General features: G+C 39.9%; 6 protein-coding genes across 9 annotated transcripts in view; 2 read left to right on the top strand and 4 right to left on the bottom strand.

The window, feature by feature from the left end:
• Positions 1-1748: 1748 nt before the first annotated feature.
• On the top strand, positions 1749-28682 carry ylpm1 (YLP motif containing 1). Of its 3 annotated transcripts, XM_051410010.1 has the most exons (22): positions 1750-2625; positions 3681-3908; positions 4285-4323; positions 4946-5134; positions 5404-5915; positions 6143-8788; positions 9458-9581; positions 9722-9866; positions 9953-10042; positions 10144-10321; positions 10579-10769; positions 11008-11162; positions 11253-11315; positions 11485-11604; positions 11734-11910; positions 11995-12078; positions 12185-12268; positions 12597-12671; positions 18134-18185; positions 19037-19158; positions 19382-19565; positions 20142-20452. In XM_051410010.1, the coding sequence occupies exons 1-21, from the start codon at positions 2044-2046 to the stop codon at positions 19526-19528; spliced, it is 6003 nt and encodes a 2000-aa protein (XP_051265970.1). In that variant the 5' UTR covers positions 1750-2043; the 3' UTR covers positions 19529-19565; positions 20142-20452. The 3 variants fall into 3 exon arrangements, with proteins under 3 accessions (XP_051265973.1, XP_051265970.1, XP_051265972.1); XM_051410012.1 differs by lacking the exon at positions 4285-4323; XM_051410013.1 differs by lacking the exons at positions 18134-18185; positions 19037-19158; positions 19382-19565; positions 20142-20452 and adding an exon at positions 28300-28682 and having other exon boundaries at positions 1749-2625.
• On the bottom strand, positions 23901-31590 carry LOC127368826 (prospero homeobox protein 1-like). 2 transcript variants are annotated; one of them, XM_051410015.1, is made up of 5 exons: positions 31401-31590; positions 29514-30885; positions 28972-29073; positions 28232-28426; positions 23901-25264 (listed from the first exon to the last, which is right to left on the bottom strand). In XM_051410015.1, the coding sequence occupies exons 2-5, from the start codon at positions 30882-30884 to the stop codon at positions 25097-25099; spliced, it is 1836 nt and encodes a 611-aa protein (XP_051265975.1). In that variant the 5' UTR covers position 30885; positions 31401-31590; the 3' UTR covers positions 23901-25096. The 2 variants fall into 2 exon arrangements, with proteins under 2 accessions (XP_051265975.1, XP_051265974.1); XM_051410014.1 differs by having other exon boundaries at positions 29514-31590.
• A 278-nt stretch (positions 31591-31868) lies between these two features.
• On the top strand, positions 31869-38934 carry LOC127368827 (dihydrolipoyllysine-residue succinyltransferase component of 2-oxoglutarate dehydrogenase complex, mitochondrial). The gene is made up of 15 exons (XM_051410016.1): positions 31869-32022; positions 34428-34461; positions 34768-34810; positions 34953-35017; positions 35107-35181; positions 35297-35352; positions 35452-35560; positions 35932-36066; positions 36210-36277; positions 36398-36495; positions 36734-36864; positions 36987-37060; positions 37171-37254; positions 37418-37585; positions 37687-38934. The coding sequence occupies exons 1-15, from the start codon at positions 31960-31962 to the stop codon at positions 37819-37821; spliced, it is 1338 nt and encodes a 445-aa protein (XP_051265976.1). The 5' UTR covers positions 31869-31959; the 3' UTR covers positions 37822-38934.
• Positions 38935-40454: 1520 nt separating this feature from the next.
• On the bottom strand, positions 40455-44268 carry LOC127368828 (leucine-rich repeat-containing protein 74A-like). Its single transcript, XM_051410017.1, has 5 exons — positions 44055-44268; positions 43810-43905; positions 43565-43693; positions 43278-43382; positions 40455-43158 (listed from the first exon to the last, which is right to left on the bottom strand). The coding sequence occupies exons 1-5, from the start codon at positions 44196-44198 to the stop codon at positions 43000-43002; spliced, it is 633 nt and encodes a 210-aa protein (XP_051265977.1). The 5' UTR covers positions 44199-44268; the 3' UTR covers positions 40455-42999.
• Positions 44269-44642: 374 nt separating this feature from the next.
• On the bottom strand, positions 44643-60343 carry jdp2b (Jun dimerization protein 2b). Its single transcript, XM_051408191.1, is given in 12 exon segments — positions 44643-45443; positions 45587-45636; positions 45756-45849; positions 45971-46078; positions 46347-46519; positions 46611-46790; positions 48773-48852; positions 49589-49830; positions 50069-50173; positions 51017-51234; positions 58854-58906; positions 60203-60343. Coding segments are annotated over 10 exon segments (1422 nt in total). The 5' UTR covers positions 51212-51234; positions 58854-58906; positions 60203-60343; the 3' UTR covers positions 44643-45248.
• A 7412-nt stretch (positions 60344-67755) lies between these two features.
• Positions 67756-70555, bottom strand: part of LOC127367803 (protein c-Fos-like) — a 3189-nt gene continuing 389 nt past the window's right edge. Inside the window, exons 2-4 of the mRNA XM_051407923.1 lie at positions 69906-70124; positions 69160-69267; positions 67756-68961 (exon numbers count right to left, since the gene is read on the bottom strand). Coding sequence (XP_051263883.1) covers positions 68245-68961; positions 69160-69267; positions 69906-70124 — 1044 coding nt within the window. The 3' untranslated portion in view covers positions 67756-68244. The remainder of the gene's footprint in view (positions 68962-69159; positions 69268-69905; positions 70125-70555) is intronic.

A 70555-nucleotide genomic window follows, 5' to 3' on the forward strand; every position in this document is an offset into this window, starting at 1 on the left:
ACAGTATAATCACTCCCCTTTCATCCAAAAAGCATCAGGCATTAGTCCCCAGTATCAGTATTATTGTACACTGTGGGGCTATCCTGCCATCCTATACAGCATGGCTGTCCTAAGCTGTATCATGAATTCCCTGTGCAGTGTATTGTTCTAAGATAGAACTGTATCACATTGTGCCCGTCATGCTGTTTTAGAGGGGAGAGAGCTTCCTCTATGGGATTTCTCCCAGCCCCATCCCCTGATAATGTATCTCTCCCTAAAGGCTAGGCCTCCGTGACCTTGTCTTATTCATCGAGGGCGTCTTAAGCGAAAGAACTGAATCCTGAATGGGCCATTTCCCCTCTTTTAACACCCCTTTAATGTCATCAGTGAAATATGAAGTCATTAGGCGATATTAAAACACTGCTGACAAACTAATTAACGGGAGACATTAAACAGGACGGGCTTGATTAATCCGCTTTAACGATTCTTTTTAAGTGGTTCTGGTCAAAATTAATACAGATTTACTGGTGATCTTAAGAAAAAAATAGTCTTATGTGTATCAGACCTCAAGGGCAACCTAAAGTCACTGGTCTTTTACCCCCTCCCACCCTACCCTCTCTGTTTCTAAACACTTTCTGAACTCACACAGTTGGTTCCTGAGTCTCTGACAACAAACTACGTGCTGTACGGACACACAGGCTGATGCTTTAGGCCTCTCCTCAAAGATTTAGCTATTTTGATTTATTGTTTCATATGGAATCTATTCAGAATAATAAAAGAGTGGTCATATTGTTTAAATCATTTTGTATTACTTCAATTAGCAACCAAAAAAGAATTACATGAGATATGAAATATTTTTAGAGCTGTAAATTACTGACTTAATAATTCAAATTATTATTATCTTTATTTTTATTATTATAATTAATATTGTTGTTGTTGTTGTTGTTGTTGTTGTCACAGGCACAGGCCGTAACTGATTTATTTTTTACTTTTTTTTTTTTTAAGTAGCAGTAGTAGAGTAGAAATGTCTTTGTAAATGTCTCCCTCTTGTGGTAAAAGCACAGATCCAGGGTCAGCTGCTCAGTTTCTTTGACAGACAAAACAGCGAATAGTCAGAAATCAACTCTGACCATGTTCTTTTACTTTATTTTAAGCCCTTCTGTATTGCATTTTCACATTATACTTTTTATTTTATTTTTTGTATGCATTAATTATCACAATATATTCATTAGTAAAATCCACGTCTGACCCGAGACCTTTCTTTTTTAATACTTTATTGGACAACGATTGAGCTTTGGCATTAGACTATGCAGAAAACGTGGATTTTAAAGGGAACTACTACTATACTACTATTACTAATCATTAATAATAATAATAATAATAATAATAATAATAATAATAATAATAATAATATGAAGAGGAAGAAAAGAGGAATGCTATACGAACCAATGCTCCCCCAAAAAACTTTAAAAATCAAAATATCTATTTCTCCATTTCACCATAGAATAAATGTTAAACAATATAATCACAATTCAATCTTACAGAGGGAAAAACAAAAGGAAAGTTCATATACTTGTTTTTTTGTGTAATTAAATAAAAAGTGTAACAAATACGTAAAGCCTTGAATTAAAAAAAGTAAACATTGGTTTTGTTTTTTAAAAAAAAATGCATTTGTGAATTCAAGTTTTTCATAATAAAATGTATTTTATTATTCCATAGCATAAAATAATAATATTAACGCTACCGGAAGCGGCCACTGATGACACGTGACGTATTTCCGCTATCGGAGCGTGCCTTGACGTGAGGCAGAAGCCGCTCAACGATATCACTGTTTCTAAACGTTTTTGTAACATGCTTTCACAAGGCTGAACTTGCACATTTGTTTCGCTAACGGAGAGCTGTTTCTCACTACAGGTGTGAGCTTTATAATCTGTGTTTAATGCGGCCTGGCCCGGTCAGGAAATGGCTGTGTAACATTAGCTATCGGTCAGCTTTAGCTGTTAGCTTAGCCACTCGGGCTGTATGTGAGCACAAAGGCCGTGTACACATCCTCGCCTCCTGATAATGTACCCCTCCTGGGGAAATTTTGGTGGCCCCCCATCGCAAAACTATGGAGCCCCGCCTGGGCCCCGTAAGCCGGGTGTTGGAGGGCACGCCGGCCCGGCAGCGGGGTTCGGCGGCTTCGAGGCCCCATCCAGCGGCTCGCTGTTCTCCAGCCTGCAGGAGCAACACCTCCAGCAGATGCAGCAGCTGCAGATGCTGCACCAGAAACAGCTCCAGTCTGTGTTACATCACGGCAGCAACGCTAATGCTTACGGCGGTATACACTCTGGTGGGATTTCAGGGACACAGTGGCACCCAGAAGGACCAGGACATTCAGAAAGTGGTGTTGGGGCTCCGTCGTTTTATAAACAAGACGAGACTGCTGCTCAGCCGACGAGAGCCCCCGCTGCTCCTCAGCAGGGTCACCCACAGCCGCCTCCTCCACCGCAACCGCAGCCCAACGATCCCCAGCCGGTTCCTCCTCCTCCAGAGCCCCCGTCAACAAAGCCCCCGTCAACAAAGCCACCGGAGAACAGTGCTCTCAAAGAGGCCAACAAGAAACCTCCAGCCACGACAGAAGACGACAAATCATTACCTTTGCAGGTAATGTCCAGCCAGAAATGACCCACCTTTGGAGGCTGTCTGTGTGTTATTTAAGTTTCATTTATCTAGTATATTAGCCATTAAATGGGTTAATGATTGTCTCTGTCCTGGTTTGCTGACAAAATATTTCATTGTTGTGCAGACTAATACTTAAATATATTGTGTGCAAGTATGATACAGTGGGAGAGAAGTGATGAATCGAATATGGCTGAAGCTGAACCAGTGCAACTAGGATAATACTTTGTAATCCAGACTACCATAACTCATTCACTGAGTCTCAAACACATAATCACTGGCAGTGGGAACTAGGAATGTCTCAAGTATCCGCATGAACTGGATCAGAACTATTACTATAGTTAATATAGAACTAGAGTTATTTTTTAGTGTATAAATATACATATATATGTATGTGTATATATTTATCAAATATAAATACTGACTGAACTTTGTTACAGTAAATTGATGCTGAAGTTTTGTTCCCTGTGATCAAAGACTATCAACAGATAATTTCAAAATCAAAGAGTAGATAATCAGTGAAAGTGCTTGAATGCTGTCTTTTAATGGATGAAAAAAGTGAGGATATTCTTCACCTCCACAACACACATTTTGAGAGCTGCGCCTCGATAATGCAGTTAGTCAGGGAGTTGTTTCGATACACATATCAGCATTGGAAATTCCTCTAATACGGCCAAAAATGCCGTATGGGGTATTGGTGAGTACACATCTGAGCACCAATCCAATACCATGTAATTCATTTTTATTTTTTTCCTAGGAAAGCAAAGTCTTGACACACCCTACTCTGACAAAGGGTTTAACTTGAGCCAGTCCATACAACAACGATACCAATCACAGAGGCTTAGTAGCATCTGCTTGTTAAAACACAGAGACACAGAGATTTGTTAGTACAACTAACATTGTTCAGTCAGGGCTTGTAAAGGACGTGTCAGTATGTTTGTGTGCAAGTTACTGGACTACAGTAAGTGTACAAATGAACAAAGAACAAGGGCTCCTTATGTGTTTTGTCTGACACATGTCCTTGTAAATGTTTCACTTAGGAGCAACAGCAACTCTGGTACAAACAACATCTTCAAAACCTACAGAAGTTAAAGCAAGAGAGAGCCAAACAGAATCAGAAAGAAGGTGATGGACCCGCGCCACCACCACCGCTCCCGGGCCAAATGGTTCCTCCTCCCCCTCCATCAGAACCACCTAAAGGCATACCTCCTCCACCGCCTCCAAAAGAGGAGCCACCAGCACCACCTCCTCTTCCAGACGATATAAGGGTAAGAATTCTTAAAATGTTACACAGTTGTTTATATTCAACTCCTCAGCTCAGCCCTGCCTGAGCTGCAGCTAGCATAACACACCCAAATCTCCGACTGAACTGTTGGTGGTTGAGTTGCATTGTGGGTAATGTAGGCCCTATGTTTTGACAGGGAATTGATTCCTGTAGTGAGTAGTTTTTCTGTACTGAAATAAATGACACCACCATGTTAATCATTTTATTACTGTTTATTGCTTTTTGCAATGTATAGCTTTTTTTGTTAGTTCTGTATTTAACAGCCTCTAAGAACAAACCAGTTTTAAGATGAGTATACAAGAGATCTTAGATTATTACTGGATCTAAACATTGTTTATATTGTTTGCATGAATTTACAGAGTGAAAATGTAGGAAAATCACCTACATTTACAGACACAGTAAGTTCCACCATCCACTCTTCCATCACCATCATGTCCATAGATACCCCAGTTCTTATGATGCCATGTTATGGATGTGTGAAATGTATTCATCTTTCCCCTTGTGATGGTGATAATAATCTATAAAACTATGATAATAATCCCTGATCCCCAGTGTAAATTACAGAAGTGAAATTAATGCACTTCTGTATATATTTTTACCCTCCTCTTGTTTGTACAACTGACTGGGAATGATTTTTTAAGTGTCTGTGCCAATATGTGTTTTGGAAACCCTTGCTTTCCGGATGTTAATATATTTACCAAGAATGTTTTTTGCAAAGTAAATTGTATAATAACAATAAATGAGCATACCATCATTTTGTGACAGCCACAGAAAGCTGTTTAACAACTTTGTTCGTTTGTTTGGTGTTATGGAAACAATGTGAGCAGTACTAAATAAGTATTGAGCTTTGATGCCCTGGCCTGTTGGACCAATGTGAAATACGTTCATAGTAGTGTCTTGCATCCATCTAAAGAAATTGTCATCCTTTCCATCACAAACTACCCTCAGTTATGTCAGACATTTTCTGTTTGAGTTACAAAAATATGCTTTGCTCTAATCTGGCCTCGTTTATGTTCACAGCCCGAGGTTCCACAAGACCCAGAAGAAGCCGCCCGCCTTCAGCAGTTACAGGCCGCAGCAGCGCAGTGGCAACAGGTGCAGCAGCAGAGAGCAGGTTTACAGTACCAGGCTCTCATGCAACAGCACGAAAAGCTTCAGCAGATCCTGGAAAAATACCAACAGCTTATTCAGCAACCTGCAAATCTACAGGTATGTAAATGGTAGTTTCGTTGACAGCTAGTCTCTTCCTGGTTGTTTTCCCTGGTCTAAAGATGAAAATGAAAATGAAAGGTAAAAAACGTATGTATGTTTAGTGGAACCAAAAGTAGGTATAAGAGTGTCTAGAAAACCCATACGTTTTCATTTTTACATGCAGTGTAAAAGTATATATATATATATATATATATATATATCTGTGCATATATGATAATACCGGAACCAAAAATAAAACATATTTCTCTCACTGTCCTTTATTGCAGTCAATGTCTCCTGAGATGCAGCTGAGGCACTATGAAATGCAACATCAGCAGTTTACAGCTTTATTCCAAGACTGGGACCGCACCTTCGTTCTGTGGTATGAACAGTTTCAGACCTATCCTCATAAAGACCAACTGCAGGACTATGAGCACCAATGGAAGCAGTGGCAGGAGCAGATGAATGCCACCAATGCCCACCTTCAAGAAAGGGTGGCTGCTCTCACTGCTATGGTGCCATTTGCGTCAAGCCAGTATAATAGTGGAATGATCGGACAATATGGCCAGTTCCCTGGACAAGATGTACAAATTCAGCAGCAGTCAGTAAAACCGGGTGTGGAGCATTCCCCTGTTGCTGCTGGTCCCAGATCTGAAGGTCCACGGCCTGCTGGCTTTGGGCAGAATTCAGAATCGCCTGCTGGACCCCCTGTGAGAGGAGGGGGCCCTGCCAGCTTGGTCAGACCCCCAGGCCCTCCCAGTGTTCAACCACCAAACTTCAACAGCATAAGAGGTCCACGGTCAGTAGGCATTGTTTCGTACTACTGCGATTGGCATTTTATATAAAAAATTGTGACAGTTGATAATTGATTTTCCAAAGAAAAAATGTTGTTGATGTACCTCATCTTTACAATGTGTAATGTTTTATATTGCTAATTAGCTAATTAATTACGTAATTAATCACTTGAAATCAAAGCTTATTTTAATAATGATGTTTTCTGACCATTTTTGTTCCTTCTGTTTCCAGTGGAAACAACCCTAGATTTGATCAGCCACAGCAGCGCTTTGATGGTCCCCCGAGGTTCGACCAGCCACAGCAACGCTTTGATGGGCCCCCAAGGTTCGACCAGCCACAACAGCGCTTTGATGGGCCCCCAAGGTTCGACCAGCCTCAACAGCGCTTTGATGGTCCCCCAAGATTCGACCAGCCACTGCAGCGCTTTGATGGTCCCCCTCGATTTGACCAACCGAGGCACCGCTTTGATGGTCCCCCCAGATTTGACCAACCACGCCAACGTTTTGATGGTCCCCCAAGATTTGACCAACCTCGATTTGGGCAGCCGTCTAGGTTTGAACAGCTCCCAAGGCACCCTGGTCCCCCTCCTCGTTTTGAACGGCCACCTGTCCTCCAACCAATACAACAGCAAGGTCCCCAAGCTAATACAGAACTAGCCACTAAACAACCTGCCAGTATTGACTCTAAGACTCCAGGAAAATCAGCTGGGCAGCCACAATCTGAAAAACAAAAAAGTGAATCAGAAACAGATAAGAAGACGAAGCCTGAAGACTTGACAGATGATAACTTACTAGGAGCTGATGGCTTTTTTGTCCAAGATGACCCCATTCCTCAAACATTAAAAATAAACTCAGAGCCTGCTGAACCTGATGGCAATAAAGCGCCTAACAGCAGTGAAAAGCCCAAGCCTGTTAACAGCAAGCCCATAACTACTCCTTCTACTGTAGCACCTAAAAATACTGCTGCACAAAATCCCCTCAAACCAGATGGACCATCGACAAACAGCAAACCCCCACCGGCTCCGAAGCCCCCTGGAATCCAACAGGAGCCACAAGCTTCTGGACCAATACAGTCAAGACCAGATCCTCCAAGGCCTCCTCCTGGTAGGGGACGAGGCCAGCCCCCAGGTCAAGTGCATGGACGAGGACGTGGCCAGGGCTGCGGGGAGTTCAGTGGACCAAACACTGGACCGATGGGGGAGAAGATGGGAGAAATGTCTTATGACTACATGCCACCTCAAGAGGACTTGGGGATGCCAGAAGAGCAGGCAGAGTATCACTGGCAAGATCCTTCATATGAGGAGTGTGGTGGTGGGGAATCGCAGGTGCCCCCTGAAGAAATGTGGATGCCAGAGGAACATCACTTCCCAACTGACGACGACTATTATGAAGAGTCGATGGGAGGACCCCCTATGGGGAGAGGAGGTCCCCCAATGATGAGAGGAGGCCCCCCAATGATGAGAGGAGGCCCGCCTATGGGCCGCGGTGGACCGCCTATGGGCCGCGGTGGACCGCCTATGGGCCGCGGTGGACCGCCTATGGGCCGAGGGGGGCCGCCTATGGGTAGAGGAGGACCACCGCCAATGGGAAGAGGGGGACCACCGCCCATGGGAAGAGGAGGACCACCTCCAATGGGAAGAGGAGGACCACCCCCTATGGGAAGAGGAGGACCACCTATGGGAAGAGGAGGACCACCTATGGGTAGAGGAGGACCACCTATGGGAAGAGGAGAGCCAATGGACAGACACTGGGAAGAACCTGAGTCAGCAGAGTACTCCGAGGAAGGGAATCCTTACTGGGGAGAAAGGAGACCACCAATGAGAGGCATGAGACCCCCGTTTCCACCTGGCCGGGGTCGTCCCCCACGTGGCCATCCTGGTTTCATGCACCAAGGACGAGGACGTCCCCCTCACCCACCACATGGGCCAATGGATCATGAGCCATTAGGTCGTGGAATGGACACAGATGATACCGAAATGGATCCAGCAAGGCACCCCATGTACCACGGACATGACCCTCATAGCCATCCTATGCATCCCGACGCAGGAAGAGGCAGGCATCGCGTGCCACCGCCACCTCATGAAATGATGGATCCTATGGAGGAGCCATTGTACGATGAAGGGATGGAGAGAGATTTGGAGTGGCAGCCACCACATGGTAGAGGCCCTCCGCTGCCTCCACATGAGATAATAGACAGGGGGGGAATAAGAAGGCGGCCTATGGGTCGAGGAATGGCTAGAGGCATGTGGCGGCCAGCTCCAACACATGAGGAATATGAGGAGGGATATAATGAGGGTTACGTTGAGGATTATGGTCACGGGGAATACGGGTATCGCTGGCGGCCACCACAGGACTATCCTCCTGACGACTATCGGCATGAGGCCAAGTACTTTGAGCCTGAATGGGACAGAGAGCGTGCTCCTCCTGAGAGGGACTTTCCCCCTCGCATACCACAGCCAGAGCCTTACAGAGATGGCCATTGGCTAGAGGAAAGAGATAGAGGGCACCCATATGATGAGCATGACAGGGGAAGAGGTGAACTTAGAATCCGTGAATACAGGGATGAGCCTCCATACCGGCAGGAAGAGTCACCATACCCACCACAACCATCTTCAGAATGGGATAGGCCTTCAAGACTTCCTCCACCACCAGAGAGAGGGTATCCCGCTGACTATGAAGATCGCAGAGGTCGCTATGAAGAGCACAGGGAAGAGAATATTTTGGATAAACCTCCATCTTTACCCCTTGCTGCACCTGTCACTAACTTGCCAGAGAGTTCAGGTGATCCACAAGGAACAAGTGGAGCAAATGTACTTGCTCTCTCCCAGCGTCAGCATGAGATCATCTTGAAAGCGGCTCAAGAGCTTAAACTTATAAGGTAACTTCAAGGCTTTCATCATTGGTTAATACATTATATGCGAGGTTCACACAAATTAAATTCTGACTTATCTAGAGGAATCTATGCAGATTGCAGTGTTATTGTTTGCCTAGGCTTTGAAATGTTCACCTCTGCCACCCAGAAACAGTTGAGATGAATTGAATATTAATGGTTCTAATCCACAAATGTCAACAAGTTCAGCCCACATGCCTTTGCATACTGCAGTGATCAAAGTGAATGGCTGTTTTATTAAAGGTCGATCACTGGGTCTATTTAAAGCCTTATGTTTATAGTGTATACACACACCTACACCTCTGTCTCACACACCGGCTGCCACACCCCCGTCTCTCTCTGCTCCTCTGTCCATATACAGGCTGTATGTGTCTGTTCCGTTACTTTGTTGGTAAGCAGTAAGTTTTATGAAGTTACCTGCGAAACACAACTCACGTTTTGAATGATTTCACAGCAGCCGGTGAGCCACGCGCTAACGAGGAGGCCTGTTAATAATTTGCATGTAAAACATCCCACAGATAGGGTCTCTCTCTCTTTGTTTTAAGTGTTTGCAAAATGCCAAAACGAGTCAGTTTATTTTACTTACTTTACTTTATGGTCAAATAGATTTTGTAAAACTTTTAGGTGAACTTAACTTATATTTTTGTATGTCTACAGGGAGTTGCAGGAGGGGAAGACACCTGGTACTGAACCTCAAGCTGCATCAGCTGACATCCTGCCTGAGCTTCCTGCAGGTCTTCTTGGTTTGGAGATCCCACCGGAAGTCAGGAATGTTCTTAAGGTAATCTATATCTAGTAATACTTAGTTATTTTAGCCCCATTAGTAAGAGTCCATTTCTGTAAGAATGGCGATCATTTACTCATTTACTGTAATTTTGTATATAACTGTTATATGTATCCTTACAAATCTGTCATCCTTAGGGCATGACTGCAGCCGCAAAGACAACTGTAACAGAGTCTGCGTCTTGGGATAGTAAGCCTTCTGCCACAGATTACCAGTCATCTCTCTCTGCTGCACCCACACCTACAGTTATGCCAAAGACTGTGGATTATGGGCATGGGCATGGTATGAGCCAAGATCAACACATTTTAACAGATGAAACAGGTCAAGTTGTAGGGCTTTGTTGGTGACATTAACGCTCAATGTTTCAGAGCCTGGAGCCACCGTTGAGCGGATCTCTTATGGTGAGAGAATTGTGTTGAGGCCTGACCCACTGCCCTCCGACAGGGGCTATGAAAAAGGTGAGTTTCAGTCTGTAATTCTTATCTTTCTCCTCCTAAACAGAGCTTGCTCTTGCAATTTTCTAACCATTGTTCATTGATGAACTATTTCATTCTCCTAGAACCTCTTGGTCCCAGAGATCCTTACGGCAGAGACCCATATTATGAAAGACGATCCGACCCTTACATGGACCGCCGGGAGTACAGTAGAGAGAGGGAATTATACAGAGAGAAGCTTCCTGAATATGAAAGGGAAAGATATGAGAGGGAGCGCTATCCCCCAAGAGAAAGAGATGACAGGTAACGTGTTTCCTCAATGGCTCTAACATCCTTTTTTTCCGAACTATGGGGAAGTGCACTGCTTCCAACCATATGTAATATTCTTTTCTATTTGTCTTTGTTTTGTTTTATTTTTGATTCAAGCACACAGTCCGTGGTTGAAGAAAGGTACTATCACATTGTGTTATACATTGTGATTAGTCATCAGTGTGTGCCAGTTTGAAACAAGAAATTCTATTTGACGAAATGAAACGTAATAATGCGCCTCCTCTGTGTAGATCTCCACTGGCGCATCCTTTACGCTCAGGATACAGGGAGAGAGAGCGGGAGCTTCGAGAGAAGGAGCGAAGTGGAAGTCGTGATCGAGACGAACATTATGGAAGGCCTGGCTACGATAGACCTCCGTACGAGCGCTCTGGTCTTGACCGCAGCGGGCCTGAACGTTACGGCCATAGCTCCTCACCTTACGGTATGTTCAACCCTACATCTGTTAACAGACGTGTGTTCACGTACTTCACCTGTGTTTGATAGAATTTCACTCTTCAGACTTAAATCATAAATTAATTTCTAATTAACTAAAATGACCTTTGTTGCTTGATAGAGGGTGTAGTCAAGAACAATCTGCAACCAGTAAAACTAAATCTATAACGGGTAAAAAAAATAATCCAGTTCAGAGAAATACTTGAATTTCAACTAATATCATACAGTGGACAGAAGAAGTTATCAAGAGGACCGAGGGCCTGCCACTGCACCACCCCTCCCACCTCCACCTCAGCCACCCCCACGAGTCGAGAAGAAGCCAGAAATCAAAAATATCGACGACATCCTCAAACCACCTGGCAGATTATCGCGGCCTGAAAGGGTACTACTTACTGCTGTAATGATTCATGATGTAACAATATCATATTGTTAGATGTATAATATTGAGTACTCAAGTAATGTATTTTAACAGATTGTCATCATAATGAGAGGGCTTCCAGGAAGCGGAAAAAGCCATGTTGCAAAACTCATACGGGTGAGTGGAACATAGTGTAATGTTATTTATAATTTACTGTAACTAAACTCTAACAACAACAACTCAGACCCTCCCCAAAATATGTTTTGACATCAATAAATGTTACAACTTTTTCTAACAAAATAGAAATATGAAAACTTTGCTTTTAAATCTCGTTGACATTATTCAGGATAAGGAAGTCGATTGTGGTGGTGCACCTCCAAGAGTTCTTGTTTTGGACGACTATTTCATGACGGAGGTTGAGAAAGTTGAGAAGGACCCGGATACAGGGAGGAGGGTCAAAACCAAGGTAAGTCTGACGTGCAACAATAACAAAGTGGTGCCAAAGTACACAATTGGAAATTGAAGTCTGTGAGCAGCATCAACTATTATTGTAAACATTAGAAACAATGTAATACAAAAAAATATATTCTTGCAGGTTCTTGAGTACGAGTATGAGCCCGAGATGGAGGATACCTACCGGAGCAGCATGCTTAAAACATTTAAGAAAACTCTGGATGATGGCTTTTTCCCCTTCATCATTTTAGACACTATTAATGACAGGGTTAAACATTTCGATCAGTTCTGGAGTGCAGCCAAAACGAAAGGCTTTGAGGTGAGTTGTGTTCATGAATGAGTCAAAACAATGTTTCTCCAATCAGCCCTGTGCTAAAGAGGTTTTTGTTTTTCTTATTTCAAGGTGTACGTGGCTGAAATCACCGCAGACACTCAGACTTGTACAAAGAGAAACGTCCATGGGCGCACGCTTAAGGATATAATGAAGGTCTGTAAACCCTGTTAGCCCTTTCAGATACATTTATAACAAGAGTGTAGTCAAATAAAGCTCATACATAAAACATACACATTCTAATGGAACATTTTGCACACAGATGTCCAACAACTGGGAGCCTTCGCCACGTCATATGGTGCGCTTGGATGTCCGGTCCCTGCTTCAGGATGCTGCTATAGAGGAGGTGTGGTCTTTAGCCCATGACTGTTCTCATAATATCATAGTTACCTTTATCAGTAACCGAGTAGTCTTTCATATCTACACACTTTGGTTTAGTGCTGTGGTTCTGGCTGAACCAATTATCATTCTTGTGTGTGTGTTGGGGGGGGCGTGGACTCATTTGTAGTTCTTTAAACTAATTACAATCATCTTCGCATGCTTAGCCCAGGATGCAGCTGCAGTTCTTTTAAAATAGTGTTGGAAGAAAGTCGAGGGAGAGCAGGATTGCTACTGAAAAAGTAGGCAGGCCTGACTAGTAACTGAGCCAAACTAACATATGCGTCTGTTATTAGGTTGAAATGGAAGACTTCAATCCTGATGACGAGCCCAAGGAACCCAAGAGAGAGGAGGAAGAAGAGGGTGATCTGGTAGGACAAAGAAAGCTTAAATTTATAGTCACATACGTAGTTTTTAGAATCATTTCCACTTATTTATATTTCCATCTACCACATAAGGTTTTTCCAGTAAGTTAATATCAGCCATTAGTCTTTTAATCATATTGTTTTGTTTATTGAACAGGTGAGTTTTAAACAGATACAATTTACAAAATGGTTTAAATTCAAAGGAAATCTTAGCTTAATTTATTCTAACATATTTTGTGTAGTTGAATGTTTATGTGATAATTATCAGATTTACAAGGAAGACCATGTCTGAATAGAGGAAATATGACAGTCAAAATCCTGTCAATCTTAAAATTAAGTCTGTTAACTAAACAAGCAAGCTGCAAGGGTTTCTGTTTAGATATTTCATTCATCTTATTGTTCAATACTTGAATTTGAAATAATTTTCATCTTAACATCAAGTTTTAAAATTCATATGGTTGCTTAAAGTACCACCATCAGGAAAAGTGTTTACCATTGTGAATGTTCACATTTCCTTTCACAATAAGGCACATTTTCATCTAAAGACTGAATTTAACAAAATAAGCTTTTTAATTTAAAATTAAAAAAAAATCATAATTGAACACGGCAGCATTGAAAACATGGCTGCTTAATCTGTTTTTTAAATTTCTTGTTCTTGCTCAATAATTTTTTATTATGAAATTACAATTAAGTTCTGACATTTCAAAATATAAACATGAATGACATTTATTTTTCTGCCAAATAAATTTTACAAAGATGACGTGAACATTGCTTTTGATATCAATGAAAACGTACAGAAACATTTATATTCACACACTTCAGTGTTGTCTTGGCTCCGATTTTGATACATTTTCAAGTCAGATAATAACTTTTCTTATGTTGAACAACTATTCTGGTGAAATTTGAACAAATTATAGAAAAGTTAAAATGTAAAATTTTGTCACAGACTTCCTAATATCATTTAGGTTGCAGTGAAAGATTCTCCTCAGTTGTACCGACATTTAAATGAAACCTTTTGAAACTGTAGCACTAGTAAGATTTTGAAAGTTTCAAAACGTAAATGTTTCCTATAGTACGACCTTCAGGGGGACTTCCTCCATGTGTCCTTTTCATTAGAAGGAAGGAAGAAGGAAGAAAAAACCCAGCAGAAATGCACAATTGTCTAATAATGAAACACCTAACAACACAATCGCTTCACCTTTAAGCAGCTATAATTAGTATTTTTTATAATAATGTATCAGATGACAATGTGACGACAGTGTGAGAAAGGTAGCTCGTAGTGATGAACTCTCACCTGAATCTGCAGCTCCACTCAACTTTAAGAAGCTTTCTAGTGAGTTTCAGCTCATTCTTTAGCTGTCTGTCCCACAACTGTTTTGGTTCACTTGGTTTAATAATGTAATTTTTGTTTTTTGTGTGTCAAATATAAACCTCCTTACATTTTACAATTTATTTTTTCTTTTCCATGCAGAGGGCAAAGAGATTATTGAACCAGTCTTATTAATTAAACTGTAGGCGTCATTGGTATAAATGGCTCGAAAGTGTAAGTGCAAATGAAATGCATAAATAGCAGGATTGGTCTCCAGTTGACATTATAAAATATTTTACAATGCACAGTGACTCATCTAAAAACAGTCAAACTTGAAGGTCTGCATGCATTTATAAAAAAGCAAAACTGCATTTATTCTGTCTCTGGACAGATAAAGAAGTAGTTTGTCTCAACTAAAAAGTTCATAAAACCTTAAACCTTTTCTGTAAAGGTTATTAATGTGTGGTTCAGAATGAACAACCAAATATATTAAATATTATTCATACAATTCTGTTGTTTTTTAAATACACTTTATTACTGTTTGGTAATTGTTTCATAGTAATTGACTGATGTTTTTTAGCTTCTCCTAAAAAAAAGCTTCATATATGAAAATTGTTGGCAGTATTATATTATCACATATACAGTACGTGTGTGTTTGTTTGTTTTAACTTTAGTATAATACAAACATTAGATAATCTCCCACTCTTATTAACTGATAGAAAAAAAATTGTTAAACATTTGGAGCCGAAAAGGTTTCCACAACCTGTAACTACAGTAGAAAATTACAATTTTGCGCAGCTTGTAGTTCTTCATACAATTTAAAATCAGACAATTTAATGTCTGCATTGTTTATTATTCCCTGTATTATTTACAATGACAACTTTCTTTAAACGTGACAACATTTTGACATGACTGTAGTGTGTGTAAACAACAAACAAAATCAACTGTGATTTTTAGATATAATATTTTTAAATGTATGTTACCCTATAGGTTGAACTAAGAGCTCAATGAACACTCACTTTAGAAAATGTAATATTTCTGATTTATTAGCGGAATAGGCAGTGAAACATAGTTTGTTGTGTTATTTGTTGAAATATTTGATACTGCAGTTGCTACACCATGAACATTAAGTCATTGATTCATAAGAGAAACACCTCTTTGAGGATCCTTCATTCAACTGATTAAAGGATGAAAATCAAATAGTTTTTTAACTAATTCAAAATAGTGACTGAATGTGAACTCAGTGTTACCAAACAAAGCCATTCTCAAATGCTGGGCAACGGCCCATTGGTGGGCCTCAGCGCGCCATCAATTGGGTAGTTGAGGCAGTGCTAATGCCACATGGTTAGATCAAAATTATTATTTTCTGCATTTATTTTGGTAAAACAGCAACTTATTTTTTATATCAAAATGTGTTCAAGAACTAATATAATTAAGAAATGTCAAATTAAAATGCAGAATTTCAATGACCAGTTTGAATATCACCAATCACAACAGAAAATACGACAATGAATATAGAATAGAATGAAAAGAATATTGTATGGAAAAAATATGCTGTTTCAGGGGCCCATGAATAAAAATGTAAAGCTGCTTTGATCATTGTTACTATCAGCCTGTTAAGACCTGCAGTTCTACACGTGCATGTCATCACCCAACGCTCCCTTTCATTGTGATTGACTTTGAACCCTGTGAAGTTTGATTGCTGACAGCTTCTAATATCCAGATACTTTTAAATAATAACAATTACAATAATCCCTTAAACCCTCATATAAAAACATATAAGAAGTTTAGATTTCTTCTTTTGTTCTAAATCTTTCTTGACATCTTAGTTAAATTATTGTGGATGAAATCAAGAAACATTTACAACAAAAGTTAGACATGGGCATATGTGTCTCATATAATGTAACATTAAGAATGATTTTAGTCTCTGCAGTAGTTTGATAATGGGTACTGTACAATGGATGGACTGTACATTTTAATGCGGAGCCAGCAGACATGAAACACTTAATGAGGCTAACTGAGCATGTTTGTTGTCCAGCACAAAACAACACTGTAAAGTCAATCTTGACGGAAAGAGTCCTCCATCAATCTTCCTGATACAAGGCACTATATGCTGGCTTCAAAATATAATGATTTATAATATTATAAATATTGAATTAATAATAAAAATGGTGAAATAAAAGTCTCTCAAATACCCCATTAAAACAGACAAGAACTTGAGGAACATCCTAGAAAAATCCTGCTGTGATATGATATCAAAAATCCTTGAGATCAAACATATGTTACCCAAGCGCATGTATTTAATCATGAATCTTAATTCATATTAACTTTAAAAAATCTTTGGAGCTAAATATAAAACGTATACGTATGTTACCTAAGGAAATGTGTTTAATCATCAATCAGACGATTGTTTTTAAAAAAATTCTTTCTTGAAATAAAGGTGGTGCTACACCATCTTACTCTGCTTTTGCACCGTCATCCCACTGTTTTAATTGACCACAACCCTCATCACAGTTGGATGTGGTCCGAAATTGTCTGTTGCACCCGTGACCACATCTAACGGTGATGTTGTGTTCCGCAGGAACGCACTGTGAAGTGCTTTACTGCACAGTGTGGACAGACCATGTAGCAGCTGCTACCTGGCAGTACAAGCTGGATATCCAGCCTGAATGTATTAGTATTTGTCAGTGTGAAAGTCTGTAGAGAGGTTGTGTGTTTTCTATGTGCATCATATATTTATGAATGATCCAAACAGACTCTGGAGTCTGTTGTCTTGTAAAGCAACAGTTTGCCTCCTTTCTTCAGCTTTAACTTTGAGCTTTGGTTTGTGTGTAAACTTAGCAAATGCTGCTGGAAGTTGAAATTCCATCAGTGTAACTTGACACTTTTATTACAAAGGAAAAAAAAACATTACAGTGTGAGCCTTTTTTAAATCTACAGAATAAATATATGTAAATATGTGTTTAAAGGTCCTTCACCTCCAACCTCCACCCACGCAGGTGTTTTCATGCCTGATTAGACTTCATGTCACTACTAAGTGGGCATGTACAGATTGTGCTTGATTGACGTCTCTGTGTCTTGCGAGTGCGCCCATCTTAAACCTGAGCAGAGGTCTAATCAGGAAGAAAAACAAAAAACACTTATATAAATTTTGTACAAAAATGAAAAAGGGTTAAAAATGTATACATACATTTCAGCCAATGTGGATTACTGATCCTAAAAGTTAAAGAAAACCAAACCAATTAATAAAATAGAGACAGCACAACTAATAATATTACCTATAAAAACAAATTTATGCATAAATATATTTTAGAATACATATTCAAATCAACTGGATTTTTCAGTTCTTAAAAGCTGGTTAAAACTTTATCCAGAGCTGCTGTCAAAACAACACAAGACCTCAAGCTCAAATTTGCACAATCATTTAAACCAGGTTTCACCCTGTTCGACTTCTGTGCAGATCAACACACAGGCAGGAGTAGATTAATGTTCATATAGTAAGACAACTTTTTTGATATTTTGGGACAAAGAATTAAGAGTAAGAAAAATATGAGGTAGGGACAAAAGCTGTGAAAAAAACAAATGTGTGGTTATTGGGCCTCTGAAAAGATTACAGAGATCGCAACTGTAATTTTATTTCACCACTTGTTGTGGAGGCTCTTTAATCTGTCGTATTATTGGGGGGGGATGTTTCTTATTTTATCTAAAACTATTCTTATAATTAATATCTCAGCTGGAATTAAAAGAGCATTGAGATTCAATTAGGTGGTCTTTAGTGTTGATCACATGATTATAAGCTCACAAGTGCAAACTACATGACTAGAGATTGAACTGCAGATAGAGGTTTGCTTGATGATCAATTTCGTTTAAGGAAAACACTACCTAATGTATGTTCTCCAAAGCAGAGCACAGCTAAGAACAACGGCTTGTTAGTTTCTCTCAACTTAAAAGATCAAAATGTTTGCATGCCAGTGTTGTATTATATGTCTTAACTAGCTACGTCACCATGCAGTGTCATCCTTCAGATGTCTTTGTTGTCTTTCAACTACTGATAAACCAGTCTCTTCTCTTTTCAGACCACCCCCGCTTTCTCTCTGCCTCTCTCATCCCTGTATCACTAAGATGTTTAACCATTGCAATGTTTCTTCATATAATTTAGGGCTACATTCCAAAAAGCAAATGGGAGATGGACACGTCTGAGGCAAAACTTGGTAGGTATTTGTCCTTGTTGGGCTTTATTTTATGACCGACTACCGCAGTTTATGTTTATGTCTTATAGCTGTGTATGTGGACTGAGCTCCCGGGTCTGAAAAGTGAAGCCAATGCGGGCGTGCCTTAAACTTGCATTCTTTCTAATGGTCAGCAGGGGGCGGCTCTACAGGTTGCAAAATTAAGTCTGATTGGATGGAGTCTTATGAGAAAACGATCCTACTTCTCACTTGATTTATTAACGAATTTATGTCTCAGTCGCTAGTTTCAAGTCTTTTTCAATACAGCTTGATGCTCATTTTGTAAATTATGATTCCCATTTAGAGTAAAACAGACAATAAAGTAGGGTATGTTTTAGGGCTTGACTACCTTGTGATTGACACACCAGGTACTCAGTCAGATCCAATCAGGATAGAGACGTAGCAATGCGTGTCCTGCCCAACTCCACACTCTGGTCCATATATGGTCACTTCTGGTTCCAAAAAACGAAGATGGCAACGACCATAACGCTAAACTTGAGGCTTCAAAAAACGGTAGTCAACACACCAATTGGTGATGTCACGGTAGGATTACACATGACCCTCTGTCTCTGTGCACACAGCATGACAACAACCTAAACTATTCTTGGTTGTTAACACACCAAAATAAAGCCCACTTTTGTTTTTATCTGAAGAAAACATGTCTTCATAAAGGGGTGAATGCACCGAGAGAATGAAAAGATGAGGTTGTACATATTAGACCAAAAAGTTGGAAGTGTTGAAGCTGGCCTTTTACATGAATGTTAGGATGATGCGGTTAACATTTTTATTTTGAGGGCAGAACTGACCTGAAAAGTAATCTTCCATTTATACAGACAAGTTGGACGGTTTGGGGAGCAGTGGGAAGAGGAAACGTGAAGACATGGCAGGCCTGGATGACTACCTTCAGCTGCCAGACGACTATGCCACACGCATGTCTGAACCAGGAAAGAAAAGGGTAAATTGACACTTTGACTACCGAGCTGTTGCTTTGGTCATCTCAATGAGTGTTTTCCATTTATGAAACAAGAAAATTCTATATGTAAAAATCCAGTTCATCCAGTTTGTATAAAAGACACCGTTTTTTTGTGTAATATTAAATGTTAGATAACATATCTCAAATTATGCTCCTTCATTCATTTCCTGGCCATAATAACTTGATGGCTCTCCTTTTTGTTAAGGTTCGATGGGCTGATCTTGAAGAGCAGAAGGATGCAGATAGAAAGCGCGCTATCGGCTTTGTGGTGGGTCAGACAGACTGGGAGAGAATAACAGATGAGAGTGGCCAGCTGGCACAAAGAGCTCTAAACCGTACGAAGTATTTCTAAGAAGATAATCTTATCCCCCTTTTCCCTTCATTTAAAGGTATGTACGTTCCCCTTTTGTGTAATGTTGTTAGGGTTGCTGTAGATGTCACTGATGGCTTAGATGAGTAATTATGTCTGTGTTTTGGTGATTAGTATTCAAATTCTAACTCTGTAAATATTTTCATAGTAATGCACCTTTTAATGACTTGATGAGGTAATGTTTGAGGCCATGTCCTCCATTGAAAATGTACTTCTTGTACATTTTGGCAACTTGTTTAATCCGGTTTTATCTTCATTGTTCAGCAAGCCATTCAAAAAGATTTGTATTACATTTCCAAGATTAAACGCAGTAAATAAAAGTGAATAAAATGCTGTGAATATTTTAAAAGTAACCTCACTAGGTTTGATTTGGGGCATTTCTTTTTACTGATGATAAACACCTGAAATGACCACTGTAATGATACAAATACAGCTGTAACAGCTCTTTACTCTGTATGAAGATCATATAAATCAAAATGTCTGTATATTCCTGAATCTATTCATTATAAAAGTTCTCCAAGTATCACATATAAAAGTTTAACTTGATTGTATCCAAGTCAATCCAGTATCCAATAATTTCTTTTCCTTTCTGCAGGTGTCCAGAATGTCGAAACACTGAAGCTTACATGAGACTCATCGAAGTGACATCACCAATAGTTATCAAATTCTTAGTTTTTTCATTGATAAGGATACGGTAGAGTTTTTTTCTTCTTCTCATTTTTAAACAGGCACTCTGCTTTTTCACCATTAAATGTGGGGTTTATGATTCAGTGCTTCTTCCTGTATTCTGCGTTCAGTCATGTTTCATGCTGTTTTATACTCTTCATGCTTTCTGTACTATATACCTGTAGCACTGTTTCTTGGTCCATGCATACTTAAAAAGACAATAAAAGTTTCATAAAATTACCTACTTGGGGAGTCTTTCTTGAGTTGTCGTTTGGGCTTCTTGTTGACGAACCCCAAAGTGTATATGCTCGCAAAACAGTGTAAGCAAAATGTGCTAGAAATTAATCAGGCTGAAGAATTATTTACATCTCACCGACACTTGTTTAGCCCCCATGCCATTTTAAGGACAACTATAATTAAAGCTGCAAGCAGCATTGGGCGGGACCTTGCCATCAATTTATGTCGGGGCCTGCACGGCGGTCGCCTGCCGCAGCCGCGCCATGCCACGTCACCTCACTCCCAAGCCCTCATCGCCAGAAGCTGAGGGAGACCATTGTACGTTGTCTCGCATTACAGACACCATGCAAAAGACTTAGGCTTTCATAACGAGACTCTTCACTGCGAAACATGGAAATTCCGCACCACGCCACAAACATGCTGTTTGACACAGTAAATATTTGATTGACTTCTGATCACCTATGTGTCTAGATTGCAGTGATCGAACTTGAAGTCAGTCCGATAAAATCTGTAGGAGTTTGTTCAAATTGAAGCCCTGAAATGCCGGAAATGGCATCACAGCTTGACATTCGATTCAAGCTGGCCAACTATGACAGCACGCCACAGACACACCCTTCAACACACAGTCACAAATAGCACAACTTTTAATAAGCAACATTTTTCAAGTGTACTGTCCAATTTTGAAGCAGATCTGATAAATTCCCTAGGAGTTTGTTCGTTCAAATATAAGACCATGGAATTCAAAATGGCCAAATTTGACGGCACGCCATGGACACGCCCTTCAACGTACAGTCGCAAATAGCACAGCGTTCAGTCAGCAGTATGTTTTTTAAAGTATGTATTTTTTCGGCTTTTATTGTCTTTATTATAGTGACAGCTGAAGGCCGACAGGAAAGGGGGGCAGAGAGAGAGGGGATGACACGCAGCAAAGGGCCGCAGGTCGGATTCGAACCCTCAGGAAAATGTTTTGACTGTACTGAAGTCGAGCCGATATAACCTGTAGGAGGAGTTAGTTAAAATAGAAGCCCTGAAATGCCAGAAATGCCATCACAGTTTGACATTCGATTAAAAATGGCCAACTTTGACGGCACGCCACTGACACGCCCTTTAACGTACAGTCGCAAATAGCACAGCGTTCAGTGTGCAACATTTTTTGACTACTGACCAATTTTGAATAGATTCGATAAATTCCCTAGGAGGAGTTCGTTCTAATAGAAGGTGAAAAAGTGAAAATGACAAACAAAATGGCCGCAGAGACTAAAAAAATCTAAATCAAAATAGCCGACTTCCTGTGGGGTTTGGGGTATGGGTCCAAGAGGCTTTTCTGTAGGTCTCAGCACTGCTTTGTTGAAATTCTGTAAGGGGCGCTACAAACACAACAAACACGATTTTTGGTATGTCAGCTACAGGCACCAGTCTACACGTGCCCTGTGAATTTCATATTCATAACTTTTACGGTCTCCACACAGTGATTTACACTGCCACCAGAGCGCCACCTAGTGGTGGATTGTTGACACATTTTTTAGCAAGCCTCAGGGAGCCATTGGCAAGCATCGTACCAAGTTTCGTTTTAATCACACGTGCCCATGTGGAGATATAAACTTCTTCATTATGCGCCACTTCCTATTTCCACCATAATCTACAGAAAGTGCTAATTTTATAACATGCTTATTTTTTTAAATATCAAAATACTTTAATTAGTTTTTTTTGCCAGGACAGTCTCCAGATGCTATGTGATAAGTTTCATGCGAATCGGACAAAGGCACATGGATGGAACACTCAAATGTAGTTGGACATTTTGCGCTTTAGCGGGAAAAAAATCTAGGTGAAAGTGAGCGTGGCCCATATTGGGAGATGCAGCTCCTTTCACCGAACGTGTGGATATAGGTTTTTTGAATGTGAGACAAACGATGTAGGAGTTATTAGCCTAAACTTACTTTTCTTAATAGTAGCGCCACCTAGATTGTCACGCATAGAATATCCAATTTTTTACCAGGCCTGGCCACTTTGCCAAATAAAATACATCCTAAGTATATGTTCAGGGGGTCAAAAATGCAGTGAACGTTTCCCACAAATAATAATAACTTAAGCAAATAGAGACCTCACAGTGTTTGACACTGGCGTGGTTCACTGTATGCTGTATTGTTATGTTAGGAGAATAGAAGTAAGAGAGTATATAGGGTAACATGAAAGTTTGTTTTTTACCAACTTCTGTGTTGGTTTGAAGAGAAACTTAAAGAGGCTGTTTTATTTTATTATGTTCAGCTTCATACTATTTCTGGGGCATACAAGAAAAAGTTTACATGCTTAATTGTTTAACAAACACATTTCTTTTCACCCTGTCTGAAGCACTGTCTCTTTAAGGCCCCCTCCTGAAAAGTCCAGTCTGCTCTGATTGGTCAGTTCCCACATACCTGAGAAAGCTCCGTGCTCAGTGTTTTGCAAAACACCAACCCAAACGTTTACCACGTAAACCAAAAACTTGACCACTGCACACGTTTGAGGAATTTGATCCAAAAAATGAGGACAAATTGTGCAGAAATGAATTTGCTTGGCAACGGTGTGTAACTTTGATTAGCACTGAGCAGGCTAGCTGCTGGGTGCAGGTCACAAACAGCTGGAAAAAGGGTATCAATCCGCCCTTGAGCTCGAACCATTACTGGCTGGCCGTTGAGAAAGCAGTCCGGAGTAAAATGCACACGTTGCCATCAAAAATAAACTAGATCCACTCAGCTCAAGAAAAGGTTGGACTACAAATGATTTAAGTAGTTCAGGAGCAGTGTTTCCTAAGAGAATAACTCACTTTACCGTGGACTTGGGGCTCTGTAACTTTGCGGTTTTACATGCACCAAAGAGCTATATAACACTAAGGAAAAGGGAAAACCCCAGAAAGCATAATATGGTCTCTTTAATGTGTTTATCACACCAGTACAGTTTTACACCTGCATTGCTCCCAGTCCCTTAATGGTGTTTCTTTCCTGTCAGTGTTTCATTTTTTTATTTAAAAAATTTAAACAATACTACGAGATAATTGTACTTAAGAAGAAGATCCCAATTTTCAGTCCTAAGAGTTTGAAATAAGAAGATTGTGTTTGTTGCAGCATTTTCTCTGGTTCAACTTTTGGCTTGTGTCAGAAGATTGTGTGTAATGTTAAGTGCATGATTGCAGGACTAAAAAGGACCAGCTCATTGTGTTTATAAAATAATATAAAAATTATATAAAATTATAGTAAATGCAAAAAAGGTCAAGATGCTACACAGTCCCATAGCACGCAGGGTTGTCAAGATCCCTCAGCTTCTAAAGATAGCAAATCTGCCGTGTTTAGTGCCGGGGAAGTAAAGTCAGGAGTACTGGTAAAATTGGTGTTCAAGTGGTTAAAGTTTCTTAAATGACGAGCCCACAGTGGCTTTCATGACTTTTAATTTTTACGTCATTACGTCATCTGCCATTGTTTTTGCACATTTTTACATTCAAAGTCAAAATATAAAAGTATAACCACATTCAGCTGATCATTATTATATGTGATCACTAATGCACATTATTGTAGGCCATAATTAAGTGCTTGTATTTTCTTTACTGGTGTATAAAAAAAGTGTCCCTTTACTAGTCAGTTAAACTTTGAAACAAACTGAGAACTGGCTTCAAATTTCTGTGGACAATCTACAAGTCAAAAAAAGATGGTGGGAGTATTTAGTACGATATGTTTTAAATATATTTAATATATAAGATGATTTAAAAGAAAATAGCACACATTGTCTTGCTGCATTTGAGTTTCACGAAATGTTGAGTTCAGATTTCCATGTGCAGATTTCTATTAGAAGTATTAGAAGGAACCACATTCAGTTTCACTGAGTGTCTGAGTTCTCATGGTTAATATATGGTGATGTAAGCAGGTGTATTCACTTTTTACATTTACAAATTTTGCACTTGTGAAGCAATGGGTCCGGATTATTCACACATGAGAAATGTAACATCTGGATTGTCAACAACTGAAGACAAATCAAGGATCACCAATTCTGACCAAACACACAGAACCACTGATGAAGACCATGTTTGATTTGGTCAGCCAGCCACAGTGTATCATTGGATGGATGGATCCTCATGGTAAGTATGGAAGAAGGCCAGAAATACTGCTGTTTTTGTTTGTAAGGGATGGGTGAGATAGTAGAGATATTTTACAGAATCAGTCATTTTGAAATTCATGTAATTTCTATTTTATATATCCTGTACATATGAATGGTAATAATGAGCTCTGCTGAATATTAAACTTTTTTTTTCTCATGTGTTGTGGACCTTATTTTGTGCTTATCAAACATAAATCGTCTCAAAAATCAGAAAACGTGTTGCACTTTGTGACTTGAAGACATTTCACCGGCAAAACGTTCACAATCATAAAAAATATGTATTATTGCTATATAATACGACTGATATAGCAAAATACATATGTCCAACTACTTCATGATGCCTTTGCCACCAGTCTGCCATATATAGAGAGAGATTGTAAATGTGCAGGCATTGACTTCACTTACCTATTTTACAATAGAGCATGCTCTTCATTAAACACAAAATAGTTTGCTAATCAAGGCACGAGTAAGTCCACATTGTGACAGTAACCACTGTGGCACATGATGACTTCTGCTTGGTTCTCATCCAGAGTGATGACTTTTGAATTCAGCTGGTACGTCACTGTCCAGTTTACAAATCACCTTGTATATCGCTTTCTTCCACGATGGATCACGATCCTTGCCCACTGAAATTGCGATGTAAAATTCTCTCAGTGTGACCTCGACAACTTCCAGGAATCTGTCAGGGACCTGTGAATCCACAGGAGATCAGAGACATTAAATTAGGACCTTTAACATACATACAGTTCACATCCCCAACATTGTCTTTGTGTGTGTGTGAGAGAGAGACATAGTCATAGGATCATGGACTGGCATTATGTTTAAGATAATCAAAATCAGGCCTAGCAAATCAAGGTAAGTAGCAACTAAAAACTTAGCTGAGGGAATATGATATAATATGATTAATTAATGACAATACCAGACTATCAGCACACACACAGCAGCCTATAGCTTACTCTGATTTTGTTTCTTGGTATATAACTTTTCATGTGCTTTGATACCCTTTTTTCTGTATCTGTAACTCAGTACTAATGTTGAATTCAAACAATACCGGAACTGGTGAGCAGTATTATGTTGCCAAGTTAAAAATCGCTTTACAGTGCATTCAATATTAAGTCCTCTGTCAAAGACCTCTTAGTACGAGGAGGAGACTTGCATTAGTGTCTAAAGTTAGTGTATCATATATTTTTATGTACTAAATCTTATTCTGAAAATATCCCTGCCCATCCTTCTTAACAACTTTAAAAAAGAAATCTGATGATATATCAGCTGATCATTTCATTTTTTTGACACAACCCATGACATAAATATACATGTCTGATAAGGTTCCCTTAAATTTATTTTTTGTTTGTTTTCCAAGTGAACGGAGAATGGTTGTCGTGAAAGGTAGTCCAGTGAGCTGAGAAATTATTAAATAAAAATAATTATTAAAATGAAATACGAGAGGCTCACAACATGTTCACTGTATGTAGTACATTCAGCGATTGTATACTTGAACGTTGACTGAAAATGGATCATTTCAGGAAGTGATTCAATACAGTTTGTTCATCCAAAAGATTTGTTCCTGAAACATTTGCGAATGTCACAACAATAGCACCAAGGGGGAAGGAAAGAAGCACCATTTCCCTATTACAAGTCAGTGTACCATCGAAATGATACTGAAGCTGTTACTTTAAGGTGAAATAGTTGCATAATGTTGCTTTCAAATAATGGGATAAAGATCCAAAATGGCAGTGAGTGCAGTTTCAAGTCGTGCAAAGGAAACGTGAGACAAAGAGGGCAGCCAGTGTTTTCATTTCATGTAACATGCATGTTTGATTTCAGCTCCTGCTCCCATATGAACACACCAAACAATCAGTGCTGGGTGTGTTCATGTGTGTGATCTGTTTAAATACAGTCCAGTGATCTTCAAAAATACTTAAACAGGGTGTATGCAGTGTTGATTTTAGCAAACACATACATGAATTCAACCTGGTAAACTGTGCAGACACTGTGTCTAAACACTAAGCAGCATCAAAGTGAATACTGTGTGCAGTAAAGCTTTGCTAAGTTATTGTACATTTAATAACATACATATCATAAAATTACTGTATGGATTTTTATTTAATTGAATTTACATACTTCTGGTTCATTTGGTCTGCGTGGATTTTAAATACAAAGTAAAATCACTACTGTGAAGTTGCCACTGACTGAAAGAACTTTGCCTCATTAGATGTCTTTTAATGCTGTAAATAACATACTGAACACAAGTGTAACAACCTACGAAATGACTGAAAATTACTTTTTCTCTGAATATTAGCTCCAAAATTAAATTTGTGCTTAATATTCAAACACACTAGAGAAAAATTAATGACAAAACACACAATACTCATTGTGACACCAACTTGATAGTGTGCTTATTTAGCTAATAGGCTTAGTCATCCATTATAGTCAGCATTTACTTTTAGAAATTATGAAATTATTGTTAATCATGTTAATTAGTATATTTTTTGCAGCAAATCCCCGTTTGAGGTCATATTAAGTGCTCCGTCTAAGTGTTTAGTTTCTTCTAAAATCTTCAGTCACACTAGACCCACCGTCCTTTGGATGCTTCTCACTGATGTATTACAGTATAGTAGTTGTGCTAGTTAGTAGAATTAGTATTAAAGCTTTGTTGCTATGTGTTAAAAGTGTGTCAGTCTGTGTGGGAAAGTATAGCATGTATCTGTGCATATGGATTCACATCTTGTGTTCTTCACCGTTCATGCTACACCTCATGGCCTTTTGAGAAATAATCAAATGAGGTTGGGCTATTTTCTGTCTGTGTTCACTAATATAGTGGAGACTTAACTTGTCACTGGTTTTATGAAGTTATGGTTCGACTACAAGAACAATATAATAAGGTTTTGCCTCATATTAACATGTGTTCACTAGTGTTTGAAACTGGATGAAACCGTAGACATCCTAGTACTTAGCATGTCATCCCCTCTCACTCTCATTTAATTCTTTACTTAATAAACTATTTAATGAAGCGGAGTACCCAAAAATAAATTACATGAAATCTGTAGTCTGAATGTGACGACACATCTCAAGATTAAAAAAGTAAAGTACTCCACACACGGCTCAATAAGACAGTTTTTTTAATTCTAAAAGCTTTATCTTTCTTACTTTGAAGAAACACTTGTATCTTTGTATGTGCTAGTGTATTTAAAAATGAATAAAGAGAATTAAAAATATGAATATATTAAAATTAAAAAATATATTTTAAAGAATTTTGATGCATTTCAAAAGGTACCTACCTGACACAAATTAATGTATGTGTTTTTTGCATCTAAAATAACCAACAGCAGACATGTGTTGGCACATAGAGGACCTCTGATTATAATAATATGTACAGTAAACAGTATACATTACTAAAGCAATTCACAATTTGGTATCATGCGTTTACATTTTAACATTTTAGGAACGCTTATATTAGTTGAACTGTCCGTTACTGATTTCTTTTCAAATGTATACCAATTACAAACAAGGAGATGCAGTTGCAGTGAAACAGACGGATTAGAAAGTTATTTTAAGCTTTTGATTTAAAATACAACACACACATCCAACAAAAATAAGATCTCCCCAGTATTTTGTACATTCAGAGTAATAAGAATTATAGTGTTTAGTATCAGTTACCTGGAAGTCGTTGGCTTTGTTGTAGTGCATGTTGAGAGCTCTGAAAAGTTCTGATTCTCTCCCCACAGTCAGACCCCTCACATCGGCCACTCCTTCTATGAGAGCGTGTCGGGCAAACTTCTCCATCTGGATGTAGTAAAACTCCCTGAAGTTACTGAACCACTTGATGAGCTGAGAGGTGATGCAGCGCGTGAACTGAGGATGAAAACAGGTAAGTGAGATGATCCAAGTCCCTGTTTTGTAATTTGTTGTTGTCTTTATGTGAGAGACAAGCTGCTTAATATGTTTTACACTGTATATTTAAAAATATAAAGCAAATAAACTATTTTATCACATCTCTTTGTTACCATATTTACACATTTTGTGTTTTACAGAAATGCAATAATATGTTTTTAGTCCTGATCTAATTGCTTGATTATTAAGCTGTAAAAAATAAACTCTATTAACTTGTCTTGAACTGATTCTTTATTCTGTGGTGACAGAAATGCATTTTGAAAGTATTGTGTTGAAAACATCTTGATGAACCTTGGGATCATAAAACATGCAGCACATTAAAAAACATTTACAGATTGATTTTTGATTTAGGTTGAAGATTTTATCTCAGGAACTACAAGAAATATGTCCACTTAAATGCAAAATGCAGCAACTTTCCCAAGATTGTGAAAGTAAAATAAAGTCATGTTTTGTATAATCCATTAAAATGACACAGATGTGAGGAAGAATTATACTGCTGTGCTCACCTGCACATCATGGAAACACATCTTCAGTACCAGTGAGCTCGGGTAGCGAGTGTAGAAGAACATAAGCTTTGCTTTCTTCAGATGATTTGTGGTCAGACCTTCCTGAATGCACCAGTGTTAAGGATGAAACACACACACACACAGTAGACATAAGAAATACTGACTTTTCTTCGTTAATGAGGCAGGAAACCTTTTCCTTCCAAGAAATCATTACATACAGGACAAATGGAGAGACAGCAATTTTCTTCAAAGTTTGGAGGATCAAAGGGAGTATTAGTTGGATTCTGTAAGGTGTTGAAAAATTGTTGTTGATGAACTGACTCCTTTTAAAGCTCATATCTCGGATGATGACAAGGTTTGTGACAGAATGGGTTGTTATTTGGACCTCAGAATTATTACTGGTATATAAAGGCAGGTGCTTCAGAAGCTACAATAAGAGAAAAGACATCAAATGTTTTTGTCACTGCTGATTGCCACTTAAAAGCACAAGAAAACATAATAAAATATGAGACTACATGAATGTAGAAACTTGTTAAGGATACGTTCAGCATGTACAGGTTATTCTTCACCAGGCTATCGGACTCGATCTTGACATGAGGGAGACACAGGCTTTGCAAAAGCAGAGGATCCACTGACACAGAACGAGTCTGTGGGCTTCTGACTGATCTGGAGTTGACCTTCGATCTCACTTTGACCGAATTCCAATGAGTGTCAAACGTCTCGTACTTGGCCTGATCAACGTCAGAGCATCCATCTTGCAAGCACCTGAGGGCGTGTTGACGCGCTGTGTTCTTCTCTGACGGCTCTTCTTCACTCAGAGCGGAGTCATAACCGAAGGGGGTCTGAGATTTGGGACGACGGTGAGCTCTTGATCTGGACTGCAGGATGAACTTGTCAGCTCTGTCCAGTCGAGGCTTTTGCACAACCAGAGACAGAGCTTCAGTTTGAACGTCTGGGACTTGCACCTCTTCAGTCCCACGACACAAAAGTCTGACTTTATTGTCTTTGCAAACCGATGACTGAAGGGAACTATCGCTCTCTACATTCCCCTCGTCGTCTGGCGAAGTCTGCAGAAGCGGCATGCTTTTGAAAATAGAGTCGACACTCTTGCTGACAGCTCTGGACAGTTCGTACTTTAAAACATCCGCCATTAGCCTTATTCTCTCGGGTTTGGACTGGAAGTAGCTCATCAGCTTCACCTTCTTCCATCCTTGATATTTTCTACTTGAGCTGCTCTCGAACTCGCCGAATGAATCCGTACAAGCGTCCCTCAGAGATGTTTCAGTAGAATTGTCCCAGTGGGGATATTTATCTTCGTTACTACTGTCGGTGGGGTCAGTTATTCCGTCCATGTGGTTGAACCTTGTTCTGAGCTGTCTGAGGTGCTCATGCTGACTCTCAAGCTGCTTTCTCATACTGCCAGATCCGCTTCTCTCCTGATGTAAAGGAAGTTCTTGAGTCCTTTCATTTTCCTGCATGCCGTCTGACACCTCATGCTGATTTGTCGTCACATCTGTGCAGTGCATACCAGGGGAGCCGGTCATGCCTTTGATGATATTTTCTACTCTGGCACGTTTTGCTTGATGGCCACTGTTTAAGTTCCAGTCGTGGTGACCACAAGAACTGGATGGATGCCTTTTTGTGGATAAAAGTACTGCATCTCTGGATGGATTGAGCTCCAGCTGATTGGAACAAATCAAACTTGAACCAGCATCACCTCTGCTGTAATAAGCACTCTCCGGTAGCATGTTTATTTTCTCACTGTCTTTGTGTAAGGTCACAGAAGCGCCTGACGCGTCTGAATCTGGCGGCAATGGGTCAGGTTGAAAGGAGGAGAGATGCTCTGCAGTGCAGCCGTCGAGGCAAATGTTGCTGGGAGAATACATACCTTTGCTCCAAATACTTGGATTCATGCTTGTTGGGTTAAAAAAAAAAAAAGACAGCAGTGAAGAAAAAACATGATTATTTATTATATGATGCATGCTTTGTAAGAAATTAATCTATTTCTGCCTGGGATTCTTAGAGATGTAACAATAAACAATAAAAACTTGGGGTTTTGCACAAATATGGATCTAAATAATACATACAATAAACTGCTTTTTTTCTGACTATTTTTATTAAAGTGAACTGAAATACATTTCTACTTTAAAATATGAAACCACAATAATGTGTAACCTACAGTACAAACGAAACATAATTTAAGATTTATTTTTATTTTTTTAATTTTGCAAAACTTAGAAAAATCGTTTCCTCCTCACTTTTCTGTATCCGTTTCAGTTTAGCTTTAGCCTATTTAAAATAAATCAGGCTCGATTTAAAGGTTGAGAGAAACATCTAACAGTCTAGTTTGATATTACAAAAAAAAAAAAAACTAAAACGTTGAGCTCTAGATAATAAAAAATATTACAGAGTAAATCTCTACAACCCACCTGTTGCCTGTAGAAGGACCCGAGGAGGCTGCAGGTCTGGAGCTTGCAGGAGAAGTGATCTGTTATTTGTACTGGTCCAACTGAGAGACCCTCCACTAACCAGGAGGTGTGGTCTAATACGTCGACCTATCACATCTCTACTTGCACATAATAACATTAAATATATTATTTGAACCGGATAAGCCTCTGTGGAGAGAGAAATAATAACTTATAATGTTCAGTACTTAACTTGTATTTATTTATCTTATCCCCGTCTGGACTGCTACCTAATGCAGGCAGACAATGGTACGGTCCTGTTACCGCTTTAAATTAATGTTTTTGTATTTTATCGTGTGAAAAATTCACTTTTATTTCACCCTATTCACAAAGGCGCTGGGTGTGATTTGTATACAGTCCCAGCTCCCCCGTCCCCGTACCCCGGTACCCCCGGTTTCCCCCCTCTCCCAACCAGCCGCAGTGGTTCCTTCCAGTCGCACCGCCCCATCGCCTGGGAGCAGCGAGCTTCCGTACCGCTCCTTCTACCGCTGTCAAATAAGGGACACAGCCGCCAGCTAGCGCTATGTTATCACGATCCAGATGTGTTTACCGGACGTTTGGCCGATCTCTGTCAGCGGTGCACCAGGTAGGAAGGAGGAAGAAGTGAACTGGCTCCATGTTTTAAATCTAAAAGCGTTTTTTTTTTATTTTTCATCTGATTAAAACAAGATCCAGCTAGCTGTTCGCTAGCAGCCACATACGTTAGCTTGTTGCAGCAGGGCCTCGCCTACCAAGGACAGACGGACAGACAGACCCTGACAGCTCCAGAGGCTCTGCCACTGAGCTCAGGTCTGACAGGGAGCTGAGAGCAGTGTCCCGTTAACTGTCTGACTCTTACTCCAAGACTACAAACCGCACTTAATGTTAGCTTTCAGCCCCAAAGTCATAACACGAGTAGCTAGCGTTAACAAGCTAACAACAATAACCTCTGTCCCCCCTTTTATTTATTTATTTATTTATTTATTTGTTTGTTTGTTATTATTATCTACATTTTAAATGACTCAATAACTGGTTTGACTCTACGAGCAATCTAGACAGGCTAATGTGAGCATGTTATGGAGCCGTGTGGTAGTAAGACTGGTTGTTGTTGTTGTTGTTGTTGTTGTTGCTGACAGAAATAGCCCCATGTTATGTTGGACATGTATGTGTAAAGGTTGAGGAGGGGGGGTTCAGCTGTCTTGTAACACGATCACGGTTGGTACTAACTTAGTACAATGAGCCTTTAGTACTAACTTGGTCTGGTCTACTGGATGCTGTGATGCTAGTGTTGCTAATTAAAGGGGTCTTCAGAAACAGACTCAGTTGCATGTTGATGAGGTTCAGTTGGTTAAAAGTAATGCAAAACAACAGCTCTGCAGTAAAGTGTGGCTTCATGAAGAGAGTCTTGTGTTGACACAACTTAGAGTCATTTTGTTGGCTACAGTTTGTGTTGATGTTGGATTGTGTTGCATTATACCGACTGGACCCTGTTTATAGCAGTGAGGTTGAATAACAGAAACACCTCTCTGTATAATGCAGTTTGGAACAAAACTACATCCAAAATGACCGTACAGGTGAATCAACACCTCTGAAAACTCAACATTATACCCTCCATGAAGATAGTGTTTATTGCACGGTGGTTGAATTAGACTGCATTGGTTTTAGCTATGTGTATCTAATAATTAACTAGTAACTAGTGTTACTGCAAATAATGATTGGTTTCATTATCAATTAGTTTAACTTTTGAGGAACTGTTTTACATTTCTGCATTAAAAAAATGACTTATGATCTACAGACTGAATAATTGTTTTAGCTCCTGATATAAAGGGTAGGGGTACCCGATCCGTCTGGAGTTTTAACTAAGGAGGAGACTGTTCTAGTGGAACACATTGAAAGGGTTAATGCAACAAGACAGAATTAAGTTAAATATGTTGGTGATTCATCCAGCCATTGTTGTACTCTCGGCCCTCCATGGAACAGCAGTTGTTCTTGTGACTTTGTGGCTGCGTGCCTACACACGCTTCCATCTATTGTAAATCATTTGGTCCATTTCTGAAAACTCCACCCTCATCTGGCATCCCACATCAGTAGGTTTAGATTGGGATCAAAAGGGACTCCGCAAGACAAACATCCATTTAGAAGCAGCCAGAACTAGTCAGACTTCTTCACCAGAGGCCCTGCCCTCTAAATACCCACCCAAGACCAAGACATGACTCATAACATACAGCAATGCAGCGGTTAACTGTAGAGCTGCCTGTTTTTGTCAGCATTAGAAAGTCCACTGGTATGACTGAAAGTTAGACTGAAAGTTAAAACACCCTACGCACTGAAACCCTACCCATTAAAGTTGTGTAGTGGTAAACCCCCCCAGATCTTGATGCATCTCCGTCTATAATCGCCAAAAGCCCCGCTCATTAGATATATGGCATTTTGCTTTGTGACATAACACATTTGCTCATTTCCTTTAAAGTTATATGTTTTATAAAACTGTAAAAGCTGCAACAATTAATTGATTTAGTCAATTAACAGCAAATTAATCTGTGACTGTTTTGACGAGCCATTAAACATTAAAGCAAAAATGCCCCAAATTCTCTGCTATCTGTTTTCTAATGTCTCCAACTTTCTGTTTTATATCATTTAAAACTGAATATCATTTGGCATTTGGCGGGTTTATTGATTAATCAAAAAAATGCTCTGCAGATTTAGCTGATGAAAATAATTGTTCGTATGCAGCTCTAGTTCATTGATGTGGTGTCAGTAGAGGTGGTCTTTGTTTCAGTCAAGATGAACTGCATAGTGAGTTTTTAAAAGCAGGATTAGTGTCATTATTCTGTTTTTGTGTCAGAATTTACTGGTGAATTTATTTAGATGTTTTACGGATTAAGTAGATTAAAAACATTTCATAATTTAACCCAAGTGTTAGATTTAGCGTTAGATTTCGCCACTTTAAAATTACAAACACCACATATACATGGATACATGTGAAACAGATTTTTTTTTCTATCTTTTCAGGCCAATAATGTGCTCGTCCGACAAAGTGCATCAGGTAAGTGTGCTCTTAAGTAGATTAGACTTTTAGCTGGATTTGAGGACCTCATCAGTTAATGCAACATCTAAGACTCCAGTCTTCATTTTATTGCTCATGAATAAACAAGCTCTATGAGTGGATCATCTGTAGAATCAGTAATGCTTATTAAATGGCTAAGATGCCTCAGGAGCCCACAAGTGGTTAATTGTAGATTTCAGAGAACTCCGTTCATGTCTCACGTTAGATCCTCGGGAGAAGCAGTAGTTACAGCTTTTGTTGATTTTCTTTCTTCTTTCTCTCTTTTTTTCCTTCTTTCATCCTAAGGTCTGTCCGTCTGCAGCCAGCTAGTTTACAGGAATTCTCAGCCGTAAGTGCTTTCTCCCGTTGTGTTTTCTGTCTTTTAATGCCCTTCTGTAACCACTTCATGTGTACAAACTCACAATGATGCATTGTTAGAGTAAGAGTTCTCTAAAAAATGCAAGTAATTGTTTTGTTTTGTTTTCTTGTAGATGTGAATTTCCATCATCAGCTAATGTCTTCCACATCAGATACTTCAAGACATCTGCTGTTCACAGTACGTGTTGCAACAGTTTTCAGCGTTATGTACTGCCATTGACTCTGCTCAGTGTTTTAACTCACGGCAACTTTTGTTTTGTTGTGCAGGGGATGAGGTAGTCACAGTCAAAACTCCTGCATTTGCAGAATCTGTTACAGAGGGGGATGTGAGGTGGGAGAAAGGTTGGTATTTAATCAACATATTGTAGGTGAAACATTGTCAGTGTTTCACAGGTATCAGTCCATATCGTATTACCAATGAGCCAAATGTAATACATGTTCTTTCATTGTGTTCTAGCTGTGGGCGACTCGGTGAAAGAAGACGAGGTGGTGTGTGAAATTGAGACTGACAAGGTATAAGATAAGAATGATCATCAACCTAAAATCATCTGTATGTTGTTTTTGTTTTGTTTGGAGTGTAAGAAAATGACTCAAACCTTTTTGTATTTCCAGACCTCAGTACAAGTCCCCGCTCCAGCAGCTGGTGTCATTGAGGAACTGCTGGTTCCTGATGGAGGGAAGGTTGAAGGAGGAACGCCCCTCTTCAAACTCCGGAAAGGAGGTGTGCTTAGTTGAACGTCTGTTATCATTTTATCACTGAAACAAACAGTTTTTATTCTATACGTTATTATATGCTAGTGTCAGTGATACCTGAGTATCACCACAGTTTAGATACTTTACCTTGTTGTACAGAAAGGCTTTTTTGTTTGTTTGTTGCATTACATAAGCCAAAGATGAGATGTGTCAGTGTGGATTTCCTTTCAGTGCTTGGTGTTGTTTTCAGTGACTGCTGTAGTATAAGTTACATATGCTGCTGAGAACCTACTCTGATTGGTTAAAAATGAAGGAGGAGGCAAAATGTGTATTTTGTGGATCGTTGGACCCAAACTACATTCGTCCTTTTTTTTTTTTTTTTTACTTCTGTTACCTCAGCCGCTGCTGCCGCCGAAGCAGCTCCTCCCCCAGCTGCAGAGGCACCAGCTGCAGCCCCTCCACCGCCACCACCTCCAGCTTCAGCCCCCACTGCCATGCCTCCAGTGCCACCACCAGCTGCCCAACCAAAACCCGGTGTGTTTTCTTCTCTTACAATATAAACCTACATGCTGCAGAAAGCATGTATTTATCATTACTGTACTGTTTGTTTCTGAATAGGCCACCAGCACTATTTCTTGTCTCTTAATGTCACATTCTGTCTTTCTCTCTTTGTCAAGTTTCTGCTGTGAAGCCCACTGCTCCAGCACCAGCTCCTTTACCAGTAGGAGCCAGAGGAGAAAACAGGGTAACACACACATATGCTAATGACACACTTGTTACGTTTCATTCATGTGCTTTGTTTCTTTTATTGCATTCAGATATTACAGGAGATGGTTCACAGATGGTTTGTTCTCCTTCTGTCCAGGTGAAGATGAACCGTATGCGGTTGAGGATCGCCCAGAGGCTAAAGGAGGCTCAGAACACCTGCGCCATGTTGACCACCTTCAACGAGGTGGACATGAGGTGAGCCACAGCAGCTCCGGGAAGGATTATTACAGCTCCCTTCGTAGCATTTACATTAATCTAGCTGGGATTGGATTACAAGCCTCAGTACAAAAAAGAACCAGATTAACATTTCATGGCAGAAATTGTGCACACCAATATCACCCAGTGATCATCAGATAGATTTGACTATAGGGAACTTTTTTTGTCAACAAATCATTGGCACAGATTCTCTAATATGTTGTCAATGTTGTCTCAGCAACATTCAGGAGATGAGGACAGTCTATAAGGATGCTTTCTTGAAGAAACACAGCATCAAACTGGGTTTTATGTCTGCGTTTGTGAAGGCTGCAGCATACGCTCTGACTGACCAACCTGCTGTCAATGCCGGTACGACAGCACAGACTTACTTTTGAACTCTCTGTTGTGTAGCAGACATAGACGTATATTATACTTTTTACGTTTGTTTTCTTTTTCACAAACTTTCTTCCTAAAATGTTTTTTAACTGCAGTTATTGATGATACAACCAAAGAGATTGTCTACAGGGAGTACGTAGACATCAGTGTTGCTGTGGCAACTCCAAAGGTATAACTTTTGGCTCTATAAAACTATATTTATGTATAAAATGTAAATGTAATGTTTCTGCTCAATGCTGCGTAACGCTGAATACACTTTAATAACAAGCATTTGTTTAGGGGCTTGTTGTACCAGTGATCCGTAATGTTGAGACCATGAACTTCACGGACATCGAGAAAGCCATTAATGCATTGGGAGAAAAGGTAAATAGCTTGGTGCTGAATCATTGCATTGTTTTCAAATCTTTAATTGACGAGGAAGCAGATGTTTGTCACCTTAGACTGCAGTGCAAGTTCGAATCAAATAAATAGTACATTTTTATTTACTTCCATCACAAAAATGATAAAATCTTGTTGTGTGCCCAAGGCTCGTAAGAATGAGCTTGCTGTTGAAGATATGGATGGAGGCACCTTCACCATCAGCAACGGAGGCGTGTTTGGATCAATGTTTGGAACGCCCATCATCAACCCCCCTCAATCTGCCATCCTGGGCATGCATGGCATCTTTGAGCGACCTGTGGCCATCAATGGCAAGGTGAGAATTTGTGTGTCTGTAGAAAGACAGCAACAATTTTTTCTGCGTTTCAAAAGAAAAAATGAACGAGTAAACAATTTAACTGCTTTCTGGTTGGGCAGGTCGAGATCCGGCCCATGATGTACGTGGCGCTGACGTATGACCACCGACTCGTTGACGGCAGAGAAGCGGTGACTTTCTTACGTAAGATCAAAGCGGTGGTGGAAGATCCAAGAGTGTTGCTTCTGGACATGTGATGTTTCTCCCACCACATTACTCTCATTTAAAGATAGCTCAGCTGCATAAACTGAGTTCCACATCAAAAAAGAAACGCACAATCGTACAAAATCACCTAAACAACTTCTGTTGTCTCTTTTACTGTTCAGTCCGACTGCAGCAGGACATATAAGTCTAGTTCCAACACTCCATATGGAGCTTTTAATACGTGGTATTATCAACCAAGCTAAAAGATTGCCATCTTCTATGAGTAATTGTTTTTGCTACATTTGAATAAAAGAGTCACATTTACATTACATGTCTTAAACATTGGCATATACAGGCTTAAAATGTTAAATATAACTCACTTATGGGCGTGTTGCTGTTATACACGTGCTCCTCAGCTGGACATATGAAGCAGCAGACAAATACTTGCTACATCCTTGTCATAGTTGTGTAATCATGAAACAAAATGGCTTCTCCAGGCAACAGTTGGCTGCATGACTTTCTCCCTTGCTTGTTAGTTGGTGCTCCTGGGCCACTTTTTCCACAGCGGGGCCAAGCAGAGCTGACTCAGATTAGTTCAAGATGTTTTTAATGTTAACACAGGCTTGAAAGAATTCCTCGGTTTGCTGCTAGTCATTGTTGCCATCAACAGTCTGGGAAAAGTAATCAGCGACCTGTCTGACGAGCATGTGTTCGGATCAGTTATGTCCCTGCTTGACACCGTCATCCGTGTCCTGTCTTTTTATTTTAATTTGTGTTAAACCTTGCCTTGCACTTGTCGGGCAGATTCTTTGGCCATCAAAATCTAAAAATGTTGATCAAACTGTTGTGAGCTTTTAGTAAAACTGACACATGAATTCACTGTTCATTAGGAGAAACTGTACAAAACAAACCAGACACTGTTTGTTTTTTTTATATATATATATATATACACACAGACATGCATACAGTGTATATATATATATATATATATATTGTTTATGGGCAATATGTTGGGAGTAATGTTCAAAACGCACAATTTGGCAGCAGGTTTTTATGTTGAGCTCCAGTGTTGGATTTTCATTGTACTATCCTATATATAAAATACTTGTATCTATTTAAAGAAGCAATTTTAAACATTAAACATCTCAAGAGTTTTATGTACTAAACTTGTCTTGCACTTTGACTTTACAAACATTGCACATAATTGCTGTATTACAGTAGGTCCAACAAGTTGATACATTTTCCTTCAATTAACTAAACCATTAATCTGGAACATCTGATAATCAATTAATCCTTTAAAAAGGGTCCAGTGTGAAGGATTAGGTGGCATTTGGCATTGTAGACTCCCATCGCTTCACCCTCCCCTTCCAAGCATAAAGGAGAAACAACGATGGCAGCGAAAAACACAAATGCCCCTATCTAGAGTCTGTGTTTGGTTTGTCCCTTCTGGGCTACTGTAGAAATATGGCGGTTCAACATGGCTGACTCCATGGAAACCGACCCGTGACTTCTGTAGATATGAAAGGCTCATTCAAAGGCAACAAAAACATAGCGATTCCCATATTCAGGTGATTATACACTAATGAAAACATACATATAATATTCCATTTGTGCCAATAGAGCCTCCTAAATGTTACAAAGTGGACCTTTAAGTTACGTTTTGAGCAAAAATGTTGGTTCTGGTTCCACCCTCAAAAGTTTTCCTGCTTTAGTTTGTCTTATATGATCATAAATTTAATCTCTTTGGGTTTTGAATTGTTGTTCACAAAACAAGACATCTGAAGATGTCGATAAATATGATATTTAGCTTTTTAAACTACTTTCTTTAGTTGTATAGACCAAATAATCGATTATCTTATTTCCCATGAATTTATAACAAACAGAAAGGTCACTTGCAGCACTGTAATTGTTTATGTAATGCCATGTGTACACTGCACTAGTTCACATTTCACCTCAACTTTCATCTCCTAACAACAGACTTTGTCCTCTTTTTTGAAAACGGCAAAATAAAAGCACAAGGCTGAGGCAGTGAACGTCTTCGTGGTCAATCTTGGCATTTTATCTTGTGCCAAGTCCATTTTGCTCCCGAATTCTCTGCTGGAGTTGAATTTTGCTGCCAAAAACTGATCTTCAAAGCCTCATTAGCCAGCCTACTGCTCGGCTCTTGAGAATCTCCAAATAATGGGATCATCTCTGACAAAGTCTTAAGGGTTGATCGGCCCTTTCTCCCACTTCACAGACACAGGCTCAAGTGTGTGCAGCTGTGTATGATACCCCTTCAGTATTTCTGTTTACTTTAATAATCACAGGGGACAATGGGTCCTAATGTACGTCTTTGTTTCTCTGCCAGCACCTACACAAATGTCTGAACAACACTGTTTGGAGGAAAAACACAGAATTCATTATGAGAACACAAAAAACCAAACATTAGATTACCATGAGAATACTGGAGGTACTAATGGGCCTGAATACAGCAAACAATGATACAAGGGTTCCTTTAATTTAATTATTTACTTTTATTACCGCTCAAGATTCCATTAGCGCTTTCGAGATCATGCTAATTGGCAGCGTGTGCCAGTGGGTGCATAGATATCTGAAGGGTTTGTTGGCAGGTTTTTTGTTTCGTCTTCAAAATTTGGCCAAATCTGTGAATTTCCAATTGGACTGCTCAATAAGATGTGGGTTTTAAGTCTTTGTATCCATTCAGATGAAAGATGGCCCATTAGAAATTGGCAGCTAGCTGCTTGTTTTCATTAAGCCACATCAGAGAGATAATTTACCTAAATTATTCTGTTATTTTTTTTCTATCTTTTCAAATAGCTAATTATATCAATGTTATTATATAAAGAATTGTATTTTAGTCCAACTGAAAGTGTGTGTTTTGAGTTTAAGGTGATACTAATATAAAGAACTAAAATGGTCCATTTATATTTTTCATTCTCAAACACTTTAACTTTTAATTTATTAAGTACACCCTATAAAGTCCTTCAATATGAAAAATACTCTATATTTAGTGGAACAGCTTAACACATTTTGTCAAATGCATAGCCCTTGTATTTATGTACAAACTAATTCCAGTTAACATCCTGTTGTGGTTTTACATTTATTAGATAATTCCATCTTTTCTATGTGTACGCACCGCCCAGGGAAAAGGGAAACATTTTAAGTTACAGGTTAAAAATCGAACAGCTATCGATCTAGACTGAGTTGTCGGATCGGATGACGACAGAAAAGCATCTTTTTTATCTTTTTTTATATATATATATTCAGAGAGTAAATGAAGGGATGAAACTCTGGGGCAACAATGGAGATGAATCTGGAGAAAGTAAAGAAGGTACAAATGATTCAAGATGGAGGAGGAAAAGAGAAACTGATTCAGAATCAGCCCAGGAGTCAGGTGATAGAGTGACATGTGGGCTACAAACTCAACACAAGATTGAAACCTGCTGTAAAATAGCGACTAGCACTGTATAACAACTTTATTAATTTAAATTAATTTGCTGTTTTACATCAGAAACTGCTGATTTTCTATTAAACCGTTCACTTATTTGTTCAGCTTAAACTAATTAATTCAATTTCATATTCCAAACATGTATCTATAACAAAGCCCATATAGAGTGGAGTGAGGGTTTGAGTTGAGATTATTTTCAGAGGGAGACCTGAAGGTTCATCGTTTCATTCATTAATTGAAGACACGACCGGCTGCAAAATATCCTGGGACCTCTCTGGCAGCCGGTTGCCGTCCCTTCAAGACAAATTTTAATTATGAGCAGGGAACTGAATGGCTTTGACTACGATATTCCAGCGAGGAATGCGATAATGAAGAAGCATATCGCACTGACAGCTACTACAGCTCCTCAGATAGTGATACTGACAGCGTTGGACTTAGCGAACCCAATGACGCTGAGGCTGACATGGAAGACGACCACCATGCTGAGGAAAAGGAGACTGTCTGGAAGAGACAAATGTATGTTTTAAACTGAAATGGGAAGTTTAAAAGGGTTGTCGGTGTCCTGATGACCCAGGATACTATAGAGTCAAGCCGTTTGCACATGACTCACTAAGACGAGTGGGTGATATGGTTCCTCATGTCATTGTCTCCCCTGTGGTTACCACTGAAGCCACCTGACAGAAACGGATTGCACTGTTTAATATCGCACCTTGAGACAATTCATCAGCACACCCTTAATAATCCTACCCTGCTGGGCCTGCATAAGTAATGCTGCACATGCATATGCATTAGTGTGCCGTTTCCTTTACAGGCCATTTCATTCAAAGCTAACCAATGTGGCGAAACAACTAGCTTGCATCTGGCCCTATTCTTTCCCTCCTCTCGGTCCTTTGATATGGATGCCAGCTCTCTTTTTCTTCCTCCTCTTGTTCTGTTGTCATACCGTAAGATTATTTTTGGATGGAGAGAATGAGGTAGAGGACCCTGTGGCCCAGCGGCGGACACAGCTGGCAGCGCTCAGGTGGGTGCAGCTGGTTGGTGTCAGAGGTTCAAGTATTCACACTGGACAGAATTGGGTTGAGCAAAGAACGACAGTGCAGGGAGAGAGGAAGAGGGATTCACTGAGGTCATAGGCAGCTGCTATTAGGGCACACCTGTCAGTGGTGCACAATACCATTGGGTTTGTGATGTCAGTTCCTCCTTATAAGTATCTATATTTTGTGAACGTGATATTGTATGGCAAAAAAATTGGAGGACCTACTGCATTTTGTCACATTGCCAGCATATAAAAAAAACAAAATCAAATAGACTCCATTAACTTTTAATTGAAGATATCTCCTCTGTTATCCTCATCTTAGTAGTGCCTGACGTCTCTGTATCTATGACAGCTCAGTGAACTGACTGCAACAGAGAGAGACAGCTCAAAGAGGAAGCTGGATATCACATTACTGTCTGTCAACACAATTTGAATCTGATTTGGGTAAAGTGGAGTCACCAGTGTTCACAAGAAGAGAGAAAAAACATCTCCATGACAACTGAGCTCTGTGTACTCAAAACTGTGGGGTGTTGTTTGAAAGCTCTAGAAAAAGCTTGTAAGTGGACCTTGACTTATTTTGTCAAGCTACTATTTTTCAAGTTATTTTTTAAAACTAAAATCTGAAAATGATCCACATGGTCGGACACCACTAACTGTCAATGTTATAGCATAGTTTTTTTTAAATAAAGTTTTGGTGACCTGACCCAATAAAACTAATAATTTTGGTTGTTTACTTATTTTTTTTCATGAAAAGTTGCATGTGCTGATGTATGTGCTCCTTCTTGACGACATATACACACACCAGCTGAAGACTAACCTGTAGATTATGTTGGCTGTGCAGGTCTTGTCAAACTTCCTGATCAACCACTCAAGCTGTCTCTGATCAAGAGCTACGTTCGCTGCCTGCAGGCAATAATACATATCTGAGTACGTCAGCCCAGTTAAGTAATCTTCTGATATATGTCTTGTTCTCATTAACGACATGTACTAATGTATGAGGTTTCCAGTGCAATGTGCCTGACCTGTACAGCCTTCCTGAAGGCAGAAGTGGAGACATTCATGGTTGCTTCTTTATCCAAAGACTGGAAGAAGTCCATGATGCTCTCATTTCGCTCTTCAAGGAATTTCTATGAAAGAATCCAGATCATGTTTCAAGTTTGTGAAACACATAGTTCAACAGTACACATAAAAAGAAAGAAATGATCTCTTTAGGATACGTTGGACATTTTTTTTGTAAAGTCAAGAGCATAAACGTTCAATATTCAGGTATTATCCATCACCAGATCTCCCTCCCTTCCTGACCACTGACCTGAAAGATCTGAAGGGCCAATAAGTTCCTGGTGACGGAGCGTGTGACGCTGTACGGAACATCCAGAGCAGGACGATTCTGATGGACTTTTTCCAACAGCTCCACAAAGGCCTCGCACACAAACACGGTCTGCATACACACACACACACACAGGCACACACACAGGCACATTTGTAGCACTGAAGTCATATTTATATGAACTCATACCCATATGCTGAGGTGAAATTTGTTTTTTCTGCACTTACAGAAATATCGATCTCCGCCAATGCTGATTTCATGTTGTTACTAACTGTTTTGAGCAGCGTCAGCGCTCCGGTATTTGACAGGGGATTATGGGAAAGCTGAACAAAATATATACACACACACCAAATCTTACATTCAACATAAATTAACATACAGCTTCTTAAGAGTGCAAAAAGTTTCAAATCACCTTGATGATGATCAAACACAACTTAAAATACCAATGCTACGGAATTTTCCCTTTTGTCACCTTAAGGACCCTGAGGGTGTCGTTGGAGGCCAGACCCTGGCAGAGCGGTGTCACCGCCAGGTCATCTATATGGTTACTGCTGAGGTCCAGCAGCACCAGCGTGCTGTTTTGTTTCAGTGCCTGACCCAGTGACTCTGCTTCCATGTGGCCAAAACCATTCCATGACAGGTGGAGCTGCTTTAGAGTCGAGTTAACCTCAGGAAAGGAAAATGTAAGCAACAAACAGCTATGGTAGTGGACAGATCGTTAAAAAATACACTGAAGGCTTTTGCTTGAGTGTGTTAATGTTAGTTACCCTCAGCCCAGCACTCAGAGCCACTGCACCACGCATGCGAAGGTTATTCCAGCTCAAATTTAGGATTTCAATACCTACATTTGTGGCTTTGAGAAAGGGGAAACAAATTTAAAGGGTTACAATGTTTTAAACTGACACCATTCATTTCTGAAAAGACATCAGTATATTCAGTATTGGTGGTAGTTTTGACTAGCATTTCCAAATTGTACTTCTTTTCATCTGGTATCACTTAACTTTGCTGCTGGAGCTATAGACTATCAAAATCAATGGAGAAAAGCACCCGCACACTCAAATCTGAGCAAGAATCGTATTTATTTTGAGAGACCTGCTTCGAGGCAGAACATGTGGAAAGTGGAAGCAGCGGTACACAAAGTTAAAAGAACATCACTTGATTAGCCTTAATGCAGAACACTTGTGTCAATCAGTTGGGCTTGAGTGTCTTCATCAAGGGAATTGTAGTCCAAGGCATGATGGACTACACGCTAAAGACTAACTATAGAGACGACAAGCGAAACATCGAACATTAAAGTTTCAATTTCAAGTGTTCTATTATAGTTCAATCACAGCACAACACTCAAGTCGAAATACTCATTAAGATCCAGTGGTTGCAATGTTCCTACGCAGTGGATCCAAAAAAGCTTTTTCTGACATAACCTCCTAAATTGCACTAACCAGAAAATTTGATTTAAAGAAATATTTTACAAGTTCAAAGCCAAATAAAATCCTTATATCAACATTTGTAAGCTATACAGACGTTCTGCAGTCAGTAGCACCTCTCAGATGTAAGTTAACTGCTGTCGTTGTAAACAGAGACTTAAAGCCTGGATGTCAGTCCAACAATATACCCAAACACAGTTTTATCATCTTTTTGAAAGAAAATATGCACAATGGCTGTTGTATTATTTCAGTTTATATTTTCTTACATAAAAAAAGAATAAACATTTAATTTGGAGATAAATTAAATGAATCACTCTCGTAGTTTCTTCTAATACAGTCAATAAATGAACTACTGTACCTAACATCTGACCCAGGTGTTCTCCTCCAGCACAGAACTTGTTGTAACTGAGGTCCAGCTCTTGGACCACATTATCAACCTGAGGAAGGAAGAAAAGATCGTATTTGAAGCCTATTTGCAATTTGGACTTGATTCATCTGTAAGCACGTGGTCTTGAAAAATGTGTCAGAGCTCAAATGCTCTTCCACCACCTGGATTCAGCAGTCAACGCTTTGTACAAACCTTTAAAGCTTCAGTAAAGCACTTAGCAGCAGAATCATCAAAATCATTTCCTAAGGGAAGAAGGAGAAATTCATTTAATTACTTATCCAAAACAGAGTTTACTTGTCCTCGTACCTTCCACTGTATTGCAGTGATGCTGAGGGGCACATAAAAAGACGTAGTTGATCACCGGAGAGTTTGAGGTATTTGATGTAGTAATTGTCTAACAGCATTTTGGAGATTATGTCCGCTCCTTCAAAGCGCAGCTGGTTGTTGGACAGATTCTGAAGTGAAGACAAATAGTTATTTTAAAAATGTATTGTTTTTTGGAGTTTGGAGTGCTGATACCACAGATTTAAACAGAACTGAGAACTGTATTCAACACGATAGTTTTAGAATAGTTACTAGACTCTGAATGGTGATGTTTCTTTGAAGCATCTCCATCAAATAGCGCGCCCCCTCTGCCCCGAGTCCGTTATCTTCCAGCTCAAGGTTGGTGATGACAGTGTCACTCTAAAACAGGAAGAAATAAACTAATTAAATTAATGACAGAAAATCTTCATCAGGTCATATTTCTTTACATCTTTGTATCTGTCTACATAAACTACAGTGAAAATGTATAAACACTACAGAATTAAGACCTCATATCAGGACATTAGTATCTTAAAAAGAGCCCTTACCTCAACCCCATCCATAACTTTACCATTAATGATAGTTATTAAATTGATCAACTTTTTTTCATTAAAGTTAATATCTCGATGAAGGGATTGAAGGCCTTTACCTGCAGAGCTACAGCCAGAGCTTTGGCCCCCACAGGACCCACACCATAGTGGTTCAGGTTGAGATTGGGTTCATCCAGGTTGCGGAGGAAAGAGGAAACGGGAACGGCCCCTGTCCACTGACAGGCCTGGAGGTACGACTCAGCACGGGAATAACTCTTTCTTTGATTGGCATCTGAAAAGATTTGGGACAATGCCGATGAAAAAGGAGGAAGAGGTGAGGAGGTCGAGGACCGTCCATCAATATTATCCTCACTGTGACCTACTGTCTGATTCCAGATCAGTGTCGTACTCATCGCCACTGTCACTCTCTTGGACCTGGGTTGTGGGCAGGATGGACGGATCAGTTGGCTGCTGCTCCTCCTCTTGCTGCTCCTCGCTGAGCTGGAGAACGTCACTGTCCTCCTCATACTGATCCATCACACCACAGGAAACCTCACCTGTATCTGCACAAAACCCCAAGGAGGAGACAGGTGAGGGCAGATGTTAGGTTTTTGTAGCAGTAATAGTGAGAATAGAAATACCAGTGATGGAGGGTCAGGGCAGTTAAGTACAGTCAACATTTTGATGGCAAATATTGTACTTTTTACTCCACTACCTTTATCTTAAAACGTTGGTTTCTTAGCGGGTTCATATAATCAACAAATAAATTATGATGTAAATATTACATATTAAAATAAACCCTCATTGATCCCTGGGAGAAATCACCATGCTACCCAGCAGATAGAGTATATACAGTAGTTAAAATTAGTCCAACGCTTTAAACATTAAAGTGGCATTAATTCATAAATAATTATAATACTATAATATAACGTTAGTTACACTATCTATGAAATGATTATTTGATGCCAATATTTTTGTTCTTTTACTTAAGAATTTGAATGCATGGTTTTGACTTGTAAGACAGCATTTCTAATAATTTTTTTCATTCATTCATTTAATGAATGAATGAATGAATTAATAATAATAATAATGATTATTTTATATAACTCAGGTTAGCGTTAGCATTTCCTCCCAGCAGATTTCAATAAGCTGACGACGGTTGGAGCAGACCAACGTCTGCAAGGTGGAAACCTTTAAACTGGACCAAAAACAAAAGTAATCTGCATCAGCATTGTAAATAAAACATAAAGATTTCTGTTTAACTTGTAAAACGTACAGAAAACAGGAGCCTACCTGAGCAAAGGTTGTCACTTTATGGAGCTAAAATATGAACGTTTTACGACGGGAAACCAAAGGTTGTTGCTATGGTAACTTACTCCTCCAAGAAAAACTCCGGTTGATGGAGGCAACAACAAAAACAACGACGAGAAAACAAAAGAAAACGGAATATGTTGACAAGTGATTCATTACTGTTTGTCGTTACAGTATCTGACCACATATCGATCATTATTTGGTTACAACATAACAACCTTGTCAAGTCATATCGGGTCTGCTGCAAATCATGTAGTTCATAAAAACAGCCACTAGATGGAGCCGTTGACCGCAGACTGAGTCTCTGTTGTACATCACAGGAGATTAATAAAAAAATTTAATTATTGTTTTATAAGATGTGTCATGTTAATTCAGCTCGGCTGTGACTAGAGTTGAGTGGTGTTGTAGCATTACCATACACTGTCATGTGTTCTTATTATTTAGTCCACCCGCTGTAGTTGTCAGACAGAGCATTACACCAGAAGTCTTAGTTTTAGCAACCCATGGAGGAGTTCATTCATTTACCTGTTTTATGGCTCATGTAAGCAAGTTTATAAAGGAAATTAAATCTGTATTGTCAAGAGTTACACTTATATTAACTGAATATATTAATTAGACTATAATCGGGATCCAACAATAGTGCTTTTTTGTGTGAATTATATTTTTTTAAGTATATGACTCATCTGTGGTGACTATCCAAAATAAAATGTCAGTCATTGCAGTGAAGTTGAGGTTCTGATATTCCTCCATCAGCGACACATTTTGCTTGTCTTGTAATTACATTGCAATGGTAAGTAACTGCATAACAAGTAAAAAAAGGCAGCTTTAAAGAAAGTAATAAAATGTAGGTAACTTAAAATAGGCAGAGTCAGCACTAACTGGAGTGGTACGTGGTCAAGTTGGTGTCGGCAGCTTTCTGTTCAGTCTGCAGATGGTGGCATATTTCTCCTGCTGAGCCCTGAATAAGGGGAGCTGCAATAATTAAGCATTGATGACCTTTTCAGAGTTTTGCAAATGAAAGAAAAGCCCTGATTTTGGCAATAGGCCTCAACTGAAGAAAACATGATTGCACAACTTTTGTCACTTGATTTGTTGTGGTGTCATGACTGGGAGGAACAAATACAAGGACTTCACTGAAGTAAAACAGATAATGCCCATCTGATGGAGTAAAAACAAAAAAAAAGACATGCCCTTTCTTGTAGTTAGAAAATAAAATTTAATCTATTCAGGGTACCAGAGTCATACATAGCAGATACAGGTCCAGAACAGACATTGAAATACTGCTCAGCTGAAAGAGATTTCTTGTTTTCACAGCTGTTTGACAGCGCAACATGACAGACACAGACTGGAAAGATTAAAAAGACAAAATCACATCAAGTGATTAAGAAGCATTTCATATATGTTTATGTATACAAAGCAGTATAAAACAATTACAATAATGGACAGACAAAAAAAAAGACAAGGGTGTAAACATTTCGTGTATATGTGCTTTTCATGACGCCAGCGTCACCACAAATCGGATCAACCGGTAACTGCCATCGTCGAGGCAGAGTATAGAAATCAACATTACAAAAAACAAAAAAAACTCTACTCCGTCTGGTGTACTTGTATTGAGTACTAAATACTAAAAACTCTACACCTGTATATTTCGGCTAGAATACAAAAGGAAAACTGCAGAACATTAAGCCTCTGCATTGAAACAATGCCACACAATCTACTCAGGGCTTTTGTAACAGAGCACCATATTGATATTAGTGTGTTTCCTCAGCGTTGTTTCCAGTCGTACTCTACTGTTTCCATTGGTCCCTTTATGTAGAGATGGTTGAAGTAACAACTAGGCACAGTGGGTGTCAACAACAACACTTAATGCAGAGATGAAACTGGGTATTTTCCAGTCTTCCAATGGACAGAGCCAGCTCATGTAGCAGTACTAAGGAAGCGGTACAACCTCAGGTCTTTGGGCAGAGTCTCCAAAAGTCTTCCACTTGGAGCTCAAGTGCTTGTTTAGAAATTTATTGCCAGTTATGTTTTCCATTTAAATGGCTGCCACGGTGATGCAAGTCTGGGCTTCAGGGACTCCGCGTCCCTGGTTTCCTGGTTTCACTTGGCGTCGGGGGACAGCTGCTCCAGCAGGGGGTTGGCCTCACTCTCGGGTGTTTTGACGCTGTCGGTCCTCACGATGCAGGTGGGCCGGTGGAGGTTGAGCATCACCATTAGCTGCTGCCTCTCTAGACGGAGCTCCTCGATCTGGGCCTTCAGCTCCGAGTTCACCATCTCCAGACGCTCCGATTCCTGGACAGAGATGTTGAATCATCAGATATTGCTGCACAAATGCATAGTTCAGAGCAGTTCGGAGAGGAAAAATGATCCATGACTTTTAAGTCAGGTGTAGTGAGGCTTTCATTAGCCTGACTGTGTCGGGCTGAATGGCTTGAATGTGAACCAGCAGTTCAGGTTAACTGAAGTCAGGCTATTCGTGGCTACCACCCTGAGCTGCTCATCAGTATGCAATGCTGTGTCATGAACTCACCCTTTGAAGGAAGTCAGTCCGTTCCTTCTTTTTGTTTCGGCATCGCGCTGCTGCTACCTTGTTTTTCTCTCGTCTCCGTTTCCTTCGTTCCTCATCTTCATCCATCTGCAAAATACAATGCATTGTTAGTATAGGAAACAGGCATTATACAGCTGTATTTTATATGAAATATCACTAAATTACATAAACCTACAACCAATAGTGATTAGCTAGGTGTTGTGCAACCTCTACAGTAATTCTTGTTGTAAGCACTAGAGGGGGCAAAATTCAACTTACAATATTAATCAGTTTATGCCCACACACTGCATATAAACTGTGTGTATCATAATAATCCACTAATTTGAATCCTAAAACTTTAAATGACAGCGCCTTAAGTAATCAGCTCAGAAAACTATTGATGTTAATATTTAACAGATAATGAGATCATATTTTATATACCAAGCCTGCTGTCAGGACATTTACATTTTATTCATCGTAACTGGCAGAAAAATACTAAATCATTATTAGTCATTACTCATCACAAACAGCTCTCTTCCTTATTCTTTCCATCACTTTAGACTAGAAACATAAATCAGAACGGCTTGCGTGTGATACTGAAATACATTTTTTGGTTGGTTAGAGACAAATGTTAGAGACTGATGTAATTTTCTAAGAAAGTGATAAAACCTGGTTTGATAAAGGGCTTTGAAACATCCAGAATCTAGTCAAGTCAGTTTAATTTATATAGCCCAATATCACATTCCACAATCTGCCTCAAGGGGCTTTAAAATCTGTACAGCATGACACCCTCTGTGCTTAGACCCTTGATTCAAGTGGAAAAAAACCCCACCCCAAGAACAGTCCACTCTATTAACCCTACTAGTTTTTGTTCTCTGACTTAAGTACGTCTTTTACACACCCTACTTCTGCACTATTTCCTCTTTTCTCCTCTTCTCTCTTCCTTCCCACCTCTGTTTTGATGGCCAGCGGCCTCTTCCCCAGCCTCCCCAGGAAATGCAGCGGAGACAGCATGGTGCCCAGCTGTCGAAAGTCGGCCAGCTTGAGTTGATCAGTGAGTGTGGTGGCCGAGATGCCCGCCAGCGGGCCCAGGCTGGGCAGGGAACCCGCCGCCAGCGAAGGGTCAGGTATCTGTCCCGGCATCATGTCCGACCCGGCCACCACCGCCGCTACGGGGAGAGAGAGAAAAGAGGAAGAAAAGGGTTAACGATTAGGACGAGAGAACTCAACGCTACTTTTTTAGTACATACAGTGGATAGCAAAGTGTAGACAAACATTTTAAAAATTATAGTTCACAATTGTATAGCAATAGATCATTCATCCACTCGCTGGTGGTAACATGAGCCATACGTTCATACCCCTCTTCCATTATCATATTGCAGCTATCTGACACTCTCATTTCTCTTTATTATGATCTTATATCGTTGGCATTCTCTCCACAAAATGATTAATTTACTGTCTTCTGTCCTTGTCATCAAACATCTTTCTAAATATGGGTTGCTGTTTCCAAGAATGCATTCAAACGTTGACAGCTTTGACAGCTGTGTTATCTTCTTAGTCAGCAGCCGGTGAAAAAACAAACTTCACACTGTCAGCAGCTAAACACACTTCTCTGTAGTTTCACATGCAAAGGGGAGCCATGAAAACCTTTGATCACGTAAACTCATGGCTATATTCTACACTTACACTTCTGATTATTTACCAAGCGGTTTTCATCCCGAATGTTCATTTGTTTTTTAGTCAAGGGGATTCGAAAAAAGGATATCAAAAGCAATCATGTCAAAAGAGAGCGGGTAACACTCATGCGTTCCACTGCCACCCTCTTTCAACAATTTGGGGTAGTTTGGAGGGGTTGACCACAGCACTTTGTAATGTAATCAGGGAGGAATGAGGGACAGAGAGGAAAGGAGAACTTGTGAAGGCCTTAAAGGAAGTGGCTGGAGAATTAAGACGTCTCTCTAATTACTGTAAGACCAAGAGTTGGAAAACTTCTGATGGCGAAATAAAAAACAAATGTTACAGATGGGAACAGTGTAACATGAGCCGGCCGTACCCTGCCCATCCCTGCAATCTCTGAGGAGAGACCAGCGAATTTTAGAAAAGCCCTGACAAGAAATTGTTCCTCTTACTGTTCAGTATTTATGTAGAAAAATAAATACAGTGAAATAAATAAATATCCAGTAGATGGGTAATAGAGGCAGCTGCCTTTTCACATTTTCTGCTGATGAAATGTTACACCAGATAGAAATGTGTTTTTGACAAAGAAAAAAAACCCAGCATGACTGATACAACTGAACAACTGATACTTCAATAACTTTGGCTTGGTGACAAAATGTCAGCTAGGATTACTGGATAAACCCAAAGCTACCAGGAGTTTTAAAAAGATTGATGATATCAGTGTGACTTCTACATTAAGTCTGAGTATTTGTCCAAAGCTGAACCTCTACAGGTTGGGCACGAACCGAACAAAAGCCCCTCTCATATGGAACCAACAAAGACGTGTATTGTAAGGTGCTGCGGAAACAGCTGACTACGCTGGTGGGTGACTAGCTGACAGGCCGACTGTATTGTAAAGTTAAATCAAGTTTTTCTTTCTTTGCTACTTTTTTTTTTGCAGGGCTGAAAGTCTTGCTCTATTACAAAAGCCATAGAAGAGGTAATGAAAAAAACAAGGTTATGTAACTCTATTCTAATGTACTCCACCCTGCTTATGGGCTGGTCTCAAAGTGTTTTTACAGTTGGACTAGACTTTACTGTCGAGCGTGGTGGAAACCAAACAGCTCACTTTTAGCATGGAGAAATCAATTCTGACGTGCAATAGTGTCGCTTCTCTGCTGAATCACTTAGACTCAGACCTATCTATCACATAATGCGTCAAATCCATTTCCTCTACCGTCACGTCTACATTATAACTCGCAAGTTCAATAATCAAAGTGATAAGTTGCAATTACAGTACATGACCGAACTCGGAGGCAGTCGTAAGACACAATCTCACGTTTTTGCCTTGTTTTTTTGGGGGCAGATTACTGCATGTAGCATCTAAAATTCCTACATTAATGATGTTAAACATTAGGTATTACAGTGTGTCTGCTGCCAGTCATTCAGTTAATCTAAACACTACTTTTGACCTGTTCTTTACCACCTCCAGTCTGCATGATTTATTCACTCCAAGGACAAGTTGGTGTGTGGAGCCAGTGTCCAATGAGGCATTTTATTATTTAAATCCCGACTGCCCCCCCCCTTCCCTCCCTTCCTCCCTTCCTCCCTCTTCTCCCTCCCTCTCTCCCACTGTATGTATACTCCCATTTACACTGAACTTGGCAGCGGCCTGTTGTTTTTGCTGGAGAGGAAAAGAACAAGACAGCCCTGGTAAAAAAAATAAAAAATCTTTCGCAGACAAGATTCCCTCTCTCTCTCTCTCTCTCTCTCTCTCTCTCTCTCTCTCTCTCTCTCTCTCGCAAACTCCCGGGAGAGGTTGAGGAATGGAAGGTGCCAAGGCCTTCTCTTTCTGCAGAGAGGCTGTCTAAGAACAAGGCAAACATATGGGAGCTAATCCAGGGGTGAATGAGAGAGACAGAGAGCTCTTTAAAAATAGCCAGACAATAGTACAAATTGTTGGGCTGACGTGACTGTGGCACTGCATTTACTATTAAGTCACTGATTGAGCTGTAACCTCTGTAAGCTCACAACAACAAAACATTTCAGATTATTCAATAGTGTAGATCTGAAATGAATTCGCAAATCTGTGTGTTTATTAAATCCATTCAGAAATCGGGCAAACATGAGCAGAAACCCCCCACCCCAACCCGACATGTGACTAAAGAGTACGCCATGTTTTACTCACATTGCCAACCAATAACTGTGCCTCAATTCAAAAGATGCAATCCAACCTAACCCCTGGGCTGAGAGAGCAGCCACAGGAACTGAAGCGCCCATTTGGAATGACTGAGCAAATCGCTTTCAGAGCCAAAATGGAGTCCAATATCAAAATTGGCCAGACACTCAGGACCGGTGTACAGACTCAGATTAGGCTCCATCCCGGACAAACATGATTTTTCAATTGAAATTGACACTAAAAAAATAAGTAAAGTCAGGAATGACCATATTTTATGTCTGTTACATTGGCTTATTAAAGTACACTGTAATGCAACCCTGCTCAGTCAGACACATAGCAAGGAAAACCCCCTATTCCTTGCTATGGCTTGTTGAAGCATGCAGCTGTGGCTAGACCTCGCCACACACACACACACACACACACACACACACACACACACACACACACACACACACACACACACACACACACACACAAAAATACATAAACACACATAAACCTCATATTTGTCTGCATGACATCAGATCACACAAATCAAAATACCAGCGGCCTCCATAATAAAAGGTGAAATGATGTCTGAAGCGAGATGCCTATCAATTATGAGACATAAAAGTGAGCAACACTCCATTCCAGACAATTTATAGTACGGTTGTAAACGCAAACACATAACAGACTCTTGACGTGTCTCGCTTTAAGGTTAACCCCGGACTTTTAAGTTGAGTAGAGAGTTTTATGTTAAATCTGTTCCCGTCTCTTTCAACCTGCCACACAAGTGTTTTAAAATCCCCCTTGCAAATTCGACACCCAGTCAGGCCTCGAGTCATGAAAGTGTCAACTGTACAACACAGGGAAAGTTTGCTGATGCATGTCTCACACTGTGTAATTATACCTAAAAGCATGAGTCAAAGTGATTTTTACATTTTTACAAAGGAGGGGTATTTTTCTCTTTTTTTCTGTCAGCAGCAGCCTGCAGCCAAGGATTAGTGGTCAGCATTTGATGATGCAACGGCGTTACTGTGCTTTTGCAGTCAAGCAGAAAAGCCAATGCCATAGCTTTTTAGGCCCACACTAGCCTCTAACAAAGACACCTACACAGCACAGCACCGCTGCCTCTCAGGACTAACTGAGAGGAGACGAGCTGAAGCCAAGGGTGGGGAGCGGAAATGTCATGTATTAGTTATGAAATATAGGACCGTGCCCAACGCAGGTTGTGGCTTCAGCCCAAAACTAATCTTACTTCATGTCAGCCATAGCTGGCTGGAGGTGTGTGTGAAGAGAGTGTGTTAGGGTGTGCATGTGAGCACTCCAATATGTGAACATGCAGGCAGTCAGTGTGTCCTATACATCTATAGATATATATATCTATAGATATAGATATATAGATCTATATCTATAGATATATATATCTATAGATATATATATATCTATAGATATAGATATATATATCTATAGATCTATATCTATATATATATATCTATAGATATATATATATCTATAGATCTATATCTATATCTATATCTATATCTATAGATATATATATCTATATATATATCTATAGATCTATATCTAGATATATAGATATATATCTATATATATATATATATATATAGATATAATCTATATCTATAGATATATATCTATATATGCACAATCCGCTGATTTCTTTGCTTACATACTCTGTCTTTAGCTCGACCAAATGTGTCCATTTCCTGAGTCATTCCTGAGAGCAATTAGCAGTGCTGAGGAATTCAGCCCCTTACCAATAGCCAGCAGCACGACTGGAGGCCCTATTATCCTCATTCCCTATAGCGATGGTGAAGGAGAAGGGTGGGGGGTTACAGGGGCTTTTCAAAGCCAACTCATTACCTTAACATACTGTTTCTTTTTAAAAGAGGAGCCCACTAATGGCTAACCTCTACCTGTGCAGTAATTTTGACTGAAAGCAGGAGCCAAAAGTATTTGCTTACCAATTTATCTTTGCCTGAGACACAAAGTTAAATTTTTGTGCTGCCAGACAACTTTAAATCACTGGATCATGGCATTTCAGGGAAGACATGCGCGCTTTCCAAGACGCTACTTGACCACTTTCTGTCAGCGTACTTTATTAAAGTCTAATTTTGGACAAATAATGCATTGCACGGCCCACACACCAGCATCTTGCAAAACTCTTGCAAACAGCCTCTACAGCTCCACACGAGCGCTGAAAATGAACAATGAGCGCAAACGCTTGGGCCAAGGCACGCTCTCTCAATCTCTGGCCAAGGTCTCAGCGATCACTATTACCGTCTGCACTCAGTCAGGCTGTGTGTTGAGTTACAGCCTTTCGCAATCCTCTGAGGAAACCAGGGAATTTGGCACCATCGTTCCTCGAGGACAGGACAGTCCAAATATACAGCATCAACATTCCTCTAACCCCTCATTATATTTTCATTGGAGGGACAAGACACAGGAACGGGAAGGGAAGAGACGTCGTACTATTAGCTGTTGTTCTGATCATGCTGCGGCCACCTCTGGCCATTAAACTCAAGGGTGATTGCATGTGGGAGTAGAAGTGATTATCACAACAGAAAATATGATCTCTTTTCATTTCAGCTTTCATTTCTCGTTTGGGCTAAACAGCTGCCACAGATAGAAGGAACCTACCAAAATTCCTCTTGTGAAAATGAGTAAACCTTACCGAAGCAAGCCAACGCAATTATGAACATTTAATCTCACAATATTGTCAATGATTATAAACCCTCTGTAATGAGCATGCTTAATTTCCCCTCACAATTACAGTCTGGATGTCTCAGCGGTGAGCACGCTGGAGTACAGGGCATGCAGAGGTGATCTTTTGTTCATAATGAAATTACACAAGAGAACAGGAAGTTCAACTATTGCAGTTTATTGCAGACATCAGCCTAAGAATAAAGACTTCTCCAGGCAAATCGAAACACAAAGCACCTGCAGATATGCACAAGGCATGAGGACTGTGGCTGCCTTCATTCAAACATTACGATGTGATCGTTGGCTGGATTCCTGCTCGGCCTGCTTCATGCCATTCAAACAGTCACACATCTATATTCTGCATCTGGGTGGTCCTGGTTGAATTATTATAACGTTACTATTTTTCTCCGCATTGTAAGTCAGGATTAGACTTTGCATGGCACTGAGCTTTGGCTTGGCTCAGACATGGATTAAATGAATCAAAATACAAAATGCAAACAAAAGCCATTTCAAATGTATGGAGTTCATGTCTGTGACAAATCCAAGGCAAGTTATGTGCAATCCCTGACAATAAGATATTGGTCAACCAAGTCCAGAAAATCTGATTTAATGTCGCCTGTTGAAGTAATCACCATTATTGTGTAACGTGTGGTTGTCACTTTAATTCTCTATCATACTTTGTCCTCTTATATTTCCTCATCTGCCCCACGTCAAGCAGACGCTTGCTCTGATTAAACAAGCCTCACCGTCTGCACTGCACTATGTGTTCAATCCTGATTTTGCTCTTAAAGGCTGTGGGCTAAAGGTCAATGTTAAGGTTAAGGATAAGACTGGGGTGTTTTTGTGCAAATGGAAAAAAACTGGCTTCTAGATTCAGGAAATCTGGAAATCATAACCATGTAAAGGCCTTTCAAAAAAAAAAAGGAGCTTTTACTGTGCACTTTTCTTTAAAAAAAACAGTGGTTTTAATGTCTCTTCTCTCAGTTACACCTTTGGACATTTGGGTGTTTGCTTCCACAGAGTACGTCTAGTCTGTCCTGACACACTGTTTTTACAAACCATGTGGAAAGGCTTACAGGGACTACAATGTGATACTGATAATGTGATACGTACAGCAGTGAATAGCTGCTCCCCCAGCATTAGTATTAGTATCATTGAGCCGAGCTGTTGCATAGTTGGCTCGCTCGCCTGCAATGCGTCTGCTGTCTATTCAGTGTACTGGGGTGCAGCTTGGCAATTCCAGCTCTCCAGAGACGCACTGGAAGGCATTTCTACTTAAAATAAACCCTGTGCGCCCACGTCCAGCCTCTCAGCCCTGTCGGCCCTGCGCTGCTTGTCGGCTCGCCAGCCCTTCCCCATTAATCCACTGCAGCGTTCCATTTATGCAGAAACCATCCTACGGATGTGCCCGGGCAGGCGCTGGGGCATTTAAACCCTCTGCAACACACGCTTTCTCTCACTTAGACACACGCAAACACAGATAAGGACACAAAGGAAACACATATATAAAGAACATACAAATAGTTTCCCCAGCGTGGCATGTAGCTGTACAAGCAGGCACTGCATCAGCTGAGCAGCATGCGCTCTCTGTATAGGAAAACACTGAACCTATGAACTTGCAAGTCACAAACCCACACACGCACATGATTCCAGCCCTGTCCATCATACTTCCCATACCATGATTGGCCTTTAACCTTCAGGCCAACAGGGGCAGATAACTAAAGCTACCTCTGTTCTGGATAGAGTTACTGTTACGCAGTGAAGTGTAAATCTTTTCAAAGACCCTGATTGGAACGAGAGGATGATATTTACTGGCTCATCACAACAGCACAGGAAAACAAAGGATTGCTGTGGTGATTAAGGGGAAAACAAAGGATTGCTGTGGTGATTAAGGGGAAGTGTAATAAGTGTATGACTCTATAATGTGCTTTAAACAAGTGTAAGTGTGTTAAGACTGTAAGATTATCCAGAGCAGAAAAGGTAGAGTTAAAGATACCGAGTATGTGCACTATGATGTCCAAACCACAGATTACAAATACGAGCCCATCCAAGCACACATTCCTGGCTGTACTCACATGCTGCCAAATACACTTCACACTTCATCTACATCACCTACGTTTCAAGGTGAACTAGCTATGCCAAGAAAAGTTTTTATTTTTTATTTTAATTGAGTGCAGCAAAAGGTGATACTCCAGAGAGCAACCCTGTTTAATTCAATTAAAACAGTTTTTAATGCACAATACTTACTCAGAGAAAACTTGTCAGTCGTCTTCTGTCAATGATGCAACTGTGTTCGGACGCTGTAGAAAGGCAGATATTTATTACTGTTCATAGTAATAAGCTGAAAACGATGAGTCAATTGAAAATCAACCAAAAAAACCAACTGATTATAATCAACCAAAAGTGACAAACATTCTCCGGTTTCTATTTGATGTCACTGTAAATTAAATACTTTGGGGTTTTATCTGTCAAAACAAATTATTTGGAGACATCAACTTGGGCCTCTATAGTTTATAGACTGATTAATCAAAAAAATAATTAGTAGATACATTAATCAGAATCAGAATCAGGTTTATTGCCAAGTAAGGAACATTTGGGGGAATTTGCATTGGTACTTTGTTGCATAAGAATCCCAATCAACTGATCATTAAAATAACCACTTTTTTCAGTCTCCATCTATACCGGGAACTTTACCACAGTTATCTCACAGTCATTCTGCAAATCTGGTACTCTTATCTATCTTGCAGTTGCATGCAGAGAGTGTCACTTTTTCAAAGTAGTAGTAGTGAAAGTAGGTAGTGGAGTTTGAACACGACGGTGCCGGCCGATGTTTTAATGTTACAACAGTCTACACACACACACACACACACACACACACACACACACTGTTCGACTGTACAGCAGTAACCGCATTTAATTCCCATGTTTGTGTAACGTGAAGTCATAAACCTCCGCCTGCAGACTCTGTGCAGTTTGGTGCACCGGACTAGCTTCGCTGGCAGTTACTGTGAACCCCCCCCCCACCGACCAGCGTGTGGCGTGTATAGCGTTACATAACTGTCTTCACAAGGCTAACCGACACTTCTCCTGTTTAGCAACACTGAAATTAAGTCTCCAGAGATGAAAATACCTTCAGTCCGACACAAGCCGGTGTGCAATTTAGCTAACAGGTCTGTAAATAACGAGCTATAAAGCGACAGTTGCTACAACAGTGGTATCAACAACGTACAAATTGACTCCTGCGGTAAGAGCACGGAAAACTTACAAACTACTAAAAAAAAAAAAACTCAGACTTTTGTCTTTAGTTTTTTTTTTTTTTAACAGAAATTCATTTAAAATATCTACATGTATTGGAATTATCCGACACAAATAACAAATATGTTTCTATATGTAACAAACGAGAAATGTGTTGAGTCTCCAACGTGGTGAGAAAAGTGTTACTATATATATATATATATATATATATATATATATATATATATATATACACATATATAACTATATGTCAAGCCTGGTACTGACACAAATAAACAAAGAGGAGAAAACAATAACAATGTAGCTCGACGCTACACACACACACACACACACACACTTACCTGTTGTGCGTCCAAAAATCCGCAGTAATAATGTGTCGGTGCGGGTGTTGTGAGTCGGATGTAGGTCTTGGGACTAGCTGGAGTCGTTGCATCAGCCCGTTTAAGTACTGCTCTGGTCTGCGAGGCTCCGGAATGCGGAACTGCTCCCCCCAATACGTAAGCAGGGATGAAAATAATGAGAGGAGGGCTGAAGACAGAGGTTTGTTTGCTCCACCCCTAGCAACCAAAAACATACACACACACACACACAGACACACACACACACACACATACACACATACACAGGCTGGAGGAAAGTTTCAGCTGAGGGATAGATTAGAGATGGTAAATACTCACCTCAAGGCCCATAAACGAGTCAGTAAATGAAGTTATGGCTGTAAACATGTATAGGGTCTGTCTTGGCTGCAGGTGTTTTATTATTTGACTTGAGGATTGAGCTCCTTGCCAACACTAAACATTTTAAAAATAAATCGGTCCAATTGGCTGGGGTTATTTATACCCAAATAGGTGTGTCGAAGCCAAGTCTATAATAAAAGCATTAATGTCAGTAGGCGCAAGAGATTTTAGCACGTTTGGAGGGTTTATATTTAGGCTCTGCTCCCAAGCCTTAAACCTCTTAAACAAATCAGTGCCTCTTCATAAGTTATGTTACCTTAGTGTGGATATGAGACTAGTTCAGGTTAGGTTACTTTATTTGTATCTGTAGGTAGATTTGGTTTGCAAGGCATTCCTCTTGACAAAAACATCAAATAACCCAGACTGCTTTCAATTATTTAAGCAAAGGGAAGGATGTGGTTTAGTGCTTTATTGCGTTCAGACAATGTTAAATGACTGCGAAACCCAAAAATAAGTAAATCAGCCATTTAGGCTCTTACAGGGAATTGAGTGTGTCAACAGCGCACCGTGGTTCCTGACATCAAAAGACTATTTCAAATACTGTTATAAAACTTGCAGCCTACAAGTGACAAAAGTGAGCTAATTCAACACCTGTGTTGCTCCAAATCATATATTTTCTGTATAAATGTTTATGTGACGACATGTTTGCGGTCTTATTTTCTAATGAAGAGAAGAGGCATCACTTCCTGTTTAATACAGTGTTTCCTTTTGACTGCTGTTTTGATTATTTTTGCAAAAATGAAAGTATAAAGCTGAACAATCTTGTTTTGACAACTGTTATGTCACATTTTATTCGCTTTTACTTTCACCCATGTTGTTCTTCCTGTAACCCGAAGTCATTTGAGCCTTGAAGGTTGCATTCAGATGTATCCCAAGTGTGGCTATTATGCATATTTGTAAGACTGAAATAGACACCCAGTATTGCTTTGCTCAGATAAATCCACAGAGAGTTAAAATCATATTATTTCAGGTGGGCTAGAGGAAGTTTGACGCCTAAGTATTGGACACATAGCTTTGGTTAGTTGTTGTGAAATACAATTCTTTAAGCTCTCTTTAATAAAGAGGAAGCTTGATTCATAATGAATAACAGCTTAAACACACATGCACAACATCATGTCTGAGTATTTCTGACGGACCTTTAAGAAAATTCCAGAAAAAACTTCCAAATGCCTCTTCCTGCTGCTTCCCTCTAGTGTGGACAGCCGTAACTACACCCCACTGGACTGCTTCTATAACACTGATATGTGTCTGTTTAAAGCACATTATAGAGGCATGAAGTTACACTCTTAAAGGCCTGGAAACAACCTGTTGCAATATGATGCAGGATTGCTTTTCACTCTCGATCTTTAATTGTTATTTTAATGCAAAAAGTTGTGCATATATAAGCATTGTTTGGTTTTGATATAGACATAAACCTGAAACAAACATACACCTGTGGATTACTTTATAGCAAAGTCACAACTGAGCTGCAATATAATGTCCAAAGAGCTGTGTGTTTTAGTATAGTTTTAATCAAATAGAACTTTCTCATGTGCACCTTTGAGGTTTTTATTATCACCATTATCTGAGGCTCGGTTGGGTTTTACACGATGCCATCTCAACTGTTCCACCTAGAACAAGCAGCTGAGTTATTAGAGGCTCACTAAAATACCCTACTCTGTTCCTTTTTTTAGATTCTAATTTGGTTCTGCTGTGATTTATGTCTCGCATCTGAGGGGAGGTGGGGGGGGACTGTGCGTCACAGTCGCTCCTAACAGCGATGACAAATTTTCGGGGAGGCATTTGGGGTTAATAAAGCAGAACTGAACCAACAAGCAGACAAATTTCATAAAACTGGATGGTGCTGGACATCTTTTCGTTGAGACAGTTCGGAGGTTTCCCCTTTTTGCAGGTATAGACTTTCAGCTGAATTCCTCTGTGCCTGCAGGAAGGCAGCCAGAGATGTCACTCAGTACATGAACACACATGGTGCAGGACCATTTGGCACTTTAAGCCTTTAAGAGGGAACTGTCCATGCCAAGAACAATAAGCCTTGATAATGACGCTCTGAAAAAAACACACCAGTCTGAATATGCAGACCAAGTATGCGGAGCATGTTAATTTGTTCAACAAAAAAGTTAACAAAAGGTCTAAGTTGTGCTCTTGTAAGAAAACACAGAAAAGACTGCCGTTATAGGAACCTGGGGTCTGATTCAGGATGTGAAGGAAGTGATTAAAAGTACAGAATCATATTGCAACATACTGTACATGTTGAGATGTTTATTTTTTCTGCTCCAAACTTCCATAAAGTCGTTGCATTAAAACATAATCTTTTGTGCACTTTCTAACAGCTGCCCAAGTGATGAATGGAGAGGGAGTGCAGTTTGTGGTTGTGCAGCTTTGCCCAGCTCATACTGAGTTCCTGGTGTGTGGGCGTCAGAAGGTAAAAACAATGAAACTGCTCTTTGCACAGCAAGCATTTATATTTCTGTCTCTTTATTTACTTATTTTTAAACAGACATTTACACATGTATTCATAATCTTATTTGATCCTTCATACATTACATTCCTGGTGACTAGTTAAGTATACAAGTCAGTCATAATTTTCTCATTTTCTCATTCGATCTACCTGATTAAAATCTGTAGGTTAAGTTGTCGTAGTATTATCCAACACCACATCTTTAGGAAATACCCAGCAAACCAGACACATCCAGACATAATCCTGACTCATCATCCACTGCACTGCAGACACAATAGGCGACTTTATTTTTACCAATGCTCCATTTAATTTCCTTCCGTCCTTCCTTTTTTTTTTGCCTTTCAAAATAACCTCAGACATTAGTAAATCATGTCAAAACACGTCAAGGTATGTGTAAAGATGGACTATTTTTCAGTTAGGTTATTTAAAACTGTACGACAGATGTCCTACATTTTGCCATTTTGGTGTATTACCACAGAATGATATTTCCCATTTTCCAACAGCAGTGGTTTAGGAGCGAATGGAAACTGTGATTTTGTCATAGTTTATTCAGTGAACGCCAAATTCTTGCATGCACTATCCAGATCTATCTAATATTAACCTGCATAAAAAAAATACTGTGCATGATGAAAACAATCAGTGTCTTAACGGAAACATATATTATTTTTTACTACAATACATTTTCCTCCAGCACACTCCTGTGTATCCAACACACACACACACACACACACACACACACACACAGATAACACATAAGATACATGTCCTTCTTAATGGATTGAATTGTGATGCTGAAGCAGACTCCAATCAACTCCATTCATAGAAATCGAATCAATCACTTAATGCACCAATTGCGTGCTGGCGCTGATTTTAAACCCTCCCCCCTCTTCATCTTCATCTCCCTCTCACAAAAACAGGCTGTCAGCTATCATGCCAGCACCCCCCCCCCCCCACACTGCTCCTGTTTCCATTTGAGTAAAAGCTACCAGTGTTATTGATGCTGTGAGACATGGATTCACCATTTGATGTTCATCCATTGTATTGTGTAGCATTAAAGTCTATAAAAAGCAAATGCTTTTGTACAAAGAAATAAACCATTTGCAGTTTTATGCATGTCAGTGCTAATTTAATGAAACAGTAGTTATGAAAAAACATAATTTCAAAATAAATCAACACAAGATGTTTTTTCTACCCATTGTATTACTGAAGAACTCCAGTTGGAAACAAAAAAGAGTTCATGTACATATCAACACCATGTTTGGCACTGTTTTTCTCTCATAGTGTTACTCATGTCAGGTGATCCACTCTTCCCGAACTTGTATGACATTGATTTATCCCTGTAAATATAACACTTCCTTGGGAATATCACAGTAAGCAGGAAACAGAGTGGTCAGGAGGTGTATGAGGATGAGATAACAGAGGTGGAAACAGTGAGCACACAACAAATAATACAAAGATAGAGATCTGTAACCAGGCAATGTCAGACATATTGCAGAGTACTGGCGTTGGGAGTAATCTCATCCTGAAACACAACAAAAGGAACGCCCTTCAAACTTCTACATGTTTTGTACTTTATGTATTAGTCAGGTCACATCAATGCTTTACAACGCACAGTTCATATTAGATAAACTGTATATACACATAAACAACAACATAGGCTACAAACAAAAATCAAGCTCATAATTGTGCCGTCAGTCCATATTGATATATTGATTAAGTGTATGATATGTGTAGGTTGTCATATTACTGTTAATAGCTAAACTCTTATGGCTATTTCCTCATTTCAAAAGCAGTCAATGACTAATTAAAAACAAGCTCCACTTGCAAAGAGTAAAATGTACCTAACAGGGCTATTTCATGAGAGACAGTTTGACATGTCAGTGCAGGAAAAGCACAGGTCTGAATAATTAAATGAATGATGGCTGAATTCCATTTAACTGCTTCAGTTTCAGGGTCCTGGTATTGTTCATGCTTGTTTACTGACTAAGGTAAGACAGACTAATGTTAGGTCTTCAAACTTCATGAATAAATAATAGAGATAAAGGTGAAAGTTGTCCAGTGCAACCAAGAGGAGGGTGAAGTTTGAAGCTGCCCACGCAATCCTGAAAAGATCTTTAATCAGTCTAAGTAAGTAAGTATAGCTACTAGTTACTTTGCAAGTTAAGATTTTAAATGCAAAAAATATAATGAATTTATAAAAATACATATATTAATTTAATTACTAAAATAGATCAACTTCAACCAGCCACAATAATACATCAGTAATAATTATCCAACAGTATAATAATAACAGAATAATAATACAATTCTGGAGCCTAGAGTACTTACTTTAATGTTATACTTTAAGAGTATTTCACTGTTAAATCATCTGTACTTTTACTTCTGAATGTATGATAGAAAGACCTGAAAACTTCCACATACACAAACCCAGTCTGACTCCAGGGTAACACACAGCTACACTAAATCTTTATCTTAAAGCTATTAGTTATATTACTTTACAGATTCTTACAAAACATAGTGATGAGTTTATAAAACATGTTGCACTGCAAAATAACCCAAAGTATGTTGTCATTTGGAACATCACACATGCACATAATGCATTAAAATAATAAATTATAGGGGCCATTCTGCTGTATATAGTTATTGTACTTTTGATACCTTTTGAATAGCTAACATTTTGCTGATATTTATACACACTAAGTCCTTTAAGACCTACTTTATTACTTAACAATCCTTTTTTTATATATAAACAAAGTCAGAGAAATACATATTTCCTCCACCACTGAGGATAAGTGCAGGCACAATACTCAGTCCTAGCCTTAAAATAAAAACCCTCCCCCCCTCAGCTCATCTCATACGGTGAGGTTGTGGCTTGATGTTTGGTTGTGAACAACTCTAGCTATGTGACATTTTACAGCTCTGAGACAGGTGATGGAGGCGAGAGAAGCATCGCACTGCTGGACACACAGACACAGTTTGATGGAATAAGTGGACAGAGAGTGAGTCAGTAGACATCAGAGCTGTTGACAGGCCCATCCATCATCACTCTAAAATAGCCGGACACTGAACACATCACGCACACACAGAAATGAGGAGAAGCTCAGTTGTTTGGTGCTCGCTCTGTAGCTCCCCCTATCGATGGAAATAAAACACTGCACTTCTCACATACTTGTGGAAACATGAGTGTGTGTTGTAAAACCTTCAACGGGGGCTAATTTGGTGTAAATGAATAAAACTGCGCTCCTTTTGGTCTGTAAATGGTTAGATTAAGTGCATCCACTGCGGTGTTATTGCTGCCTTGAAACATGACTTGTCATTGAATAGCGAAACCAAACAAAGGCTGCGGTCATTAAACGCCCCGTTTGCTGTTCCGAGAAAGCCTCTGGTACCGTTAAATTACCGACTACAGCAATTACCGCCATGCACGTGATGCCCCGCTCTGTAATTAATGAGAAAGTTTCGTCTGTCTCCGCTCAACAACAACACTCAACGCTCCTTGCCTCGAGTTTTTCCGGTAACGTCCTCCTGGGGGCACCGAAATATGACACCCGTCGTCATAGAAACAAAACAACTGCAATTACCCAAACATGGTCAAGGGAAGTGAAAACGATACGGCAGTCGCGTGTTGACGTCACGCAGAGCACGCACAGTGCTGCTGTAGAATCGGATTCCCTTGACCGTGACAACAGAGGAGCGGAGAGCGAGCTGTGAATAAATAATTAACCCGCTGTTTCTGCTGTTCCCACTCGTTTTAAACACGACTCAGTCCCCGGTGGTTGTACTTTATGTAATCCGGAATCCTAAAATAGGCACACTGGCATCTTTACGGGCTGATATAGAGCTGGAAATAGGTTCAAAGTTCAACCGCGACCCTCTTTTTGACCCTATTTAAAGCGATACCTTTAAAGCTACTATAGTACAGGACATAATTGTTATCAGCAGCTGGAGAGTGAACTGTTGTTTTAGAATTGTAAGGTGTTTTTTTTAAGCGCTCCTCCATGTTGTGCTTAAAGGCTGAGGTAGAAAGCTTATTCTTGACCTTGTAAAATAACATTTGAGAAAACAATCTCACCACAGGGTCCACTTAGTAGCTGCTGGAGCTTTCAGTCGTATCACATGGCTGTCAGAACCAGATGAAGAGACATGGTGTGAGACATGTTAGGCATTAAAGAGGACGGTAAAATATGTTCCATTAGGTTGTTGTACCAGAGCTTTTGATCATATCTCATGATCTTCTTTGACAGATGCAGTTTGATGTTCAAATTTCCTTTTTTTTCCGAGCAACTAAAGGTCTTGTTGTCAATGATAGCTTAAAAGCTGAGGTTCAAAGTTCACTTGTGGAAAACGCTGTTGAGAAAGCATCTCACCACGAGGTCCATTTAGTAGCTGTTAAGGAGCTTTAAGTCATATTACATGATCTTCCTCGGCAGTGACAACCACTCGAGACACTTGAAGCACTCAGATTTAAACACCTGCAATATATACTCATGTGCAAACTCCATCTGCTGATGAAGATCATGGGATATGATCAAAAGCTCCGGAACAATGAACCCTGTCTTAATATCCCTGACCGAGTGACGACAACAGCCAGAAATTGTTTGTGGTTATCTTATTTTATTTCCAGCATTATACAATTTTTTTGCATCTGATCATTTTTGAATAAGTAAAAAAATAAACTATGTCATAAAATACATCTTGATAAAATACATGACATGATCTTTTTATTTATGGAAACACTTGAAAGGACATTGTTGAGTTAGGGGACACCTTACAGCAAGATGTTACACCTATACACTACACATTAGTAACCCTGTTATTTTCACTTGTTACAACACAACTTGGTTAACAGTATTACACATACATTAGGCTACTGAGCATGATTTAACTTCACATCACATTTAGGGATTTTAAAAACACACGATACCACCTCTTCTTGGATTACGGATGACTTGTATTTGCATGCATTTCTTGTAACCAGCGCAAAGTCTCATCTCAGAGAATTGCACCAGCGGTATGGAAGAAGTCAACCCTGTTACAGTCACAGAAAAACATGTCATCTACACAACCTTTGATGTTTAGGTTTACACAACATCAAAACTCACACTACAAAAGATTATTTGAGAGAGAGATCATAGCTTGCTGGCTGGTTAGAATACAATTACAGTATCATTGCATAACTTCTTTGCATTCACAAGGCCAGAAGTGTTGGAGAGTTAAGACTATCTTTCATTAACTCAGACGCACCGAGGCTGCCTTTGAGGCTCTCGAAGCCCTCAGCCAAGGAATCAATCTCAGAGTAATTAAAGGAAAACACTGTGCGGTAATTGTTACAAGTGGGACTGGAAGACATGACTGGTGTGCTCAAAGATTCAAGGTCGTTCGCCACAGATTTGTACAGCGTTTCCCAGTCTGAGAGGCAGAAGGGGCCGCTCAGGTCTATGTCAGGGACGGATGCAGCCATCTCAGAAGTCACTTCCATCTCTAGACTGGGCACCAAGTCATCCAGGTCATCTCCTTTCAAGTCCTCCAGAGCCTCCTCTTCTGCACTTGAACACAGGAGGATGTTGGAGTTCCCCAAAATGGCTGCATCAGGGATGCAAGGGACAGTGTCCATGTCTTGACCAATCGGGGCGTCTCCAATGGTCGAGTTGCTCTCGGGGGTTTTTGGATTCTCTAAGATGGACAGCAGCTGTGGTGAGGCTGGAGGATCCTGCAGCATTGTGTTAACATCATCTCCATTATCCTCCTCCTCCTCTTCCTTCTCCTCATCGCCGTCGTCATTTGCAGGCAGTTTGCAGGATGATTTGTGGGAGGCTAAGACCTGCTCCAGCCTCTCCTTCTCCTTCAGCAGGTCGTCTATCTCCGTCTGGAGGGCAGACTTCTCGTCTTCAAGCTTGTCCGTTTCCTGAGGTGAGGAGAAACAAAATCAGAAAAAAGACTTGGCGTGAGGGGAGCACGAAAACACTGCTGGCTTTTGGTGCTCTGCAGTCATCCCTGCTGTGCTCCTCTTATCTTTAATGACTAGTGACATGTCACAGAGCACATACAGTGCATGTGCTGTGTGAATGTTCCCTGTATGTTTTCACAAAAACAGCATACTTACAGCTTGCAGAGTGTCTATCAGCTCCCTCCGTCTGTTACGACACTTTGCTGCAGCAATTTTGTTCCTCTCCCTCCTGATCCTCCTCCTTTCCTCCTCCTCCTTGGAAGGCTAAAAAATCAATCAGAAATAGCCCATTTAAATGCGCATCCTGCTAAGTTTTTGCCATATCAGCAGTTGGCTCTTCAACACCATTTCACTTGCCAAAAAACAGGGGAAAAAAAGATCATCTTTGTTGCAGTGTATGCTGGGAATACTGATCTTAGTCGGTGCAGACGCCTCTTTCAGTTCAGGCGTTAAAATGCTGCACCACTGGCACGGTCTAGTCAAGGCACGTGAACGCGCACTTTTATGCAATTTCCCGTCCCATTCATAAACTGCACTGTGCTCATTACTCCAAAAGTAGCCTAATTACTCACTGCACCAATTAGACACCATCCTGTCACCTTATGCGCTACTCCCTGCAGTCAGTTACTGCACTACTCGTTACGTTCATTTAATTTACCTTCACTGTAAAAAAAATAAAAAATAAAATAAAAAATTACATCTTTAACATCCTGTTGAAAATGTCGCGATAACTCAATGTCCATATTAACCTTCATCAGTGGAAAGGATATTACTGAAGAACAACACAGACTCCTTGCTTAATTGATTGATTGATTGATTGATTGGCTACCTGTAACCGGGTAGCCTATTTATGAACCGGACATTTCATTGCCTCCCTCCCCAACCCTGTTTTGCCTGCACACCTTGTCTTTCAGCCCTTTCCTGTTGGAGGGCTTTGCCTTGTTTGCAGCTCCCGTGGAAGACGACTGGCTCGCGCCGTGAGATCTGGTCTTCGCGCGGCCGCCGGATGACGGAGAGACAGATGTGATGACCGTCGGCTGCACCATCCACCTTAAATCCGGCGAGGTTGAGATTGCAGTCACAGTCGGAACAAAGGAGTCTGCTGCACGGGTCTCAATATCCTGGAAAACCCCACATCACAGACACATTGCATATGCATTCAGTCAAACACTAATTTAGCTTATCTGATGAATGAGGAACAGCGTTCGTGGTTGACCTTTAGATGGGCTTAAATGGTACATCAATCATTTGGCTGAAGAATGCCAAAAAAAAAAAAGACTGAATCAATACTGTCTACGAATGTTTAAAAACCAGCTACATGCTCTATTATCACATCATTATCACTCGTTTTCATCATCACCATCATCACTTTAAAATGAAAGGTCACGACCAAGGCACGTCTGTATATTACAAACCCATTTCTCTCAAATAAAGCAGAACATTATTGCGCTGTCTTGACGGATTTTCCTACACATGCAAGGAGACTGCACAGACTCCCTATGTGTTTGCACAGAATCATTTTCAGCACGGGACAGTAATCCTGTTAAAGAAA

This window comes from Dicentrarchus labrax, unplaced genomic scaffold, assembly GCF_905237075.1.
Source record: "Dicentrarchus labrax unplaced genomic scaffold, dlabrax2021, whole genome shotgun sequence".
Taxonomy (NCBI): domain Eukaryota; kingdom Metazoa; phylum Chordata; class Actinopteri; family Moronidae; genus Dicentrarchus; species Dicentrarchus labrax.

What these genes read in the sequence shown, in the direction of transcription:
- LOC127368827 (XM_051410016.1), top strand. Translation starts at nt 31,960, where the DNA reads ATGTTATCACGATCCAGATGTGTTTACCGGACGTTTGGCCGATCTCTG. An exon ending in CTTCAAACTCCGGAAAGGAG is followed by an intron (nt 35,561 to 35,931) that starts GTGTGCTTAGTT and finishes CTGTTACCTCAG; the next exon opens with CCGCTGCTGCCGCCGAAGCA. An exon ending in TTCAACGAGGTGGACATGAG is followed by an intron (nt 36,496 to 36,733) that starts GTGAGCCACAGC and finishes ATGTTGTCTCAG; the next exon opens with CAACATTCAGGAGATGAGGA.
- ylpm1 (XM_051410010.1), top strand. Translation starts at nt 2,044, where the DNA reads ATGTACCCCTCCTGGGGAAATTTTGGTGGCCCCCCATCGCAAAACTAT. An exon ending in GGATTATGGGCATGGGCATG is followed by an intron (nt 9,867 to 9,952) that starts GTATGAGCCAAG and finishes TCAATGTTTCAG; the next exon opens with AGCCTGGAGCCACCGTTGAG. An exon ending in ATGTTGCAAAACTCATACGG is followed by an intron (nt 11,316 to 11,484) that starts GTGAGTGGAACA and finishes GACATTATTCAG; the next exon opens with GATAAGGAAGTCGATTGTGG.
- LOC127368828 (XM_051410017.1), bottom strand. Translation starts at nt 44,198, where the DNA reads ATGGAAGCAGAGTCACTGGGTCAGGCACTGAAACAAAACAGCACGCTG. An exon ending in ACACCCTCAGGGTCCTTAAG is followed by an intron (nt 43,906 to 44,054) that starts GTGACAAAAGGG and finishes TATTTTGTTCAG; the next exon opens with CTTTCCCATAATCCCCTGTC. An exon ending in TGGCGGAGATCGATATTTCT is followed by an intron (nt 43,694 to 43,809) that starts GTAAGTGCAGAA and finishes GTGTGTATGCAG; the next exon opens with ACCGTGTTTGTGTGCGAGGC.
- LOC127368826 (XM_051410014.1), bottom strand. Translation starts at nt 30,953, where the DNA reads ATGCATCATATAATAAATAATCATGTTTTTTCTTCACTGCTGTCTTTT. An exon ending in ATAACCTGTACATGCTGAAC is followed by an intron (nt 29,074 to 29,513) that starts GTATCCTTAACA and finishes TGGTGCATTCAG; the next exon opens with GAAGGTCTGACCACAAATCA. An exon ending in TGTGTTTCCATGATGTGCAG is followed by an intron (nt 28,427 to 28,971) that starts GTGAGCACAGCA and finishes TTTCATCCTCAG; the next exon opens with TTCACGCGCTGCATCACCTC.